Source organism: Astatotilapia calliptera, chromosome 22 (genome assembly GCF_964374335.1).
Source record: "Astatotilapia calliptera chromosome 22, fAstCal68.1, whole genome shotgun sequence".
Taxonomy (NCBI): Eukaryota; Metazoa; Chordata; class Actinopteri; order Cichliformes; family Cichlidae; genus Astatotilapia; species Astatotilapia calliptera.
The window spans coordinates 3378981-3451069 of NC_137442.1; the positions used below are offsets into that span (position 1 = coordinate 3378981).

The 72089-nt window shown below is 44.6% G+C and overlaps 1 protein-coding gene across 1 annotated transcript; it reads right to left on the reverse strand.

The window, feature by feature from the left end:
* Positions 1 to 22542: 22542 nt before the first annotated feature.
* Positions 22543 to 33048, reverse strand: LOC113014114 (immunoglobulin kappa light chain-like). The gene is made up of 4 exons (XM_080296240.1): positions 32836 to 33048; positions 32421 to 32728; positions 23974 to 24025; positions 22543 to 23000 (listed from the first exon to the last, which is right to left on the reverse strand). Exons 1-4 carry the CDS (start codon positions 32885 to 32887, stop codon positions 22675 to 22677), a joined length of 738 nt encoding a protein of 245 aa, XP_080152366.1. The 5' UTR covers positions 32888 to 33048; the 3' UTR covers positions 22543 to 22674.
* Between the last annotated feature and the right edge of the window lie 39041 nt (positions 33049 to 72089).

Consider the following 72089-nt stretch of genomic DNA (forward strand, 5'->3'; position numbering starts at 1 on the left):
TGTTGCACTGTCTTGTGTCTGTATCACTCTGTTCTGTTTTTGTAGTTCTTGTATACTTGCACTTTATTATAGTCCTATGTTGATTTACTGTTATATGTAGCACCAGGGTCTTGGAGGAACGCTGTCTCATTTCACTGTGTACTGCACCACTGTATATGGCTGAAATGACAATAAAGCCACTTGAACATGTTACATGTCAGTCGTGACTTGAGTGTGTTCAAAGCAAAAGGAGATAAAAGACCACAAATAAGCTGATTATCAGTAAACCGCCTGACATAACACAACACTCATCCACAAGAAAAACTGGCAAACAACAACAACAACTGGTAAGCTGCCTGAGTCGCACACAGTGGAGTGCCCGCGGAAAAATAAAATGTCTCTGTTATGGGTCGAATATTTCACATTTCTATCAAGTAAATTATTCCATGCTGTGTTTCAAATTAAACTGAAGAGTCGTGAGTTCATTAGTCTTTGGTGAATAAATAATGACAGAGTCTAATATGCCATGTGTCGTTGTTTCTCTCAAGCTATATTTACCAAATTTGGACTCTTCTAACTCTAACACATCGATCCAAATTCACCCACAGATGTTCAACTGTCTTAAAGTCTGAAGGACTTGAAGGACACTTTATATGATTTATGTCAAAGAACAAGTGGTGTCATGAAACGGCTGAGCAGGCAGGCAGGAAAAGACTCAAATGCAGACTCCCAGAAACAGGACGTAAAATCAAAAACCAGCTTTATTTGCTGAATGGAAATACAAAACAAAACTAGACTGGGGGAAGTATAAACTACAAACACAAAGAGGCACACAGGGAAACACAGCCATGAGGGAGGACGCAACACAGGACTGAGGGAGACGCTGACCTAAATACACAGAGGGATAACGAGAACACACGAGGAACCCAGCTAACACGAATAACCACAACGAGACAAAACGACCATGGAAACACAAGACCTTCACAATAAAACAGGAAACATGATGCGGGAGCGGAGAAGAGGCAGACGAAAGGGAGTGAGGGAACACGAGGGAGAGAGCAGACACGACGGGCTGGGAAACATAGATAAACATGACGGAATGAAACACACGGAGGAGAAACAACAAGAACTCACACCACAATATAAACACAGACACACAGAGGGAGACACAAAGGGCAACGACACAAGGGGAAATCTAATAACCAAATCTAAACAGAACAATGCAGGCATTAAAGAATGATCCTTAACATAAACAAGTAGACTGAACATAATACAAAAAAATGACAAAAACACAGGAAACGCAAACCGCTTGGTCGAATGAGCCAGGACAATGACAAGTGGTCTTGAATCATTTCAGCAAAATGCCCCTGCAGGAGAAAAGCCTTCACATCTCCTCACTGCACGAGTAAATTTTGACAAAATTTCTCATCTGTCTATAAATCATGAAGGGTTCATGTGAGTCACATGCCAAATATGCCATGACAACTCTTTTTAGACACATCACATTGATCCAAGTCTCTGCTGGAGTCAGTCAGATGATTTCCATAGAGAGGCACTTTGCATCAGCAGCACCATGCTCCAGTGCTCTGGGAGAGTTTATAGTCCTGAGAGTTGAACACTGGATGACTGACAGCTGTCCTTCATCACAACAGAAGCCACAGAAATCCTCCTCATCAAAAACATGACTTTGATCTGCGTCCTCATCTGGACTCTCCTCTGCTGCTGCTTCACAGGTAAAGTCCAGAGAATCAAACTCCTCTCCTCTATCAACATCTGTCCCTCTGAAATGAAGCCCACAAAACCATGAAGCTGCTTTATGTTTTTGTCTCTGTGTCCTCAGAGTCCAGAGGACAGATCACAGTGACTCAGCCTGGAGCAGTGAGCTCTGCTGTGGGAGCATCTGTGAGCATCAAGTGTACGACCAGTCAGAATGTTTATGTTTGGAACAACTACCATCATTTAGCCTGGTACCAACAGAAAGATGGAGGAGTTCCCAAACTGCTCATTTACTATGCTAGCACTCGACAATCAGGGATTCCAGCTCGTTTTACAGGCAGTGGATCAAACTCTGACTTCACTCTGACCATCAGTGGAGTCCAGGCTGAAGATGCAGCAGTTTATTACTGTCAGAGTCTTCACTATCCTAACAGTCAGTATGTGTTCACACAGTGAAAAACAGTTGTACAAAAACCTCCCTCAGTCAGACTGAACAGAAACTGAAGTGACTGCTGCAGCTGGAAGATACTGCAGAGACTGATACAGTTCACTGAGGACACACACACACACACACACACACACACACACACACACACACACACACACACACACACACACACACAGATTTTCTCTCAGCGACATTCAGCACAAATTTGTGCTTAATTAACTAAAGAACAAAGGTGGCCCAGTAACAGAAACCAAGGTCAATCTTAGTCATGACCTTTGACCTTAGCAGTGGAGCAAAGCCACAACATCTATAACAAGCAACAAAAATCTGAAAATGTTTATTATCAGCGAGGGTGAAAAACAACACACCTGTGAATTTAAGATTTTACTGTAAACATATCATCAAACATGAACATGAGTGAAAAAGCTGTTATTGAAACTTTGTACTTCAGATTCTTTCTAATCACTCCTTGCATTCGTTGACTCTCCTGTCAAGGTTCAAGTTCCAAGGTTCAAGGTTCTTTATTTGTCACATGCATAGTTATACAAGTATAACACACGGTGAAATGTAGCCTGACACGCTCCTCGACATGTGCAAAAATGGGGGGGTGTAGAGGAAGAACATTATGTATATATATATATATATAGTATATACACTGGGTGAATGTGCAGTAGTAGCAGCAAGCAGGTGAATTCTGTACATTAATATGAATAGACATCTGACTATTTTACAGGATAGACGATATAAACATATTTAAAATTAAAGGAATTTGGAATGTACATTGTGCCTTGGTTTAGAGTGTCTGGAAGAGAGTCCTGTCTCAGTCAATTATAGATGATGTGAGAGGGCGGGTGTGTGTGTGTTTGTTTAGGGCCCGGACGGCTTGAGGATAGAAGCTCCTCTTGAGTCTCTCTGGCCTTGCCCGGATGATGCAGAACCTTCTACCAGATTGCAGAAGTTGGAACAGTTTGTTGCCAGGATGGGATGGGTCCTTCAGTATCTGCGCTGCTCTAGTCCGGCATCTCCTGGTGTAGGTGTCCTGAAGCGGGGGGAGAGCAATCCTGCAGCAGCGTTCTTCTGTACGGATCACTCTCTGGAGAGCTTTTTGGTCCTTCACACAGCTGTTCCCAAACCACGATGTCATGTTCTGTGTGAGGATGCTCTCCACAGCACCTGTATAGAAAATCCTGAGGATCTTTGGAGAGACCCTGAACTTCCTCAGTTGTCGTAGGTGATACAGGCGCTGCCTAGCCTTTTTGGTCTGGACCTGAATGTGGGCAGCCCATGTCAGGTCTGAGGAGATGTGGACACCAAGATACTTGAAGGACTGCACCCTCTCCACTGGAGCTCCATTGATGATAATGGGCTTGTAGTCTCTGTGCTGACTCCTTCTGAAGTCCACCACCAGCTCCTTGGTCTTGCCGACGTTCAGCTGGAGGTGGTTGTCCTGGCACCACGATGCCAGATTCTTCACTTCATCCATGTAGGCCGCCTCATCGTTGTTGGAGATGGCACCCAACACCACTGTGTCGTCAGCAAACTTCACAATGGTGTTGGAGCCATGGGTGGCCACACAGTCTGAAGTGTAGAGGGAGTAGAGCAGTGGCGAGAGGACACATCCCTGAAGAGCTCCTGTGTTGATGGTGATGCTGTTGGAGAAGCACCTGCCCACCCTCACCACCTGAGTTCTGCCAGTGAGGAAGTCCAACACCCATGCACACAGACGGCTGTTAAGTCCCAGATCCCTGAGCTTTGTGAACAGTCTGCAGGGCACTATTGTGTTAAACGCTGAACTGTAATCAACAAACAGCATTCGCACATAGTTACCCTGTTTCTTGTCCACGTGGCTGAGGGTGGTGTGCAGGACGTGAGCGATGGCATCCTCTGTGGATCTGTTGGATCGGTAGGCGAACTGCAGCAGATCTGTGGTGTCTGGGATGGAGGAGGAGATGATGTTCTTCAGCAGCCTCTCAAACACCTTCATTACTACCGAGGTCAGTGCAACTGGCCGGTAATCGTTCAGGGATGAGGGTTTGCTGTTCTTCGGCACAGGGATGATGGTGGATCTTTTGAAGCATGTGGGGACCACAGACTTCGCCAGGGACTCGTTGAAGATGTAAGTGAACACACCTGCTAGCTGGTCAGCACAGCAGCGCAGCAGTTCTGAGTTCTCCTCAGAACAAACAGCTCATTAGAGACACTAAAGACTCTTTCTTCTTTAGACTTGCTTTGTAGTCTGGTGAGACTGTTTCTGTGGCAACCAGGTCCCAGCATAGCTTCATGAACCAGTCTGTCTGGTACAGGTGAGCAACACCACCAACAACCTACCACACACATTCATGTAACTTTGGACAAACATAAAAATAACCTGTATAACTTTAAAACTTCTTTTTAAGCTTTTGCCAAAATGCAGATCTCCTTAATGGTTCTTTCAGCCTGTGTTTTATTTTACCAGTGTAAAATAAAGACATCATGTTGGAGTGCAGAGTTGGTCTGAATTCTTTAAAATTTAAATTAGAAATATATTCATTGAGTGCATGCAGGTGTAGCTAAACGAACTTTACAAAACAAGTTTCTCCGACAGTCGAGTGCTCATCTTAACTACCAATGTGGTGTACCAATGTACCTGCACATGTGATGTGACAATACAAGTGATTTGATTTGATTTGATTTGATTTAACTAGCTAAGTTTCATGACCTAGCTAAGGACGTTAGTTACGGATTAGGTTACAAACACATTTAACTTACCGAAAAAGAACGGCGGGGCCTCGGGTCCTTCTGTTGGGTAGTTCAGTTTACTGAAGAACACCTCAGTGTGTCAGGTTAAAACAGTCGGTTGTCGTTTTGTAACGTAAACGCTGGTCCTCCTCTCAGAGCTTACGATCTATCTGCTATTCCCGAACAGAGATACGCAAGTTTCTCCGTGACTGCAGCTGCCAGTCAAAGCTGTTATGATGATGTTGCACCCCAGTTTAACATCACTGTGGTAGGAATTTGAATCAAACTTATGGGAGAGGAGACCTCTTGGACATAAATCAGCGTGATGGGAACTATTGATAACAAAGGAAAAAATCTTTGGAAAAAATTTATCTGAGGACAATTAATTTAGTCTGACCCCAGTCCCATGGAGGAGGCGGTGTCACAATACGGCTGTGTGCAGGCAAGAGTAGGACCCAAACGCAAACTCAAAAAACACAGCTTTATTGCTGGCGTGGAGTGGGACACGAAAAACAATACAAAACTAAACTGGGAAAACTAAAGCACAAGGAGCCACAGGGAAAAATCACACAGCTATGAGGGAGGACGCAACACTGACAAAGAGAAACATGGGGCTTAAATACACTGAGGGATAACGAGGGGGGATGAGCCACAGGAGGAGAGCACAGCTGGGAGTAATTAGGCAGGACGAGACAAGGGATGCAAAACTAGAAACATTAACATAGGACAGACTGTGAAAGTAAAACAGGAAACACACTGACGGGACTCAAGACATGTAAACTTAACAGACTGGGGAGACCGAACATAGGGACCTGAAACATGGAACAGAAAGGCACAGTAGACACAACATGAACATAACAACGCCACAGGGGAAGAGTAAAACAAAATGCAGGGACACAGGACCTCTTTCAAAATAAAATGGGAAACATAATGAAACGCAAACATGACAACATAAGAAACACAGACGTGAAGCACATGTAGAACAAGGGAGACTTAACAGGGGTTGGATACACAAGAGGAATCTAATAAACAAATGAACTTAGACAGCCTAATGAACAAAATAAACTCAAAACTTAAAACGCTGGGTCAAAAGACCCAGGATCATGACAGGCGGGGTTTATGACCTATACTGCGGCCAGACACCAGGGGGCGATAGAGACATTTTGGCTTCATTTTTGTGGAGCTGTCGCGTCGTCCATGTTTTCTACAGTCATTGCTTCGTACATAGCAATCAAGTTGAACTGGAGTGAAACTAGAAAAAACACATAAAAAAGTCTTATTGGATAATCATTTAATCAGCAGGTAAGTATAGTTAGGCACTAACATAGGAGACTACAAAATAAGTATCCTGTAGATATAGGGCTTTGGAGTTGACGTAACGCTGCAATGCATTGTGGGAGCACTGCACCATTTTAGCAAGCCATGAATCAAAACAAACGCACTGTGTTGGAAGGACGATTATTTGAACCATGCTTAAAATCAGCTCAAAAGACAAAGGACTGTACTTGGAAAAAATAGCGTGCGTGGTAATGAGGACCCATATGAAATACGGCAGTGGAGTACAAACCCTGAAGACCTACCACCATTGTCGTGCCCTGATACCTTCTCGTACCTTGTCTGTGGAGTCAGTGCATACACGGCAAATCATTTTTGGAATTATAAATCCCTGAAGGCGCACATCCAATTCACAAATGGTTGGGGACAAGATTTGGCCATTTTTAAGCCTCCATGTTGTGAGTATGTTGTCGTTCAGACAAAGATAAGTCAGCTTGAGATTATACATTCATAAATGAACTGCAGAATCTCCTTAACATACTGTGTGTCACTTAAAGTCTAACATTATGCTGACCCCGTTTTTATATCAAGTCTGGATTTGTTTCATAGGCTGGTTTACCTGCAATAATGCCAAATAATAAGGTACTCCATAAACAGAACGTACTTCACACACTAGGATGTTTGTTCTATTTTTCTATGACCTCAGTGCATTGAAAATAAAACTAAAAGCCTATTGAGAGCAATATGAATTTGTTTAGAACTTACCGGAATAAAAATGTTGGGAGCACACCAACAGAAATCTGGGGATGGTAGAGAACTCAACATCATCTCGTCTCACCGCCGCCATCCAGGCCTGACGTCTTCGTTTGGTAATAGCCGCTACATGAGCTCCCTCATTTTGCTTCCAGGAGGGGAAACGATAAAAAGAGAGACAATTTTCCAGATTGGTAAATGGTAAATGGCCTGTATTTGTATAGCGCTTTTCTAGTCCCTAAGGACCCCAAAGCGCTTTACACAACCTGTCATCCACCCATTCACACACACATTCACACACTGGTGATGGCAAGCTACAATGTAGCCACAGCCACCCTGGGGCGCACTGACAGAGGCGAGGCTGCCGGACACTGGCGCCACCGGGCCCTCTGACCACCACCAGTAGGCAACGGGTGAAGTGTCTTGCCCAAGGACACAACGACCAAGACTGTCCAAGCCGGGGCTCGAACCGGCAACCTTCTGATTACAAGGCGAACTCCCAACTCTTGAGCCACGATCGCCCCATAAATGGTAAATGGCCTGTATTTATATAGCGCTTTACTAGTCCCTAAGGACCCCAAAGCGCTTTACATATCCAGTCATCCACCCATTCACACACACAGTCACACACTGGTGATGGCAGCTACATTGTAGCCACAGCCACCCTGGGGCGCACTGACAGAGGCGAGGCTGCCGAACACTGGCGCCACCGGGCCCTCTGACCACCACCAGTAGGCAACGGGTGAAGTGTCTTGCCCAAGGACACAACGACCGAGACTGTCCGAGCCGGGGCACGAACCGGCAACCTTCCGATTACAAGGCGAACTCCTAACTCTTGAGCCACGATTGTTCGATCTAACATTACAACCGACAAGTATGAACCATGGCTGACATTATCCATGTGCTTTCGCCCTTTGTTTGGCCTGCTAAAATGGCACCTTGACCTAAAATCCTGGCCACGCCCCCTCCTGTGACATCACGCTTCAAAGAATCAGAATCAGAATCAGAATACTTTATTGATCCCTGGGGGAAATTATTTTTTGTTACAGTGCTCCATTTTAAACCAACATTAAGACAAGACAGACAATACGCTAACTAAGAATAGTACAATATATACATATATATACATACATACTATTAGATTATTCTGTTATTATATGTTACCTTATATATGTAATCAAAGTAGTTGAATTAGAATACTGCTGTAGATCACATTATACCCTTTAATATAGAGTGTGTGAGCTGTATGTAGTTTAGTTCTCATTATACTTTTGAGTTAACAGAACATATTCACATATTAGTTCATTAGATAAATGTGCATCACTCTGTATCCTTGATCTGCTGGGAATGTGTTACACTGTTTTCTTGACATGCTTAACTGTTGAATCATGAAGAGAAGGTTGTAAGCAGGAGACTCTGTGTCTAAGACAGGGGAGATAGATAGACCACATTCCACACCCCCACCTTACAGAAAGCAGAGAAACAACTGCCGAGGTCATAACTTAGGCGCTGTAACAGAGAAAAAATGTGATGTTTTGGCTTTTACGACTAGCTGGGGGCCACTAGAGACTATAAAAAGCTGAGCAACCCGTCACCATTTTGAGACATGTGCCTGACCCTCTGGTAGCATCTCTCCCGTCCGGACGTTGTAATGCTCTGACTGTTGAATTGTATGGAAATAAATGATTGTTGATTGAGCATTTATACACCGAGTATTGTCCTTCCTTCAGCCCAAAGATTCAAAGAATTGGGAGAATTCAACAATACATACATAAGTCACTTATAAATAAATAGTTGGAAAAGAAACATGTGTAGCTGTAGCAGCAAACAGTGTGTTAAGTGGATGCGTTGTACAGGGAGATGGCCACAGGCAGGAATGATTTCCTGTGTCGTTCAGTGGTGCTTTTCGGTAATCTCAGTCTCTCACTGAACGAGCTCCTGTGACTGACCAACATGTCATGGAGTGGGTGGGAGGTGTTATCCAACATTGTCTTTATCTTGGACAGCATCCGCCTCTCCGACACCACCTTGAGGGAGTCCAGCTCCATCCCCACAACATTGCTGGCCTTACGGATCAGTTTATTAAGTCTGTTGGCATCTGCGACCCTCAGCCTGCTCCCCCAGCATGCAACAGCATAGAGGATCGCACTGGCCACCACAGACTCATAGAAAATCCTCAGCATTTTCTGGCAGATGTTGAAGGACCTCAGTCGCCTCTGTCCAAAGCCCTGTACAATCTGATATTAATCTGATATTAATACAGCAATAAATAAGCAGTTAGTGGGTGAGCGTACATTTGTATCAATAGCTCAGAGGCTACGACCTATAACTACTACACTTCAAAGAAGGTACAAAATAATGTCACAAAAACACCATCATTAATTGCCTAATATTAGAAAGAACTGACAGAACTTACAACCATTGCTTTCTGAAGGACTCCTCTGAAAGAGTGTTCTGGATTCAACACAAATGACTTCAAAGGTGTAGCCTTGCTTTTGCCACTGTTCTCTGCACTTCCTGCTTCCTGTTGTCATGTAATTAATATATTCTTAGTGCTTATTTTCTCATTATATTGTTTTATGTATGTTAGTAATAAAAGCTTGTAAAGCAAGGCCACTTTTGAATCATGAACTCAGGGCTCAGCCAGACTGTTAGCAGGAAGTTAGTGTAGAGCTATACAAGCATATAAATAAAAACAGGAACCCAGACAAAAAGAGGAACTAGTGTAAAGTGTAAAGGACCAAAATAACACCTACATGAGACACATTTTTAAATTCTAATTTAGAGTTTCTGCAACTGGCTTTTGGGGCTGTGCAGGGCTCTCTCTTCCGGAAGATGATTGAATAAAGAAATATAAATGTTTTGACCACTCTGAGTCGGGTTTTCTCTGTTCTATCATGGGGATCAAAGAATTGGGTTTTAATTCTGTCTATGCACATGTCAAAATAAAGGCTTCCCTGTCTATCCAGATGTCAAAATGAAAGCTTCACAATTTTCTGATGTATAACAATCAAAATACAATGTTCATGGCTACTTATTTGTCCCATTAGCATATAAATATATTCAAGACAGAAAAACGGTTTAATTTTGTATCAGCGGTTTAGGAATCACAGCCATATTTAGACATTTTCCCTCATTTTCAGAGGTACACATGTAATTGAACAAAGATATTTGTGAATAGAATATTTATTTTCAATACTTGGATCTAAATCCTTTGTAGACAATGACTGCCTAAAGGCTAGAATCAACGGAGAACCAATGGAGAAAATGGAGTTTTTCTTCCCTTGGGATGTTCTAATAGGGCTTTACTGAAGCCAGATTCAGTTTCTGCTTGCTTGTGTGTCTGTCTGCATTCACTTTAGTATTTAATAACAGGAAAGCATGCTCTGGTGAGGTGAAATAAGGTGACTCGACCATTCAAGGATATCCTATTTCTTTGCCTGAGAAAGTCTTGGGTTGTCAGTTTTCTTTGGGCCATTATCCATTTGCACGCTGAAGTGCTGTCGAATGAGTTTTGTGGCACTTGGTTAAATGTGAGCAGAGAGTATAGTGTTACGTGCCCCAGGAATGTTGCCACAAAAACAAAGATGAAATCCCTTGAAATACAGGTAAAGTTCAAGAGCAATGAAGACACAGTGCACTTGGTTTGCCTTCCAGATTGCATCTGAGTAGGGTGGAAGTCCACCTCACCAAAGCAACTGTGGCGCACCTTGAAATCAATAGTTCCACCTGTGGTGTCGCCCAGTTTTTCTGTCCTTCTGTACAGTCCATGTCACAATATAATATACTACAGAAATTAGTCATGTTTCCAAAATCATTTTGAGTCCTCATAGTCACGGAAAATAACAAAAAAAAATAAATTATTAATTAAATTAAATGATTAACACAAAAATGGACACACATTTTGGGTATAGCTGTGTATACTTTGTATACACATATACAGTGTATATCTTTGCCAGAATCTTTTTCCATGGCCCTGTGAACTCCTCCAACACCGGAGTTTTTGCTTCAGCCACTACTTGAGCTGCATTCTGCTTGGCCTGTTGGTACCTATCAGCTGCCTCTGGAGTCCCATGGGCTAACCAAGCCAGACAGGACTCCTTGTTCAGCCTGGTGGCTCCCTTGACCTCTCGTACTGGCAATTACTGAATTAGTGAAAACCTCCTGAGTAGTTTTTTTCAGTGCAGGTACATTTATAAAGATTTTACGGACTTTATTCATGGTTATTGGTTACATGGTTACAAGAAAGATTAGTAATGTTATTCACTTTCTTAATACGGGAGCTATATTAAAAATACATTTACACATATTTGCAATAAATAGTCAAATAATCTGATTGTTTTGTCAACCATGTAACAACATAATAAACGCCTGAACTGAGTTAGTATAAATGCCAGAGGTTTTAAAACATTTTCCCTTAATACTGTAAAAATGATTGATCTACTGATAAAGACACAAATTATTTCAAGTCCCAGTTGGATTCAGAGCATTTCCATAGAGAGTGTCTGTACATTAGTAGCACCAGAGTCCTGGTCACCACGACTCAGTCTGGAGCAGTGAGCTCTGCTCTGGGGGACACTGTCATCATCAAATGGACCAGTCATAAGGTCTAATTATCAGACTGTTTAGCCTAGCCTCAACAGAGGGATTGAATATCCTCCTAAACTTTCCATTTGTTACACTAGCACTAAAACATCAGGGATTCCAGCTCGTTTTACATCAAACTCTGACTTCACTCTGACTGTCAGTGGAGTCCGGGCTGAAGAGGAAGCAATGGTAAATGGTACATGGACTGCTTCTTATATAACACTTTTCTACTCTGCTTGAGCAATCAAATTCAGCATTTTACTCTCACCAGTCAGAGAGTCTAAAATATTTGAAACTGTAGCCTTTTGTTGTTTGTCACTGATCAATATCTGAGTAATATTATTCATAATTAGGCACTAACGCACATGGTGTCTTGATGCACGCTCAATCATCCAGGTAAGTAAAACCCACAAAGTAGTGTTGGACGTAATGTTTTCAGGGGGAGAAACGTTTCGTCACTCATCCAGGTGACTTCTTCAGTCTCAGCTGACTGCAGGTTTCTCCAACCTTAGAAACAGTACATTTGCATAATGACTGAAACCAGCCCACTGAAGGAACAATGGGCTGGGAGGTCAGTTCCTTGATCATTAATATGCAAATTCTCATGACCATTAATCAACAGCCACTGATCAATGGCCATGAGTAACACACATGGTCTGGTGCAAAGATTCAGTATAAGTTCTGATGATGTGCTGCTTATGTTTTTATGCTGTAATCTTTATAGTGTAGTACAGAGCACGATGAAGAAATGATGACTTTTCTTCGTGCAAATATTTACCAACTGTATTACCAGATTTTAAGTACGTCACAGAATAGCCTGCCCAATCCTCACAACCAAAGCTTGCTCAGCATAAGATGCACAATGTAAAACTTTAAAAAAATGCTTTTAAAAATAATCAACAAAACACAAATTGTTGAGTTTATGAATAACTCAATGGATTAATTAAAAAGAGAAAGAGGAAAAAAAATGTAATTACAGCAGACAGGAATACCAAATCACTGATTCTTGAACACAGAGTAAACCTTTTATAATGGACAAGGGCATTTCCATGATTTCCATAGAGAGGCACTTTGCATCAGCAGCACCATGCTCCAGTGCTCTGGGAGAGTTTATAGTCCTGAGAGTTGAACACTGGATGACTGACAGCTGTCCTTCATCACAACAGAAGCCACAGAAATCCTCCTCATCAAAAACATGACTTTGATCTGCGTCCTCATCTGGACTCTCCTCTGCTGCTGCTTCACAGGTAAAGTCCAGAGAATCAAACTCCTCTCCTCTATCAACATCTGTCCCTCTGAAATGAAGCCCACAAAACCATGAAGCTGCTTTATGTTTTTGTCTCTGTGTCCTCAGAGTCCAGAGGACAGATCACAGTGACTCAGCCTGGAGCAGTGAGCTCTGCTGTGGGAGGAACTGTGAGCATCAAGTGTACGACCAGTCAGAATGTTCATGGCAACAACCATTTAGCCTGGTACCAACAGAAAGATGGAGGAGTTCCTAAACTGCTCATTTACTATGCTAGCACTCGACAATCAGGGATTCCAGCTCGTTTTACAGGCAGTGGATCAAACTCTGACTTCACTCTGACCATCAGTGGAGTCCAGGCTGAAGATGCAGCAGTTTATTACTGTCAGAGTCTCCATAACATTAACAGTCAGTGGGTGTTCACACAGTGAAAAACAGTCGTACAAAAACCTCCCTCAGTCAGACTGAACAGAAACTGAAGTGACTGCTGCAGCTGGAAGATACTGCAGAGACTGATACAGTTCACTGAGGACACACACACACACACACACACACACACACACACACACACACACACACACACACACACACACACACACACACACTGTAATGAGAGATAATATAACTTGAAATAATTGAAATACAGACACAATTGAATACACAAACAAAAGGTATCAAGCTGTGTTGACTTTATCCCCAAAATTTGAATCTGTTCATCTGGTCATAGCGTCACTCATCCAAGTGACTTCTTCAGTCTCAGCTGACTGCAGGTTTCCCCAACCTTATAAACAGGACATTTCCACAATGACTGAAACCAGCACCACTGAGTGAAAAATGGGCTGTGAGGTCAGTTCCTTGATCATTAATATGCAAATTTTCATGGCCATTGATCAGTGGTCTTTGATTATACTATAGTGTGGATGGAGGAACCAGGAGTTACACAGAGTCAACATGAAAAACACACTAACTTCATTTTCTTTTCTTTCTTTCTTGAGGTGAAACGTCTTCAAGCAACTCAAAGAAGTCCAGACGCTTTTCTTTCCAAGCTCCTTAGACCACGATGACCTTCACAGACATATTTTCTTTCTTTTCCATTTCTAACACAGGTTTACAGGCCCGGAGCGAGGCTGCTCCAGAGGAGAAATCCTGAAATTATTTAAGAGACTTAGCTTTGTCCGTTTTCTTGTTCTGCTAATTAAGTTAAATTGATGCATGGCAAGGACCTTTAACACCAGAGAGTGTTACAGCAAGAAGTCATCCCAAGGTGGAAACACCAGACTGAGACTGGATGAGAAGTCATGAAAGAACCAGTGAGAAGCAGGGACCATTCCAGTCACAGCTGAGAGCCCAGACAGAGGTTAAGGTGGAAGGTTGTGCCACTTGAGTTCCTAGCAGTTGTCACAAGAAGTTTTCAGAACCACAATAATAATCCAAAGGTCGAAAGGATTTCTGTGTTGATGTTGAGGAAGACAACAAGGGTCTATGTACTTTGCCCTTTCAACCTAAAGCTGCGTTGGAACAGAGTGAGGGGTGAAAGAGCGCCCTCCTCCAACGAGAGAGTGCCAAGCTCCAACTGAGTAACGTGCAGAGAGGGATCAGCGATGGAATGTGGATAACACCTGATTAAACAGTCAGGCTGGTCTTGCCTGAAAGGTTCAGTGTGTTTTTAAGTTCTGGTGGTCACTGGTGTGACTTTTCTAGTCATTTTACAAATGATATGCATTTACATGATTCTCCACACATCACAAATACAGGGAGTCGTGATCCTGATTAAAAATGACTGACAAATTACTTGTGCACATTTTGTATGACAGCTAGACCGTTTCTCTAGTACACCAGTTATCTTAGCCACAGTTTCTCATGAATGAACATCATGTTTCCATGTGTAATTTGATATTTTTGGAAGTTTTTTCTTTTTATCATTATTGTTATCTTTTGCATATGGAAGGTTAGGCTATGATGACGATTGGAGATGAACAAAAGGGTGGAGAGGAGAATAGTGAAGTGAGGATTGCACATAGTGAAACCTCTTTGAGTGTACAATGGTGTTGATGTGATATACAGAATGTCAGAAAAGAAATGTCTGTTATTGATGTGATTAGCAGAGTAATCCAAAGAGTGGGAATGTGCTGGAAATTTCACATTTGTCACATGTTTTAGTAATATCACTTTTGGGTCACTTCAAGGTTCACATGTGGAGAAGCGTTTCTGATCACTGCAACCAAGATGGCGGCGCGCACAGACGCAGCGGCCCGGAGCTCCTACACTTTTGCACTTTTGGTGGTACTGTGTATTATTTCACACAGTCTGGGGTTACTTCAATACAACAGAGATGATCTACTACAACTAAGCCGTGGAGATCTTCAACTAACATCCGAGTATCTCATCCCCCCGGAGATCGTTAAGCAACCCCCGGGGCTACCCGCAACAGCAAGCCGCAGGAGGAGACGTTGCGAGCGGAGGCAGAAGAGAGGCAAGCGGGGAGGCCTGTGGGCACGGCTAAAGACTAGTCTGTTTAAACCACCACTCCCGATCATATTCCTCTCCAACGCCCGTTCAATCCGTTACAAACTGGATGAAATACGACTGCAGATCGCCACTCGACGGACTTTTAATAACTGTTCGTGCATGATTTTCACTGAAACCTGGCTGGACAGCGCCATTCCCGATGCGGCTATCGATCTAGCAGGCCGCACCGCCTATCGAGCCGACAGGTCTGCGGACTCGGGTAAGAAGACTGGCGGGGGGCTGTGCATCTATATTAACAACCTTTGGTGCACGAACGTCACGGTAACGGAAAAACTGTGCAGTACAGAGGTAGAACTGTTGTTGTTAAAGTGCCGTCCATTCTATCTCCCTCGGGAATTTTCTGCCGTTTACATCTGCGCTGTTTACATTCCACCAGATGCTAATGCTAAGCTAGCGTTAGCACAATTGAGCAGCAGCATCAATAACAGCCTGGTAGCACACCCGGACAGTGTCTTTATTGCGGCTGGGGATTTTAACCACGCGGACCTGAAATCTGTACTTCACAATTTCCACCGTAATGTGAATTGTGCTACCAGAGGAGATAGAACGTTGGACCAGGTGTACACCAACATGGCGAATGCGTACAGAGCCCAGGCTTATCCCCACCTGGGTCTGTCAGACCATCTCTCCCTTCTGCTACACCCAATATACACACAAAAGATCAAGAGCACTGGGATTACAACCAAAACCGTGAGAACATGGCCGCAGGATGCTATTCCGATGCTTCAGGACTGTTTCCACTGCACAGACTGGGATGTATTCAAGGTGCAGGACACTGACAATCGTGTCGCATTGGATAGTTACACCTCCACTGTCTTGGACTACATCTGTTTCTGTGTGGACAATGTAACAACTTGGAAACGATTCCGTGTGTTCCCTAATAATCCACCCTGGATGACACACGGAGTTCAACAACTTATTCGAACAAGGAACAACGCTTTCAAATCCGGGGACTAGGAGGCATACAGTGCTGCCAGGGCCAACCTGAGAAGAGGCATCAAGACTGCCAAGCAGCAGCACAGGAGGCGTAGCGAGGCCAGGTTTGAGAACAACACAAACCCAAGGCAGGTCTGGGAGGGCATCAGGGCTATCACGGACTACAAAAGAAGAACACCATCACCCTCAGCCGACAGTTCTACTCTGGCTGAGGATCTAAATCTCTTTTATGCCCGTTTTGACAGGGAGAACACCGACCCTGTCCTGTCCCCTCTCCCCTCAACCGACCCTGCTCCGGTCCTGAGCACTCATGAGCTGAGGCGTGTGTTCCGGAGCATTAACACCAGGAAGGCGGCCGGGCCGGATGGAGTGCTGGGCCGGGTGCTAAAAGACTGTGCTGCGGACCTGGCGGACGTCTTCACCTCTATATATAACACCTCGTTGTCCTGTTCACTGGTACCATCCTGTTTCAAAGCAGCAACCATCGTTCCCATCCAAAACAGTCAAATGTCACATGTCTGAACGATTTCAGACCTGTGGCACTCACCCCCATTCCCGCCAAATGCCTGGAGAGACTGGTCATTAAACACATCAGAGCTGCTTTTCCACCATCCCTGGACTCGTACCAGTTTGCATACAGGGAGAACCGGTCAACCGAGGATGCGATCGCCACAGTGCTGCACACATTACTGAAGCACTTGGAACACAGGAATACCTATGCACGGCTCCTCTTTGTAGACTACAGCTCGGCTTTTAATACCATCCGGCCATACAAACTACGTCCCAAACTCCACCAACTGGGACTTAACTCCTCTCTGTGCAACTGGATTGTGGACTTCCTCACTAACCGTAGACAGAGTGTCAGAGTGGGTAAGAACACCTCTTCCACCCTTGTGGTCAACACCGGTGCCCCTCAGGGGTGTGTTCTGAGCCCTCTGCTATACACTCTCTTCACCCATGACTGTATTTCCTCCTGCGCGTCCAATCTCATTGTTAAGTTTGCAGATGACACTACAGTGCTCGGACTTATATCCAACAATGATGAGACAAACTATAGGACAGAGGTGCAACAACTAGAGTCATGGTGCCACGACAATAACTTGGTCTTAAACACCAAAAAGACCAAGGAGATCATTGTAGATTTCCGGAAGAGGGGTCATAACAACCATCTGCCTCTCTTCATTGGCAGTGAGGCGGTGGAGAGGGTGAGCAGTTTTAAATTCTTGGGGGTAACTGTGACCGAGGACCTGTCCTGGGGCAACCATATCACCTCAGTTGTACGGAAGGCCCAACAGCGCCTCTACTACCTGAGGAGACTGCGGAGCGCACACATTCCCAGATCTCTGATGTTGAACTTCTACAACTGTGCCATCAGCAGCGTTCTGACGTATGGATTTCTAGTGTGGTTCCCCAGCTGCACCAAGGCCGATCAGCAAGCACTCCAGCGGGTGGTGAAAGAAGCTGGCAGAATTATTGGAACAAGTCTGCCAGAGATCAGAAATATCTTCCCCACTCGCTGTCTGAGGAGGGTGCACAGTATCCTGCGGGACCAACATCACCCTGCGCGCCACCTTTTCCATCTGCTGCCCTCAGGGAGAAGGTACAGGTCTATACAGGCCAGAACATCCAGACTGGCCAACAGCCTGTATCCACAGGCTGTGAGGCTCCTGAACTCTCTGCCCCCCTCTCACGGACAATAACCATATCCAACTTCTTAATAGCAATGAACTGGTCTGCATTGGTGCATCATATCTTTATTCTCTTCCCCCTCCTGCCCCCCCCCCCCCTTTCTTAAATAGATAACTATCATATCTGATATCATATCTCACAGTACAATAATATTGAATGGGTTGCATTGTTGTATTTTGTCATGTTTCTCAGGTCTTTGTCTGAATTTCTATGAACATTATTGCTAAGGATTGTCTTATTGCATTGGAGTCACACTGGGTTAAATATGTACACTTGGGTTTTAAGGGGTATTTATTATTTTCTTCTTTTTTTGGGGTTGTATGGAAGCCCCAAACGCAATTTCATTGTTCTTGACAATGACAATAAATAAATAAATACTAAATGTGGAGAAGCGTTTAGCTTTAACTCTATTACACAAAGTTAGGCGAGTTAACTTTCGTGAGAAAGTTGGTGACACCCAGAGGGGGAGGATCCAACAGGTGGTGAAGTCTTTTGTTAATCAGGTCTTTGAGGATGGGGTGAAGAGGCAAGGAGCAGTCTCTATGTGACACTGGAAGAGGAGACAAGGTTGTAAACTCTCTCTCTGAGGGTTCAAGGGTGTGAACAACAACTGTGGAAATGCCTTCTTCTTGACTGTATTTAAAGAGGGCTGCTATTCATCTTTAGGCTACGTCCACACTAGCCCGGATAGATTTGAAAACGCTCTGCGTCCACACTAGGGTTTTCAGTCGTTTTCACAGAGTTGTGCATCCACATTGAAACGCTTACATTCCAGTACTGTGCATGGGCTGAAGGAAGGACAATACTCGGTGTATAAATGCTCAATCAACAATCCTGTATTCCATACAATTCAACACTTTAAGAGCACAAACCATCCGGATGGGGAGACATGCAAGAAGAGGGTCACAGCAAGTCTCAAAATGGTGGAGCGTTACCCAAAGCTTTTATAGCCTCTGTTGACCCCACCTAGTCGTAAAAAGCTCAAACTTACCCTCTAACTCTCAGTGAGCCTGTGTTATGACCTTGGCTCCCTGCCTATCTGCTTCCAACAAGGGGGTGAGCTCCTGTGGAATGTGCTCTGTGCTCTCTGCACACAGTATTCTCTTCTTAACTCAGCAGTATGAAATGCCATGAAACAGTGTAACTCACTCACAGTAAATCAACAGTATAGGATAGTACAAACCTATCTAATGAATCTAATGATTTTCTAATGATTCTTTTGTAATTCAGAAGCATAGTGCAAACTAGAACTACAACTACATACTAATTATACTCTCTATAATAAGGAGTATGGTGTGGCTTACAGCAGTACAATGATTCACTCATTTCGATTATAGACACATGATAAAATAATAATCTCACAGCACACACACAAAGGAACCCTCAGACCAAACATACTTCAAAACAAACATCACATTGGGAAGACAGGTCAGAGAGGTAGGCTGATAAGAAAAACAACAAAAATACACAACATGAGGCGAGAGGAGGAAAAAAAAGCTCCACCCAGACTGAGCTTCTGATGGGAGAACAACAAAAAACACCTCAGCACAAAAGCACATGAATCTTAATACACCATAGAAGCACATGACAAGCAACAGGTGTGAGTAAGGGGTGAGAGTAAGTCGGTGTAGACAGCACATCCGGTCCTGCAGCATGCGCTGGGACTAGACCCGCCGTCTGACCTCAGCCTTGGAGATAAGCGTTCAAAGGTGTTTGGAATCCAGGATGGGGGACACAGGATGGGAACGAAGAGTCTACAGAGTCTGTCTTCAGAAACAGAGTTTTTTGTTGGTCAGCTCCAGCCTTGAGACCACAGGTGGCGCCGATATGGTAGCCACATGAAATGATGGTGGTTTCCTTTAGTGCGAACAACTGCAGGTCAATTTTACAGTCGATCTAAATGTCCATCACGGGTCTCTCAATCTCCCATTGGAGATTTTGCGCTCAAAGACCATTTGTTAACTGTCTATAAATTCTACAGGGTTCATGTGTGTCACATGCTAAATATGCTGTGAAAAACTTTTTTTAAACAAGTCCTGCTGGAGTCAGTTTGCATCAGCAGCACCATGCTCCAGTGCTCTGGGAGAGTTTATAGTCCTGAGAGTTGAACACTGGATGACTGACAGCTGTCCTTCATCACAACAGAAGCCACAGAAATCCTCATCAAAAACATGACTTTGATCTGCGTCCTCATCTGGACTCTCCTCTGCTGCTGCTTCATAGGTAAAGTCCAGAGAATCAAACTCCTCTCCTCTATCAACATCTGTCCCTCTGAAATGAAGCCCACAAAACCATGAAGCTGCTTTATGTTTTTGTCTCTGTGTCCTCAGAGTCCAGAGGACAATATACAGTGACTCAGCCTGGAGCAGTGAGCTCTGCTGTGGGAGGATCTGTGAGCATCAAGTGTACGACCAGTCAGAATATTTATAGTAATTGGTTATCCTGGTACCAACAGAAAGATGGAGGAGTTCCTAAACTGCTCATTTACTATATTAGCAGTCGACAATCAGGGATTCCAGCTCGTTTCACAGGCAGTGGATCAAACTCTGACTTCACTCTGACCATCAGTGGAGTCCAGGCTGAAGATGCAGCAGTTTATTACTGTCAGAGTTTTCACTATCCTAACAGTCAGTATGTGTTCACACAGTGAAAAACAGTCGTACAAAAACCTCCCTCAGTCAGACTGAACAGAAACTGAAGTGACTGCTGCAGCTGGAAGATACTGCAGAGACTGATACAGTTCACTGAGGACACACACACACACACACACACACACACACACACACACACACACACACACACACACACACACACACACAATGAAAATGTCATTAATGCTAAAGGAAAAAAAAGTTGGAAATATATCATTTATTTTTAACAAATCATTTGTGACCTTTGACTTCTGCTTCATACCAGCTCAAATAAATCTCAATTTCTAAATATTGATCATTATCAAAAATCATATTTCTGTAAGAAAAAAAATCTAACACTAAATGAACTCAGCAAAAGTCAGTGAGTCATAATTATCTGCACAATTTAGCAAATACTTCAAATAGAAACTTTAAGTCCAAATCAGTCAAATGATCAAATTTCCATCTTTTCTTTCTCAGGTTTTTAGATTTTCTCTTTTTTGCTCTTCAACACTGCCATGGTCCAAAGACCTGTTGACTTCCTATTCATGTTTTTGATTATTAATATGATTCGTTTCATTTATTTTCTGTTTTCCAGTCGCATCTCTTCGTCCCTCTGTTCCTTATGTTCTGTCAACCCGTGTCTCAGAGCTATTCTCTGGTTCCCTGTTTTATTTGGATTCTGCGTTCTGTGTGAGTGTATTCGTCATGTCTGATGAGGTTCAGCTGTGTCTGCCTTCTGTGGTGTATTCCCTCGTTACCCTGTCTTAACAGAACTATAAATACAACTATATACAGTCACATTTGTAAAAACAAAAAACTTTTATACTAAACACTTTTAAAATGTACAATGTGAAGAAGCCCAGGAGCAATCCCATTTCAGAACACTTAGAATAGCACAACTTCCTCCCAAAAGGCCAGAGGTTTTAACCACAGCATTCCAGCATCAGTTCATGTAAATGCAGCTACAGCTTTCCAAATCCCAGGAATCCTTTTAATGCAGTGTTCATAAGATCTTTAAATTGATCCTCGTATGCAACACGTCTCGGAAGATACAGGGATAAGCTGCACATCGATGCGTATCCCCGACTCCTGATCATAAAAGTCTATGTTGCAGGACCCCAGTGGTGGAAGTAAGTCAGCCCCAGTTATAAAGACCAGCAGCTCTTCAAACGTGTGGTCCACCTCTTGCTCTGTTAAAATACATACACCTAGTAAATAAAGCGTAATGTGTAGGTTCATGAATAAAAGATTTATAATCAGTTACACTGACTGTTATGTAGAGCGGTTGCATTAATGACAATTTAGGAGTCAAAAACAGGTTGTTAGGCAAAACTAATACTGCGAAGCATCGTATAAAGAAAAAGCAAAGCAATCCTGCCCTCCTAAGACACAGGACATTAATTTTTGTCCTCCGAGTCGGAGACCTGTATGTCAAGGACCCTTGACAGGTATTCATATACCTAAATGCCAAGAGAAAGAAAATATGTGTGTCGTCGTTAGGATAGGGATTTATGTTGATGTGAGAGACTGTAGCCTACAAGTTCATATTGTTCAATGACAGTTATGACATGTTGTGTTTCAGGTGATTTTACAGAAAAAAAACAAAACAAAATAACGTACTGAATACTTTTAACAAAAAAACTCTGTATATTAAATTACTTCTAAAATACCTGCCCCAACACTGATCACGAGAATAGACTCATTCTTATACAGCGCTTTTCTGCTCCACCTGTGCAGTCAGTGTTTTATACAACAAACTGCAACATGCTGAAACATTTCATTACACAGCATGCAATGAATTTGCATAAATGTAATGTCTTTAATATCCTGCTTAGTAATGGCAGTGTCTCTCAATTCCCCTTCGCACTTACTCTTTAACATAAACTTTGCTTTACTTCATGTATTGAAAGTGGCTTAATTCTACTGACTCATATTGACTACAGATAGCACACTGGCTTCCAATTAGAACCCTGGAAATCATTATTTAGAGTTTAAAATTCACATCACCACAAAAGTAAGACAAACACTCGGTCCTTATTTAATATAGATATTTTTTTATTCTTTAAAACTTTAAACAAACTTTAAACTTTAAACAAAGCAATGAAAAATGAGAGAAGAAATTGGAAAAAAAAAAAAAAGCAGTGTGAAAGTCACAGTTAGTCTGGTCAGGACTGGGGACACTGGTCTCTCATCAGTGGCTCTGAGACCAGAGTGTGGGAGCCCCTCGTGGCCTCACAGGTCACAGAGCCCACCTTCATCCAGTGGTCTGCAGGGAGCCTCAGGGTGCTGCTCCAGCTGTAGAGGCCGTCGTTCTCCTGCACCACGGGGCTCCTGCTCTCCTCCCAGCTGATGCTGCCACTGCCATCCACCTTCCAGGACAGACTCCAGTCTGAGGGGAAGCCCTTGTTGGCCAGACACATGACTGTAGCCTCCCCTTGTTTCAGCTCCTCACTGGAGGGACCCAGCACCTTCAGGGCGGGGCGGGCATCACCTAGGAAACACCAATCAGCTTAGAGGACAGGAACCACAATTTGAATTTCTCCGTTAAGAAGTTTCTGTCAGGTGTTTTTTCTGCTCCACCAGTCATTCACTCACACATTGTTTCACTTCCCTTTAAGAAACCTCTCATGCATATCAGCACAGAGAGAATCATCACACAGTTTGAGCTGAAATATGTTCAAACTACACTGGAAATAAAAAACAACAAAACGAAACAAAGATGTGTCAACACTTTTAAAAGATGTTAAGCTTCAACATCATCAGTTCTTCATAATAAACAGCTTGTTCTGGATAAGAAACTCAATACCACTACTTACCTAATGTGGTTTTTTTTATTGCTTACATTGTTGTAAATGATATGATACAATAAGAACACCAGAGATCTTTATCTTCACTCTGTGCAGTTTAACTTTTTTCATTGGAAATTGTCCTGAGTGTCTGAATATTCATTTCCAAAGCTGACTTTGTTTCTTAGGACAGAATTTATGAATAAAATAATTAATCAGTTACACAAAAAGTTTACTAGCCTTTCATATTAAATGAAATTAAAGAAAAGAAAATTACATTAAAAAAAAAAGCTCCAAGTCTGACTTACTTCCAACATCCAGTCTGGTTCCTCCACCAAAAGTCCACCACAGTGATACAAACTCATTGAGGCGCCGTACAAAAACCTCTGACTGTAGAGAGACACGGCTCTCTGACTCTGTCAGACTGGATTAAAACTAAAAGCTCTCAAGACTTAACCAGATGTATGTATATGTAAAATATCCTCAAGTCCACTCTGATGTTTTATATTGTGTTTAATATTCATTTTAACATTTATTCTGAAGCTAACTTTGTTTCTTCATGAAAATTTATCTAAAAACTATTTTCCTGAGGTTTTTTTTAGGCGCATTGAACAGAAAAGTTAAGATAACCACAAGAAAGAATTTTGCTAAAGTAAATGAGGTTTAAGTCTGACTTACTTCCAACATCCAGTCTGGTTCCTCCACCGAACGTGTACCACAGTGATACAAACTCATTGAGGCGCCGTACAAAAACCTCTGACTGTAGAGAGACACGGCTCTCTGACTCTGAAACAAACAAACTCAACAATATGAATTCTTTAAATCATAATTTCATAACATATTAAAATTATAATTTTTACATAAAAACAACGAAACACAATAAAACTATATTCCAATAATCCAATTTGGTCATTTACATTTTACAACTGTTAAGATACATCACTTTAATGCTTCCACCTTCTTTATCATAACTCTAAACATTAAATTTAATTTTCAAGCTACAATCACAAAACTTAAAACTCATCAGGTAAAACCTGACAAATGCATCAAAACAGTTTTATGTTCTCTCACAAACACTTAGTGTCTTCAGATCGCGCACAGAACCAGTTAAAATGATAATACTGCTGAGCATTACACACTACGTCACAAAACAGAGCACGAAACTCAAGTCTTTCCAGTCTCACAGTTTGTCCTGTTATTCTACAAAACATATAAAATGTCAACCTAAAACAGATGAATGATTCTGAGCAGGGCCGTGCAGAGATGCTGGAAGGGACGGGTGCTCAAAGTTCAAAAGGGGCACGTAGAACCAGGCTGAATAACAACAACACTGTTGCTGTAGAGGGGTTGCTGCTGCTCCTGCTGCAGATAGTGATGGAGGTCTGTGTTGCTTTGAGACTGTAGACAGTAAAAAGTCCACAGCAGAGATGGCAGCTGATTAAAGAAGTGTTATGAGATGATAATAAAATGCAAAGATTGGTGACAGCGCTCGGAAGCATTAAACAACAAAACTGTGGGAAATGAACTCGGCTCTGCCTGTGAGTCACTCTTCCATCTCCTCATCTCATCTGTCACTCTCCACTTGCTGTACATCTCAGAACAGGGCACACTCTGGTGTTTCATTAATCTATTATTTAATTATCCATACTTAAAAGCTCATGCACCTAATCCAAAATAAAGTAATGATAGAAAAATGTTATAGAACCAAAGCATTGTGTTTATTATTGTTTTTATACTTGAGCACCTCTGCTATACAACAACTGGTACAGGCGTTATTGTTACCTGTTGTGACGGAGTTACACCGTCCCGAGACACATTTTTGGCTTCTAGAGATCTTGCAACTGGCTTTTGGGCTGTGTGGGGTCTCTCTCTTCCGGAAGATGATTGAATAAAGAATTATAAATGTTTGGACCACTCCTGAGTTGGGTTTTCTCTGTTCTATCATGGGGATGAAAAAATCAGGTTTAATAGACAGTAATATATGATGAGTAATAATTTAAAAAATCCATACACATAAAACACACACACACACATACGGTGACATTTTATACCTTCTCCAGAATACTGTATATACTACGGCCACAAGTTTTCATCATGATGCTGATCCAGAATCCTTCCCTTATTATTTAATTCTAGTGCTATAAGTGTCATGGTCCTGGGTCATGTGACCCAGTGTTTTGTGTTAATTATTATTATCTTATGCTTTAGGTTATTCTGGTTATGTCTTTTGCTATGATTTCTAGTTCCTAGGTTTGGTTCCCATGCTCCCTCTGTTCCAGTTCAGTCAGGTCTCTGTGTAAAGCCCGTGGCTGTGTCCCAATTCAGGGTCTGCACGCTTGAAGTACGCGCACTACGGTGCGTACTATGAGTACGAGAAGTGCGGAAGTGAGAGGCTTGTGAAATGGGACGGTCTAGCCTGCGTCGCGCTGTTCAGGTTGCCTAGCAACCATGATACTAACCACGAGAAACGTTTCATACAGCTTTGTGTGACAGAAATGAAGGAGAAAAATGTCTTGTTGGTCATTCATTTCTTCACTCAAAGACAAGTATGACAGTGTGACAGTGTATATATAGATGTATTATATACAAGAGACAACTATTGTTCATTTAATATGTTGCCATTATTACATTTGGCTCAATGCTTACATACATGTGTAAAAAGAAAATGTACGAGCTGTGAAAACTGTTTCTGATAGAATGAAGAGTAGACTGATATAGTAAATATGACTATCCACTCTGTGCATAAGAAATGTTTAAACTGTAGAGATACAATCATTTTGCTGCTGTAAGATCAGCATTTTGTCATGTTTGAAATATTAATCTAATATAATGTGTTTCTGGCACTTCTCCCCTGCAACTTTGTGTCTTTGTCTCATTTTCTCTGTATCTCTTTGTACAACTTTATAGTGACAAAAAAAGGCTTTCTCTTCTATTCTAACTTGCATGTTTCTGTCAGTCAGATGATTTCCATAGAGAGGCACTTTGCATCAGCAGCACCATGCTCCAGTGCTCTGGGAGAGTTTATAGTCCTGAGAGTTGAACACTGGATGACTGACAGCTGTCCTTCATCACAACCGAAGCCACAGAAATCCTCCTCATCAAAAACATGACTTTGATCTGCGTCCTCATCTGGACTCTCCTCTGCTGCTGCTTCACAGGTAAAGTCCAGAGAATCAAACTCCTCTCCTCTATCAACATCTGTCCCTCTGAAATGAAGCCCACAAAACCATGAAGCTGCTTTATGTTTTTGTCTCTGTGTCCTCAGAGTCCAGAGGACAATATACAGTGACTCAGCCTGGAGCAGTGAGCTCTGCTGTGGGAGGATCTGTGAGCATCAAGTGTACGACCAGTCAGGATGTTTATAACAACAACCGTTTATCCTGGTACCAACAGAAAGATGAAGGAGTTCCTAAACTGCTCATTTATGTTGCTAGCACTCGAGTATCAGGGATTCCCGCTCGTTTTACAGGCAGTGGATCAAACTCTGACTTCACTCTGACCATCAGTGGAGTCCAGGCTGAAGATGCAGCAGTTTATTACTGTATGTGTTGGCACTATCCTAACAGTCTGTGGGTGAGCACACAGTGAAAAACAGTCGTACAAAAACCTCCCTCAGTCAGACTGAACAGAAACTGAAGTGACTGCTGCAGCTGGAAGATACTGCAGAGACTGATACAGTTCACTGAGGACACACACACACACACACACACACACACACACACACACACACACACACACACACACACACACACACACACACACACACACACACACACACTGTAGATCTCTTAAACAAATACCATCATTTTTTGCACAGCAAGGAAAAGTTGGAGAAAGTCTCGAGAAACAATCATTGCAAAAATCTTTTCTCTGAAACGAAGCTGACAAAACCATGATGTGTACGATTATGATAAAGAAAGCTGAGCAGTGTATTGAAAAAAGCTTGGCTTTGACCTTTGAGCTCAGCTTGAAAATAGATCTGTGAAGGTTCTCAGTCATCCAGGTGCTCGTACTCTAAGGAGGCACCAAACCTACAAAATGTCTTTGGGGCAAGACATCGTTCCCTCAAAGCTACTCGAGGATGACAGTGTGGAAATAAGTGTGCAGTCAGTTATTAATACTAGTCTTCTATCTGGGTGTTGTTGGGTCTGTGTTTCCACAAGCCCCGCTGGTTTAGAGACTAATTCATCATGAAGAAAACGAGACAGTCAGCGATCGATCAATTTACTTGCAATGGAGGCCTCGTCGGTGTCTACCACAAAATGACCCCAACGATGGCCTCCGCTTGCTATTGGGAAAACAGTTCACACAATACAATAGTACCTCCCCTCGTAAACCCCCCTTGGTTACAAAGACAAGGCACTGTATGTATGTGTGTGTGTGTGTGTGTGTGTGTGTGTGTGTGTGTGTGTGTGTGTGTGTGTGTGTGTGTGTGTATCAAGATATGGCCCTGTGAACGTCTCCTTAAAAGCTGGTGCCAGGAGTCCAGCGGTCCACCTAAACAAAAGGCTCTTATACTTAAGCAGATACAGAGTAGGTGTCCTCCCATACTATATAAAGAAGGTACGACCTCACTCATGACCTTAGGATGTGTGTGCATGCCAGAACACTCTGGAAGAGTCTTTGCAGACTACCAAGGATCAGACCTCTATCATTATACAATTGATACCTCTAAGCATATATGATTATATGATAGAGCCCCTTTTTTATGGCCTCTATCAACCCTCATCGCCTCACTTCAGGCATTCTTCCTGTGGGGGGAATACTTAGGACTCCTCTATTGTCCTTTTTATCTCTGCAGAAAACCTTTCTCAGAAAGGGTATTGGATCCAGTTGTTTTACTGCTGTTATGATCCCACCTGTTGAATCACTTTAGCAGTCTTGTAGAAGTGGTCATGATGCAAATGACAACAACAATGACACAAAGGAAGACCCTCTTCAGATTGTCAAAGTATGCTTAGCACAGTGACACAGCATTAGGTGATGTTCATAGGAAATTGCCGTCGGTCATTCCCCATCACCACCCTAGCTTCTGGTTTATGTGCTGCTCACAGAATCATGATGCCATCATTGAACTCCCTCTGTGCTGTCGATTGGAGCTTGGCACGCTCCCCTCACCCTCAGATGCCCGTCTGTAGTATTTTTTCTCTCTTACTTTCTTTGCTAAATGTACCTGTATATTGTTTATATGATCTAAATATATTAACAATGAACAATTTCTTTTTGTTCTCAGATCAAATAAAACAATTCCATCTCAAATACTTTTTTTTCCACATAATGAAAGTATTTGTGTAGAAATTAAAACTCTTTGCAAGTAAATTATTGTTTTATCATATATCCTGCGTAATTTAAAATACGAAAATATTAAAACCATACTAAATATAGAAGAATGTATTAAAACTATCACAGTAACGCTCCTGTTAAGTAAAGGTGGTATGAATAATTTGTTTTACAGAGACGAGTAAAACTTTGAGTTTCAAGTCCTTTCACTCTAATTACCACTGGAGCAAAGCTAAGTTAGAAAAATTAAATGTAATGCAGGGCTGTAGAGTGCAACCAATTTGGTCGCAAGTGCGATTAAAAATAATCTCAAGTCGCAGCGGTACGACCAACTATTCGAGTAAAAAATAAATAAATAAAATACTCTCTGCAACTCTGAAACTCTCCCTGTGGTCAACAACCGACACACATTATGCTCCTATCGTGGTCTAAACCAATCAGAGATAATCAGGGGTGGGACCTCTCTGATTGGTCGTAGTTCAGATATTCATGTAGTCCGTCTGTACGTTTGAAAGTACAGGCAGATAGAGAGAGGTGAGTAGCTTGAATAAAGCGACATTGATTCATTAAATCCTAAATCGAGTTTTAAACATAAATATATTCTCCCAGAAGCGCCGGAATCTCAGGTTAAAGATCACAAAAGTATTTTATCAACCACCAAACAGTAAATGAGAGCAGGTAAACGGATTCCACACAAAGACACACAGCGTAAACACACAGAGCGGACCCGACGCATCAGAATCAGCTTTCTCTGCTTTCTCACACGACGGCACGTAGACGGACACGCCATCGGGCTGAAAGCCGACAGCTCACTGATTCTGATGCGTCGGGTCCGCGCTGTTTACGTCTTTTTTGTGCTGATTCTGAGCTGCAGGTTTTGTCTCTCTCCAAGCAAAATTGACTGAACCAGCAGCAAAAGAAGCAACAAACTATTCACATCTGATAAACATCGTCATGAATTCCCTCTTACTTTACTGTTTTGTTTCCACCAAGATAAAAATCACACTTCATGCACAGCTCTCTCTCTCTCTGTATTCAAGAACAGTTTCCCATCTCAAATCTCTGTTTTCTGCATTATTCCTTCGCTTATTACCCACCAGTCTACCGTTGTTTGCAGTGCTGTCAGCCTCTGTCTTTTTTTTTTCTTTTTTCTTTTACTTCAATGACCTCGGACAAGAAAGCCTATTTTCTGCTGTTCAATACTGAAGAAATGTAAACTTTTTAAAAATTATGCAAAATTGCAGAATATTTTTAAGATAATCTGCTATAAAAAGCCAGGCCAGGAATATCTCCTTCATGTGTTCTGTTTTTTATTCTCAGTTACTTTGACACATGGGCATTGTTAGGATTGATATTTTTTATATTGTCATTTGTGCTAAAATATATAGATATATAACCATTGCCTTTATGTGTCCTAATATGGCTATCATTATGAAGAAAAAGCCAGACAGTCAAAGGGGCTTTCTTTTGTTTACATTTACATCATGTACACTTATATAAGTTGGTTGGAGTTTTGAGCCATGGGTGGACATGACTCAAAAAGGGGGGAGAAGATCATAAACAACTTGATCCAATTTCCTTTAAAAAACTTTTTCTGCAGTGACAACAGGAAAGGAGAGGAGTTGTAAATGCAGATGATTCACCAGGTGACTCTATCACCCCACAGGATGTGTACAGTGAGAAGATTTGGGGGTTTGAAAGGGGTCATAAAGAGGAGTGTTGACCAGGCTACAGCTTTGAAGATAGCTGGAAGCCACATGGACAAACCAAAAACCAACGGATGTGTTTGAATGCCTATGTCTGCATACATTTGGATTGTAGTGCATATTCTTTTGAGAACGTTGATTCTTGTTTTTGACTGTTGACATTCATTTGTTTCCTTGCAGGATGTAGTTTACTGTGTGTGAGATGAATGAGAAGTAGGATAATTGCTAAGCACGTTTCGTACATGTATGAACTGTGAACTTTTGCAGCAGTAGGAAGTGAATGATGTGAGGAGCTGTGTGTGAATGAAGCCTATACTGAACTGTCAAACACAAGGGTGCATAAGTGGAAATTTAAGTACAAAGTTGACAAAAAGGGGGGACTGTTGGAGTCAAATTGTTAAATGTTGTCATTGTGTTACTTAAATGTGTAAGACTTAGTTCAAGCAGCATGGTCAAAGACATTCCTTTGTCTCTGACCACCTCTCCAGCCTGTTTGTTGGTGGGGGAGGCTGTAGTGTTTCATTATAGGGACATCCTATGTGAGGGTTCTGTTTTCTTGGTTAGTAAGCTTCCTGCTTTTATGACCCTTTTGATAAGCAGGAGGTCACACAAACGCACCACCAAACAAGCATACACACTCACATACACACAAACACACACACACACACACACACACACACACACACACACACACACACACACACACACACACACACACACACGCAGTGTTTTAACCCTTTGTGACCATAGGGGGGTTTTACAACGAGTGGTGTTTGTGTTCTCAGAATAAAAAGCTGCAAGGAAGGCTGTTTATTTGATGCTGGCTAGCAGACAGGTGAGGAGCGTTTAGCTCCAAGAGCCTGGTTCCAACCAGCCTGCCTTGCTAGCAAGTAAAATTGCTGTTCATCTTGCTTCCTTGTCGTTAACGGGAATAAGTTTCTAAACCAGCGGGGCCTGTGGAAGCGCAGAGCAGCGATCACGGCGAAGCTGCTCCTCCGGCACCGATGCTAGAGGCGGCGGGATTCCTCCAGGTCGCTCGCTAACACTGTGGAGCATCAGCAGTGAGTCACGGATGTTAAAAAGCGTCTGTCGCTCATACACCAACAGGGAGTGGGTTTTCAAAGCTAGCAGGGACACCACTAAGAACATAATACACAAACATTGCAGAACCGAGAGAAAGACGGCGTGCCATAACACCCGGTGCCATCTCTGCATTCTTATGGCCAAAGAGTGCCAAAGCACTTTAAGCACAAGAACAAGATTGTTAGTTAATCATTTACAAATCAATATTGTCTGTATGGACAGCAATTTCCCCCCAAAAAAGGGCACATGTAAAACCGCGGTGTTAAGCGATGCGGTTGAAAAAGTGGCGCACCAGTGCAACCAAGGCAAAAAGTTATTCTAGAGCCCTGTAATGTTAAAGATAATTAGAACATGAAGGCACTGCTTAGCTTAACTGAAAACAATTCTGGGATTTGTTTTTTGAACTTTAGCATCACAGTTGAACAAATGAAAGACCAGGAGAATAACAAAGTGAAAGATGAAACATCGACCAAATCATTTTAACAATGTTCATGTTTGAAAATATACAGCTTAATAAAAACAGGATGACTTTATTTGCACAACAATGTAAGTTGATAAGAAGGTTCGTTTTTGGTATAGAGGAGTTTATTTGTTTTGGATGTGAGCAATGCCAAAACAAGAAAACAGGTCCTTATGTTCCCCAATCTTCCCAAACAGAAAATGAAAAGTAAACCAAAGACGAGTTTCTTAGCAATGCTCTTAACCAGGAAACAAGTGTTTCAACAAAAATGGCCTTTCACTCCTTAACTGCTGCAAGGTTTACATTTTACTGTTTGACTATTTACACTGCACAAGTTTACTCTCACAAATTAAACCCTTTTTGGGCAAAAAAAAAGATGGAGGACCTGTACTACTGTGTGTGTGTGTGTGTGTGTGTGTGTGTGTGTGTGTGTGTGTGTGTGTGTGTGTGTGTGTGTGTGTGTGTGTGTGTGTGTGTGTGTCCTCAGTGAACTGTATCAGTCTCTGCAGTATCTTCCAGCTGCAGCAGTCACTTCAGTTTCTGTTCAGTCTGACTGAGGGAGGTTTTTGTACGACTGTTTTTCACTGTGTGAACACACGCTGACTGTTAGGATAGTGAAAACTCTGACAGTAATAAACTGCTGCATCTTCAGCCTGGACTCCACTGATGGTCAGAGTGAAGTCAGAGTTTGATCCACTGCCTGTAAAACGAGCTGGAATCCCTGATTGTCGAGTGCTAGCACCATAAATGAGCAGTTTCGGAACTCCTCCATCTTTCTGTTGGTACCAGGCTAAATGGTTGTTGTTATAAACATCCTGACTGGTCGTACACTTGATGCTCACAGTTCCTCCCACAGCAGAGCTCACTGCTCCAGGCTGAGTCACTGTGATCTGTCCTCTGGTCTCTGAGGATACAGAGACAAAAACATAAAGCAGCTTCATGGTTTTGTGGGCTTCATTTCAGAGGGACAGATGTTGATAGAGGAGAGGAGTTTGATTCTCTGGACTTTACCTGTGAAGCAGCAGCAGAGGAGAGTCCAGATGAGGACGCAGATCAAAGTCATGTTTTTGATGAGGAGGATTTCTGTGGCTTCTGTTGTGATGAAGGACAGCTGTCAGTCATCCAGTGTTCAACTCTCAGGACTATAAACTCTCCCAGAGCACTGGAGCATGGTGCTGCTGATGCAAAGTGCCTCTCTATGGAAATCATCTGACTGACTCCAGCACGACTCGTTTAAAAAGAGTTTTTCACAGCATATTTGGAATGTGACTCAACTGAACACTGTAGATTCATAGACAGGTAAGAAATAAAGAAAAACTCGACCCCTACAATGAAGTGATGTGAAAGCTGTGTAAATTTGAGCAGATGTGTTAGAGCTCACGTTTATCCTCCAGTATCATCACCATCATTGACACTGAATGTGGGGACATAATCAAAATCGTAATTATAATACTTTTAAATTAAAAAAAAACAACTGGAGAATCCGTACCAAAGAGCACTGAAGCTTTTATATTCGGTGTTAATTCAACAATGTAAACAAACACTTTTTCAGTTTTCGCTCCTTTGTTGTGACATATCTCACTTTGTCACTGCAGAATAATGTCATGGAAATATAATCAACAAAGTCTGCAGACACGATGAGCCAACACCTTTTTAATTCCCAAGCAGTTGAGGGAGAGACGACATTCAGTGGGGCACTGATACGTGTCTCTAAAGATGAATAGCAGCCCTCTTTAAATACAGTCAAACAGAAGGCATTTCCACAGCTGTTGTCACACCCTTGACCCCTCCAAGAGAGGGAGAGAGTTTACAACTTTATCTCCTCTTCCAGTGTCACATAGAGACTGCTCCTTGCCTCTTCCCCACATCCTCAAAGACCTGATTAACAAAAGACTTCACCACCTGTTGAATTCTCCCCCTCTGGGTGTCACCAACTTTCTCACGATGCCTGACTTTGTGCAATAAAGTATAAGCTGAATGCTTCCCCACATGTGAACCTCGAAGTGACCCAAAAGTGATATTACTAAAACATGTGACAAATTCATAAAATAAAATAAATTTCCAGCACATTCCCGCTCTTTGGATTACTCTGCTAATCACGTCAATTCAGATTACAATTACTTTGTTGAAATAAATGGATTACACGTCTTCTCCTGTTTCATATGTTAGGCTGTGCACTCTCTATGGTAATTCCACGCTGGTTGAAACCCAAAGAAAACATTAAGAGGCTCTAATGTCTGTGTCTCAATCTTGCAGCCCATGTCATCTCTACTTGCTGCCAGCATTATGACGTGAAGAAATATTAAAAAATATTTAAAAATTATTATTCAAAAAATAATTTAATATGAAGGCAACAGGCAGAGTGTTACAGGCATCGCCCTAAAGAATGTAGCCTGATGGGCAGTGTAGTCCGTGCTGCAGGGAGAATGGACTGCTGTACCTGTTATGTGTCTGTGATTGTCCTGTTATAAAAATATCAAATTAAAACAGAGATGAATGATTCTGCGCTGTGGTCATGTTTAACTTTTGCATCCTGTGGTCAGCATCATGCATCAATGTGAATCACTGCAAGTTTTTTTGTACTGAGTTTTACAAAACTCTAAAATAGGTTTTGCAAATTGTACCTTTCCTCTGATTTTTTTTAATGTCTTTCATTTTTGACGCCATGTTCAAATGTGCAGGTTCTTTTTTGGGGGAAAACTTTTCTATTCTGTCCTGTTGCTTACATGTAAGCGGATCTTTGATTTGCTGACAGGTAAGTTTCTAAAACTTCTTTCAGGGTGAAGATTCTCTGAAACTCTGTTCATGTGTTTGAGTAGACAAGTACAACATTTCTTTTCTTCTTTTTTTTTAAGTGAACAAGAGGAAATCAGATTTTGTCTTACAAGGACGAATGTCTGAGCCTTTATCTTCAGACATTGTTTGCATGTTTTGTTGGCATTTGGCAACACTTGGGGTTATATCATACAGTACTGCTCTGGTTTGATCATGAAACATTTTCTTGCCTTTCTCAGTCAATGGACATGTTTTTGTAAAAGATTGCAGAAAATACGCAAATTTAAAAATCCCACACATCCATCAATGTCTGGATGTGTCCTAAAGCACAAGAAAGAAAACATTTTCATAAACTGACTGATTAATTGATAAACAGCATCGACTATTTGATCCAACTACTTGTTGTTTTCAGTCAGATGATTTCCATAGAGAGGCACTTTGCATCAGCAGCACCATGCTCCAGTGCTCTGGGAGAGTTTATAGTCCTGAGAGTTGAACACTGGATGACTGACAGCTGTCCTTCATCACAACAGAAGCCACAGAAATCCTCCTCATCAAAAACATGACTTTGATCTGCGTCCTCATCTGGACTCTCCTCTGCTGCTGCTTCACAGGTAAAGTCCAGAGAATCAAACTCCTCTCCTCTATCAACATCTGTCCCTCTGAAATGAAGCCCACAAAACCATGAAGCTGCTTTATGTTTTTGTCTCTGTATCCTCAGAGTCCAGAGGACAATATACAGTGACTCAGCCTGGAGCAGTGAGCGCTGCTGTGGGAGGAACTGTGATCATCAAGTGTAGGACCAGTCAGGATGTTCATGTTTATAACAACAACCACTTTTTAGCCTGGTACCAACAGAGAGATGGAAGCCCCCCCAAACGTCTCATTTACCATGCTAGCACTCGAGCATCAGGGATTCCAGCTCGTTTTACAGGCAGTGGATCAAACTCTGACTTCACTCTGACCATCAGTGGAGTCCAGGCTGAAGATGCAGCAGTTTATTACTGTCAGAGTCTTCACTATCCTAACAGTCAGTATGTGTTCACACAGTGAAAAACAGTCGTACAAAAACCTCCCTCAGTCAGACTGAACAGAAACTGAAGTGACTGCTGCAGCTGGAAGATACTGCAGAGACTGATACAGTTCACTGAGGACACTGTTAAAGTTGGTTCAGTTTGGGTCAGAGAAGAAAGCAAGTCTCAGTCCGAGGTAGGTGTCAAAAATAGTGATCTTTATTACACACTTTTGCGCAGTCAGTGTGGGAAAGACAATTTGCAATACAATCCTTCGTCGAATGGAGCGTCCCGTCTCCTTATATTACCATTATGACATCACAGTTAGATCTTTACTGGAAATGATAACAATTGCCCTCCTCTTCAAAACATTGTCCTAATATAGACATCAACTGCTACTCTTAAAGAAAAACAAGTGTGTATTACATTGTGCATTTTGTGAAAGTGTATCTATCAGAAAAACTGTCCTCAGACGACCCTCCTATTATTACTAAGTGTGTATGTAAACGTGCGTGTGTTATACAAGTACGTGCATGTGGTTACAGGCCGGCGTACGTGCAGAACTGAACGCAGACAGGCCCGAATCCAACAGGACTGGTGTGATTGCAATGTGGTGCAACAACTTAAACAGATAACAAGAATAATACAGAACCTCAATAGACTGATTAAAGTACTGATCGTCTATGTGCATTAATATTCGCTCAGAGTAACATAAATGTGATTCAAAGATTATTCTGTCAACTGATTCAACAATGGTAAATGATTAATCAATGATAACTGATTATAAGAATACAAAATAAAATATCTCCTGGTCACACTCCTCCTCTTTGGCCTTTAGAAAAAAGGCCAACTTTTACCCAGATATTGTGTCACTCCTCCGTCCAGGCGGCTTCTCGCAACGGCATCATATGTTCCGGACCAGCTGACCCAGCTGAACCAGAAGCTATGGCCCTACTCACCAGATTACCCAACACCTGCCTTACCAGAGGAATGAGACAACACCCGATCAGCAATATACCTAGAAAAACTAAAAGAGAAAACATGGCAGACATAAACACTCCCTTCCATTGCCCAAAAACAGATGTGATCCAGTCTCCCAGCCTTGAGTTCACGCCTGAGTGCTCATGCATGGTTCTAGATAACGCTTTCAAATTCTCCAGCGCCCGCGTGACCGTTCCGTCCGGAGCTGTATTGTTGGGAATAAAGGTGCAACATAAGTCCCCAAACATCGCGCACACGCCTCCCTTCTCAGCCAATAACATGTCCAGCGCCATGCGATTCTGGATTCCCATTAAAGACGTCGGACCTAATTGTTCTGCAAGGCCTTCCACCGCGTCCCTAGTGAGATTAGAGAGTCTCAACACATTATAATGAACATAGTTAATGCGATCAACATTTTTATTTGGAGTTATCCATAAAAACACACTTTCAAAGCCGGCCGCTATCTGATCAACTAACTTATACTCATCTGGAACTCCTCTGGGAACTCCTATTGAGTCAATCCAGGTTGGCGAGTCCGATCTTGGGTCATACCTGTGCATACCCTTTGTGCTTCTCCTACGTCTGGCTGTCGACACATCCGCGCCTCGCTGTGGAACTGTCTCTAGCCTACTTCCTATAAGCATCAAAGGTGCACCTAAGCGCACCAGAGCACATGTTCCCACGCTCCCCAAGGGAACCTGCACCAAAAGGGTATACTGCCCACAATAATAATATAGCCCACCTCTCGCCCAGGTGCCTATAATTGTGTTTGGGTCACTTACATTATTGGTAGTCCTGCCTGGGATCGTCCTCTGACACCAGCTTGGATCAATCCTCCCTACCGTATATCTCACACTGTCTGTAGAGAACTCAAAACATGTATAATTATCTCGTCTTGGTGTGAATGAACCTGGTTGTGTACGTTTATCAATGGGCGGATATAATCCTGACAAAGTGGTGCAGTTACCTGTATTCACCGCCTCTCTAGTTAATCTCAGCATACAGTTATAACCCCACTCATCCTCTGGATACAGAGGAGCGGGTTCAGTAAACAGACGAGGTCGAGCGGTAGCACAAGCAACACAATCAACCACTTGCTGCTCTTTAGCATTTTGAGCCACCCAATCTAACCACAGATTCCTATCACCGAAACCTGTGGCACGCTCTATTAACTCTTGAGGTTTTAATCTAGTGTAATCTGCGGCAACAAGCCATTTCTCTGGTGAGTCCTTGTAGGTGACTATCTCTAGGGGATCTATTTGCTCTGTGAGATTCACTGTAGCGTCGTTCCCTATCAGTTTAGATCTGGGATTGAATAAATTCACCCGAATTACCCCACTTGGATCTGTCCCTGCTTTATCTACCCCTATAACTAGATAAAACGCGCCCCCGTCATACCCTGCTTCCGGGAGTTTGCTCCATGGACCTAGGGAAAGAGTGACAGGGTTATTTGTTACAGAGTAATCTCTTTGAATGGCTATCCCTTCAAGGGCCGGTGGCACTGTTGGCTGCCATCCTACTCCTGTCCACGCAACCACATCCTGCCAAGAACACCACTGATCCGTTATATAAGTATAAATTTCTCCGTTCATTGATGGACCCCACACCGACTTGGGATAACAAACCCACACATTATATGTTCTCCAGCTACTACCGTCACCCGAGCATTTAATTACCTCACACAAATCGAATGTGAACGCCGTCGTGGACCCATTTACATACCCAAACTTGACTCCGCTACTGGCTTTGAGACACTCATCATTCCCACCTGAACCAACCGCACGCTTGACTTTTTTTGACGACTTGATCGGTTCGGGCTCTGGAGCGGATAGACCTCTGCGTCTGGGCAATTCACCTGTCTGCCAAAAAACAAACAAACACGTTATAACACTTATTAACCCCAGCACCCCCGTTATTTTCCAATTTTCCCACAATTTCATGATGCTCCCAGGCTCGTTTTACTTTTACTCTAAGCTACGTAATAAAAATATAAAGTTATAAGTATAAAAGTAGGTGATTAACGTACAAAACTATTAAGATTCCTTTAAACTATCAATTACTTCAGACTAGAGCCCTAGCCTATTTAGGAGCCTCAAATGAATTGTGACGCTCCTCTTCTTTTCTTCGCCTCGACTCAGGTTAGACTACTGAGGAGGACCGTGGCCAGGGGGAGAGGATTATTCTGCCTCTATGTTCCCCCCTGGGTTAGTGGTGGAGCTTAGCTCCAGCAAGCTCTCGTCCGCGACTGCACACTGAGACCAATGGAACCAGGTCTCCCCTTTCCCCTTCAGACGGACAGCACTGGTGGTTCGGGCAGTTACTTCGAAGGGTCCGGTCCACCTCGGGTCTCTCCACTTTCGCTTAATGACCTTCAGCCACACCGCCTTGGCATCGGGGATGTCCTCCGCTTTCACCCCTTCTCCAACCTGTTGTGTGAAACTAGACACAAGAGCTTTTAATTCTTTCCAACATTCAATATGTTTTCTATTACTTTTTATACTTTCTTCCGCCGGAACTGTTGTCCAAGGACCTGGAAACTGTCGTCCTGTCAACAGCTCATATGGTGTGAAACCTGTGGATTGATTAACACAACATCTTATTATCATCAATGCAATTGGCAGGGCTGCTACCCAATTTAGCCCCGTGTGAGCAGAAATTTTAGCAATTTTATTCTTCAGGTTTAGATTCATTCTTTCTACCTTTCCCTGCGACTGGGGATGATATACAGTGCCAAATCTATGTTGCAACCCCAGCTTCTGTTCTACCTCTGCCAAATCTTTGTTTTTGAAATGAGTCCCATTGTCGGACCTAATCCGCTTAGGGAAACCATGGCGGGGGATGTAATGATTGATTAAACATTTAATCACACTTTTTGCATCCTCCCTCTTGGTTGGCCATGCCTCAGGCCAGCCCGTCAAAGCATCTACACTTACCAGTAGATATCGAACTCCTCCTGGGCCTGGATCAATCATGTCAGTGAAGTCAATGACAATCTCTTCACCTGGTCTTTCTGGAATGGGGAACTTACCTGCCTCTGGTTTAATCACCGGCTTCGGATTGTGCCTCCCACAGATCAGACACGTCCTGGCCTTCTCCTTGATCATATCCTTCAAAAAGGGATGCCACCAATGGCACAGATGTCTCCCCATCTGGGCGACACCTACATGGCCAAGGCCGTGCGCTTCGGCAATCTTCTGTTTTGCCAAGTTGGCTGTCAACACTGGTCGACCATCAGGTCCTCGCCAGAGACCTCCTTCTTCCCAGGCTCCTCGATTCTTCCAGACCACCTTTTCCTCTGGGGCCGCCTCCTCTTGGGCCTTCCTGGCTTCCTCTAGCATGTTGACCCCTAGTTCTTCCTCCACCGTTATTTGTACCATCTGTCGTGATGCTTTATAACCCGCTGCCTCTTTTGCAGCTCGATCGGCTTCCTGATTTCCTCTGGCCATCAGGCCGGTCCCTGAGGAGTGGCCTTTGCATTTTATGATGCTCACCTCCTCTGGATCTCCCAAGGCCTGCTCAAGTTCCTCCATTTCCTTTTTGTGGCAGATTGGTGCGTTATCTGCTGTCCTGAATCCTGCTCTTCTCCATTGGGCCAGCTCCACATGAGCTGCTCCAAAGGCATAAGCTGAGTCCGTGTAAATGTTGACTCTTTTTCCTTTTGCAAGTCTCAAAGCTCGACTTAGAGCAATTACTTCTGCTCTTTGGGCTGACTGCTGCCCTTCAAGTCTTCCAGCCTCCTTTACTTCAAATTCAGCTCCGCTTCTGCAGACTACCGCGTAGCCTGCTTTTAATCCTTCCTCATCTCTGTAGCAGCATCCATCCGTGAACCAATCTTCAGCTCCTGTCAGAGGTTCTGCTTTCAAGTCTTCTCTTATCTTCTCGTCAACTTCAGCTCTCTTTGCGCAATCATGAGGTTCTCCTCCTGACCCCATTAAATCTGCCATGTTGATTCCTTCATGTGTGAAGGTCAAGTTGGGAGCGTCTAAAACTTTACACACTCTCTGTTGTGTGAGAGGTGTCATGGTGAAGGCTTGTGAGTTAACATATGCCACCACACTGTGGGTGGTCAGCACCTTCAACGGATGGTCCCTCACTATATGTGCTGTCTTTTGTATAATTTTTGACACCCCAATGGCATGCTGTGTGCATCTTGGGTGCCTTGTCTCTAATGGATTCAGCCTGATGCTGACGTACATAAGTACCTCTCTTCCTCCCCCTTTTTTCTGAAACAACACCCCATTAGCTATCCTGTGTGTTTCTGAAACATCAAGATAGAAGGGTTGTTCATAATTAGGGATAGCAAGATCAGCCGATCTTGACAAGTCCTGTTTCAATGCAATAAACGCCGACTCAGTGGCCGATGTCCATGGCAGTTCAGCCTTAAGATTTCTGACACCTGCCGTTTTTACCAAATCCCTCAAAAGGGCTGTTTTGCCTGCATAATTTGAAATGAAGTGCCGGCTGTATCCTGTTAACCCCAAGAATGAGAGCAACTCCTTAACCGTACGTGGTTTTGGATGTGTCAAAATCTGATCACGATGAGTGTTTAGCAAACCCACTGATTTGTGAGCAATGACACGGCCCAGAAATGTTACTTCTGGTCGGACCAACTGCAACTTTTCTTTACTGACCTTGAAACCGCACTCAGCGAGTCTCTTCAGTATGGTAAGTGAAGCTGCCGTACATGCCGAAGCAGACGGAGCCGCAATGAGCAAATCATCAACATATTGCACTAGTGAACACCCCTCTGGGAGATGGCATGGCGATCTTTCAACACTTGGTTGAAGATGCCAGGGGAGAGTGCAAACCCTTGTGGCAACCGTGTGTATCTGTACTGTTGCCCCCTATATGTGAATGAAAAAATGTCCCTCAGAGACTCATGCAATGGGAGACAGAAAAATGCATTTGCTAGATCAATACATGTAAACCACTTCTGTTCTGGTGTTAATGCCGTCAATGCTGTGTATGGATTTGGGACTGGCACCGTGTCAGTACGTAAAATGGCATTGATGGCTCTTAAGTCATGTGCCATTCTGTACTTTCCTGTCCCGTGCTTCTCTACTGGCAAAATAGGAGTGTTCCAGTAGGATTGAGAGGGCTCAAGCACCCCTACTTTCAATAGCCCCTCAATGGTTTCTGCAATTCCCTCCTCAGCTTCTCTCTTTTGCCTATACTGTGGTTTCCAAATTGGCGTTTCAGACTTCAGCTGGAATAAAACAGGCGAACACGTTGCCTGGCCCACATCCGTAGGCCCTGCTGACCACAAGGTGTCAGGAAGAGTCGCAAGTGCGGCAACTGCATCCGCATGATCTATTCTTTCTCTCCCATGGATTCTTGAGATTTGTTCATGCTCCAACATCACTGTGTCCTCTGATTGACAAGTGATACGATAAATTTTGCATTTTGGCGAGTACCAAACGTCTGGAATCTGAGTAGCTTGCCAGCCAGGTTCCTCGAGGGCTCTCTTGACCATTGTTCCCAGTTCCTTCGCCTGATGACTCTCATGGACCGCCAATGTTATGTGGGGCACTGAATCAGGTCCCATTTTGAACCAAGGCCGTTGTTCGTCGGTTAATTTTACTGCTGCCGCGACGCCCTCCGGACCGACATAGATGTTTTGAGAACACACATTCCAAGTCTGGCCTTCGAGGTCAGACTGGAACAGGTCCCTGTAAATTTCATCATCATTTCTATCATAATAGAGGGTGACATGGAACGGATCCCTGGGTAGAGAGAAGACTGCCAAGGCCATAATCCAAGGTTTCCACAACTGATATTGTCTTAGTATGCCTTCTTCCACCAGACGACCCCAATAGATGTCAGCGGTCGTTTGTTCAGCAAGTAACCTGTTTCTGGTAGCCATGGCGTAGGACAATTACGAGCCCAATGTCCTCGTCCTCCACACCTTCGGCATACATTTGGGTCCAGCATAGGTCCCCCCAGACCACGGCCCCTTGGTCCACCTCCCCTTTGGGATCCACCACGTCCCCTCAACGACCTAGTAGTCCCCCAATTCCCCGCGGGTCTTTCTTGCCTTGGGAATCCATTGACGGGCCATCGGTCATCAGGGTACAGAACTGGATTCAAATCTGGCCAATCAGGCCCCGGATCGCCCCGTGGCTGCGCCACCAGCATCTTCTTAGGTCCATCTTTGTTTTCCTTTTTCTTTTCGTTTAGTTTTTCTCTCGCCTCAGCCAATTTCAATTTCACTAACTGCCCTTGCGCCTCCTCCAGCTCCTGCTTTTTCTTGTTCACCTTGTCTTTCTCCAGCTCAAGTCGATGTATAATGTGCCTCTCCCATTTTGCTGAATCCGCCACCGCAAAGTCAGGATTCTTTTGTAAATCTGTTCTTACTCGTTCTGGGAGACCTGCTAACACTGCAGATCGGAACCACGCCCTTGGTTCTCCTTCACGCCCAGGATGTTCTCCAGTTTGAAGAATCCACTGTTCTTTTGCATGCTCCATAAACTCTCTAGGGGAATGTTCTGGGCTCCAAACAATCCTAGGTGTAGTACCAATGTTATGGGTCGGATACTTCTCACGTACTGCATCAGAGAGAGCATTTCGCACCCTTGCATAGGGGACGTCGTTTGGTTGGCATACAGTTCTTGCTATCTCTTCTACATCTGCGAGGCCTCCTCCTCTGAAGGTCCTCCCACCGATAGCTCGGAAATCGCCCAGGGCCAATTCTTCTCCTTCTGTAAGACTTCCTAGTCTCCTCAACCAAGCGGCTCCTCCCTCTGTAATTGGGGGCAGCTGCTTCACCAGAGCCTCAAGATCTCTGATATTATACGGGTGGTAGACTGGTTCGCCCCGTGCACCCGTCAGTAAAGGCATTGTGAGGGGCAATTCCTCCTCTGGGTCACACTGCCCTTCTCCAGTTTGCAATGGAACAGTCTTCCTCTGATTCTTCTCAAAGATAGACGGTCTTTTATCTCTTGGTTCCTCCAGAACTCTCCCAGAGCGAAGCGTCGTCCTTCCTGGGAGACCCTGAAAGTTTGGGGCGAGTCCTCCCTTCTCCAGGTTTGCCACTTCTCTAGATTTTCGTGATTGAGTTACTGAGGCCGCCAAGTCCTTTTCCAATGCATTAAGTGTTTGTGCTACAGTACGTGGTGTTGCTATGCCGTCTTCCTCCAGATTTTTCAAGAGCTGTTCCAGCTTTATTACGGCCTCCCGATTGTTAGATTCTTTCCCAAAAACGTGACCTTGCCACTGTTCTTTCTCAGGATTGTCAACCGTTGACCTCTGATTGGTTTTATGGGTCGCCTTTGATGGCGCCTTCCGATACTGCAGTGAAGGTGAATCTTCCTCTGAAGTCCAGACCTCCTGGGATGGATTTTCCTGGCTGGGCTGTTGCGGTGTCACCTGACCTGCACTGGTAGAAGCTACAGGTTGAGCTTCTTCTGTAGCTCCACTTGGGCTGAAAAGAGAGGGAGGGATCAAGATCACCCCCCGTGTAGTGATTCCTTGTGATGTCCCAGCAGCTGGGTGGGGCTGACTCACCTCTGATGCAGCTGCCGCTGATTGAGGCTGCATCGCTTTCTGTGCAGGTACCCCTGATTGAGACTGCACTACTCCTGTGTCTGCCTCCACTGTGGCCGGAGCAGATGTCGATGGTATAGGATTCTCCTGTAGATTGACAATTCCACCTGTCACTATTCCTGTTTTTCCTTCCAGCCCCCACATGTTACCACCCTCCAAAGTCACCACTGGACAAATATAAGGAGGGGGTGGGGCGCTCAGAAATTCCTTCAGGCTGGGATATAGCTTCCCTTCAGCCTCAGCTTCCTTTTTTAAAGCTGGCTTGATGTCGTCCACTTTCTCTTGCATCCAGTGAGAGACGCCTTGGGAGACAATCATAAACTTGCAATATTTGCTTTGTTTTTCCATCATAAGTTTCTTTTCGGCCTTTAATTTTCTCCCCTGGAAACGTCCCAAGGATTCCTCTTCAAGCTCCTTAATCCTCTTCTCACATTTCTCACCTTCCAGTTGAAAGATGGAATGCAGAGGGATTCTGTCCTCCAAAGTCTTCTGTTGATTTTCACATAATTCCTTCACTTCTTTTTCCAAATCTTGACACTGACGAGCAATCTCTTTTGAAGAAGTCCCTTCAGCAGTCATTTTAATGGCTTTCTTCAATTGCTGTATTTGCTCCTTCAGTGGCTTGTATATCTTTCCCCCACCAGGGGTCGCCTTTTCCTCTTCAGCCATTTTGCTTTTTGACCTCACTTACCTTACCAAAATGGCCGGTCTTAGGCTCCTCCCTTTGGGGTTGCCTCGCTGTATTTCCCTTTCGGCAGTCAGAATCTCACAAGCTGGTCAAGCCGAACTTCCGCTAGGCTCCAGCCTGAGAGAGAGAGAGACCGCCCACAGACACACACACACACACACTCGCTAATGCTCTTTTCAAGAGAAAAGCTTCACAAACATCTAATACAACAGTTTTAAGCACGCAAAGCCAGCGAAAATTCACTCTCACATTCACTTCCCTAACAACTACAAAGTTTTTACATGAGAAAATAATCCAGACAATCTACCATACACCGTTTTCCCTCCTTATACGAGAGACTCAACCAACCTTTAAAAGAGTTTATATATACAACATCAAATAAAGCACAGATCTCTGACTTTGTTCATTCCAATCCTATGCTATGCCTATGTGTGTAAGCGTGCATGCATTTAACCCTCTGCACGTGAAGTCAATAGCTCCAATATATCAATCCAATCCGTTGTCGGATGAAGCTTTTGACCTTCATAGACTAAGTGCCAGCTCTTTATAAGCACATTTGCAATGTGTGTATAAAAATGAACAACAGACCTCAATTGCAGGTAGAGAGGGAAATACGACTCTCTAAAAAATCTCCCAGCAATCACACAAAGTTCTCAAATTTTGTCAAGATATTTATCACCACATTCCTACTTTACGGGAGTTTTACACAAGAGATCATTACTCATGAAATTCCATTAAACCATACTCACATTAGGAACATCAACAGGTGGCACTACTCACCTTTCTTATTCCGCCTGGCGTCACTCAGATAAGCTGCTGGCCTTCGCCCCTTTGTCACCTCCACGACGAGCTGCGGACGCCACTCCTCCCCAACCGGGTTTCGAGCACCAAGAATTGTTAAAGTTGGTTCAGTTTGGGTCAGAGAAGAAAGCAAGTCTCAGTCCGAGGTAGGTGTCAAAAATAGTGATCTTTATTACACAATTTTGCGCAGTCAGTGTGGGAAAGACAATTTGCAATACAATCCTTCGTCGAATGGAGCGTCCCGTCTCCTTATATTACCATTATGACATCACAGTTAGATCTTTACTGGAAATGATAACAATTGCCCTCCTCTTCAAAACATTGTCCTAATATAGACATCAACTGCTACTCTTAAAGAAAAACAAGTGTGTATTACATTGTGCATTTTGTGAAAGTGTATCTATCAGAAAAACTGTCCTCAGACGACCCTCCTATTATTACTAAGTGTGTATGTAAACGTGCGTGTGTTATACAAGTACGTGCATGTGGTTACAGGCCGGCGTACGTGCAGAACTGAATGCAGACAGGCCCGAATCCAACAGGACTGGTGTGATTGCAATGTGGTGCAACAACTTAAACAGATAACAAGAATAATACAGAACCTCAATAGACTGATTAAAGTACTGATCGTCTATGTGCATTAATATTCGCTCAGAGTAACATAAATGTGATTCAAAGATTATTCTGTCAACTGATTCAACAATGGTAAATGATTAATCAATGATAACTGATTATAAGAATACAAAATAAAATATCTCCTGGTCACAACACACACACAAAATAAAGCCCTTCAACACAAATATGTGTCCCACTGCTATCTCATACATGTTGTTTTCAACTTGCAAATATATAAATAACTAAAGAACAAACGTGGGCCAGTAATAGATACCAAGATGAATCTTAGTCATGACCTTTGATAACCGCAGTGGAACAAAGCCATGACATCTAATCAAGTGTCAGGGCTGTCACCAGAGCGTGGAGTGAACCCAAAACAGACTCCGAGCTGTGGTGTCGACAATGACTTTATTTACAATGATGTAGAAACACAACAGCAGTGAATAAAATTTGATTTGGAGCAAAAGTAGTGTAACATAAACTATTACCCACACAGTAAAATTGTTATGGCCATGATCTGGCCCACACAGTGTGCTTACACATGGCCCACATACCGCAACGAATGACGGCCCTTTGGTGGCCCAGATCAGGTTTGCCAGAGGTGGCCCACACATGGGCCAGCACAAGGTCAGCTGCAGATACAATGGTGGTCCTGTGCTGGCCCAGAAGAGTTTCAGCTCTGGCCCCAGATGTCAGCCTAATGTTTACCTTAATCAACCCATGTAATAACAACATGTGGCGGAACATAATAGTGCAAAAATAATATGATGAAACTCTGTTCAGACCCTTACAAGTACGCATATTGAGACAGGCCCCATGTGAAGCAGCAAATGCTATACAGGGCTTCACAGTGCTTGCATCGCCTTCAGAATTCACTAATACTCTCCAAGTACTTTCACCAAAAAGGCTTTTACTATCCAGATAGCTTCTTTCTCCTTCCATCTGTATCTCTAGCGTAGCTGATTGGTACATGAAGGCACACACAGGTGTCCGAGCAGCGCACACAGATTGGAGGAGGGTCAGTCCTGCCTCCACACCATTTATCCACATATTGATTAAACTTATGTTTACATGCTTTTTATCAGCATTTATTATATTTAATTGCTTTTTATCAATATTTATTCCCATTGTGTAATGAGTATTTTAATCAAAAGAGTATCAATATTTATGCTTTTAATCCCGTTTTTAACACTGGGTTACAATTTCATTAGCAATAAATTTAATAACCCTCTATATTAACAGTTACACACTATATAGAACAACTTTATAGAATTATATTTGTTTGCAGATGTTAGCAGCTATCAGTGAATAGTTATCAGCTATTTTGAAACAAAACTGTAGAGAGACACGGCTCTCTGACTCTGAAACAAACAAACTCAACAACATAATTCTCCGCTTGGCCTTTACTGAATCCAAATTCAGTTTCTGCTTGTTTGTGGGTCTCTCTTCATTCAGTTTAGTATTTAATAACAGGAATGCATGCTCTGTTGAGGTGAAAGAAGGTGACTTAAAAATGGAAGAATATCCTATTTCTTTGCCTGTGAAAGTCTTGGGTGGTTTTTAAAGTTTAGTATATTAGCTGATTGACGATTTCCTGAACCTTATGCTAACTTTGAATTGAAAATACTTCATCTTTTTAACTTATCTTTGAATAATGAGGAAACAAGTCTTATATCTCCATGAAATGGGTTGTAGTAGACAGTTGTTCAATTACTTTTGAGTGTCTGGCGAAAAAATCCTTGTGGGTAAAACCTACACACCTTTTCAATTCAAATACAATCAGAAAGTTAGACAACCGACTTTGTGATCTTGATTATATTAATGTGATTGATCTATTACTAAACAGCTGTCAGGGGTTGCTGTGTGGATGTGAAGAAGAGGGGATCCAAACGCAGCACTCGTGGTGAGGATTAAGGGAGTTTATTGCAATGGCAGGATGAACGCACGAGCAGAACAGGGAAGAAGACTGGCTGACTGGACTGAACTGAACTGAAAGGCAAACATGCAGAGTAGACAGCAGTGACAACATCAATGACAAGACAGTAAGTGAGTAGAAACTGAGGACTTAAACACACTGGCTGAATAATGACTGATTGGAGACTGGTGAGTGAACAGCTGAACATAATTGAAGTAACACACAGGGAAAGGCTGGCACAAAGAACAGGGAGTGAAAACAGAGTATAAACCAGACATGAAACAAACTGAAAATGCTGGGTCAACGACCCAGGAACCCTGACAACAGCATGTTGGAGTCAGTCCAGGAGAAAGTCACACCAAAAGTTTCAATGCCCCGAAGATATCATTCATCATGACTTTTATAGCAGCAGCTGAATGAATGTTTAATTCTGTTTTTAATCTGCTGCAGCAGTTTGTAGTTAAGGAGAACACTTAGAGATCCCGAATGAATAAATAACAGACTAAAAACAAAAATACTTGGACCTCGAAAGTGCATCCCAGATCAAAAAATTATAATTATACCATTTTACATTTTTCTTGAAACATGTTGGCCGATTGAAATGACACCTGTGAATTCACAATGTGATGACTGCTTATGAAGTCATGCTGGAGTCACTGTGAATATTTCCATAGAGAGGCACTTTGCATCAGCAGCACCATGCTCCAGTGCTCTGGGAGAGTTTATAGTCCTGAGAGTTGAACACTGGATGACTGACAGCTGTCCTTCATCACAACAGAAGCCACAGAAATCCTCCTCATCAAAAACATGACTTTGATCTGCGTCCTCATCTGGACTCTCCTCTGCTGCTGCTTCACAGGTAAAGTCCAGAGAATCAAACTCCTCTCCTCTATCAACATCTGTCCCTCTGAAATGAAGCCCACAAAACCATGAAGCTGCTTTATGTTTTTGTCTCTGTATCCTCAGAGTCCAGAGGACAATATACAGTGACTCAGCCTGGAGCAGTGAGCTCTGCTGTGGGAGGAACTGTGAGCATCAAGTGTAGGACCAGTCAGGATGTTTATAACAACAACTATTTAGCTTGGTACCAACAAAAAGATGGGGAATCTCCCAAACGTCTCATTTACTATGCTAGTACTCGAGTATCAGGGATTCCAGCTTGTTTTACAGGCAGTGGATCAAACTCTGACTTCACTCTGACCATCAGTGGAGTCCAGGCTGAAGATGCAGCAGTTTATTACTGTCAGAGTGAACACAATCCTAACAGTCTGTGGGTGTTCACACAGTGAAAAACAGTCGTACAAAAACCTCCCTCAGTCAGACTGAACAGAAACTGAAGTGACTGCTGCAGCTGGAAGATACTGCAGAGACTGATACAGTTCACTGAGGACACACACACACACACACACACACACACACACACGCACACACACACACGCACACACACACACACACACACACACACACACACACACACGCACAAATAAATGCTTTTTATACCTTAGTGAGGACATCTAGTTGACATAATGCTTTCCCCAGCCTCTTACCCTAACCTTAAAAATGAATCCTGAACTCTAACACCTAGCTTAAATCTTAAATTAACTGTATCCCTGACACTAAACCCACATTTTGAGCCTTGTGGCTATTTAATAATAGGAGACCAAAAAAAAAGGTGACTTGACCATGTCTTCACCTGAGAAAGTCTTGGGTTGTCAGTGTTCTTTAGATCATTATCTATTTGCACTGTGAAGTGCTGTCCAATGACTTTCCAACTACTCCAATGAGTAACATTGGCTCCAACATCTTTGACAGATGATGTGATATGCTTCAGATCAGTTTTCCTTCTTCATCATTTTCTTTTCTAATTATGCTGATAAAATTTCATCTTGGAACTGTTCCTGATTTTTCTGTGTTTTTCTGGCAAAGTCTTATCCAGTCTTCCAGTTCTTGAGTGTAACCAGCAGTTTGTAACTGGTAAGAGTTTCCTTTCATGAAGATGACTCTTGATCTCTTGGTAGTAGACTTAGACTATGATACAGCCACCTGGGGCTACTGTAGCTCAGAAGCATCCATCCAATTCATCCATCTCAGTCTAAATGTGTTTGAATGTTGTATAGAAAGCATTCCAGTAGGAAAAGCATACAAATTGTTCTTGTATTTCTTTATGGGTGAATGAGCAGAAAAGCACTATAGAAAAACCAGTCCATTTCCCCCTTAGAGAGTATTTTAGACTAATGAATATGATGTGTAAAGTACTCAAAATTAAGCTGTGGTATTCATTTCCAAAGCTGACTTTGTTTCTTAGGACAAAATTTATGAATAAAATAATTAATCAGTTACACAAAAAGTTTCCTAGCCTTTCATATTAAATGAAATTAAAGAAAAGAAAATTACATTAAAAAAAAAAGCTCTAAGGCTGACTTACGTCCAACATCCAGTCTGGTTCCTCCACCAAAAGTCCACCACAGTGATACAAACTCATTGAGGCGCCGTACAAAAACCTCTGACTGTAGAGAGACACGGCTCTCTGACTCTGAAACAAACAAACTCAACAATATGAATTCTTTAAATCATAATTTCATAACATATTAAAATTATAATTTTTACATAAAAACAACGAAACACAATAAAACTATATTCCAATAATCCAATTTGGTCATTTACATTTTACAACTGTTAAGATACATCACTTTAATGCTTCCACCTTCTTTATCATAACTCTAAACATTAAATTTAATTTTCAAGCTACAATCACAAAACTTAAAACTCATCAGGTAAAACCTCACAAATGCATCAAAACAGTTTTATGTTCTCTCACAAACACTTAGTGTCTTCAGATCGCGCACAGAACCAGTTAAAATGATAATACTGCTGAGCATTACACACTACGTCACAAAACAGAGCATGAAACTCAAGTCTTTCCAGTCTCACAGTTTGTCCTGTTATTCTACAAAACATATAAAATGTCAACCTAAAACAGATGAATGATTCTGAGCAGGGCCGTGCAGAGATGCTGGAAGGGACGGGTGCTCAAAGTTCAAAAGGGGCACATGGAACCAGGCTGAATAACAACAACACTGTTGCTGTTGAGGGGTTGCTGCTGCTCCTGCTGCAGATAGTGATGGAGGTCTGTGTTGCTTTGAGACTGTAGACAGTAAAAAGTCCACAGCAGAGATGGCAGCTGATTAAAGAAGTGTTATGAGATGATAATAAAATGCAAAGATTGGTGACAGCGCTCGGAAGCATTAAACAACAAAACTGTGGGAAATGAACTCGGCTCTGCCTGTGAGTCACTCTTCCATCTCCTCATCTCATCTGTCACTCTCCACTTGCTGTACATCTCAGAACAGGGCACACTCTGGTGTTTCATTAATCTATTATTTAATTATCCATACTTAAAAGCTCATGCACCTAATCCAAAATAAAGTAATGATAGAAAAATGTTATAGAACCAAAGCATTGTGTTTATTATTGTTTTTATACTTGAGCACCTCTGCTATACAACAACTGGTACAGGCGTTATTGTTACTTGTTGTGACGGAGTTACACCGTCCCGGGCCACAGACAGCTGATCTGGGCGCATACACGCACCACCACCATTAGTTTCTACAATTACCGTGGCTGCGCGTCTTTTCGTCGGCCGGGCAGATAAACAAAAAGGGGTGAGAGGTATATTTTGAGCAGCGCAGAGGGTGGCCAACATATTTTCCCACTTACCTTTAATAAAGCTGGTCGCGGAGACTAGCTGTGATCGCCGATTATACGGGGGTTATGCAAGCCGATGGTATGGTGTTCCGGGGTTCAAATAGTGGGTTCGCGTACGCTTGAAAGGTCAGGTGAACTGCATTATTTTTTTTGTTTGTTTTTTTGTTATTGTGAAACACTGTAGGCTGCCTGGAATTGGGAGTGGGATTGCTAGTCGGAAGAGGAAAACGCACCTCCCAGTTAAGCGCACAGGGCTGCGGTCCCAGCAGCATGAGCTTCCAGTGGAGAAGACAGCAGAGGAGCTGGCATGGGACACAGTGCCGGCGTCGTCTTCTTCAGCAGAGGAGGAGGAGGAGGTTTCCGGCAGGATTGGTCCAGAATTGCCTACAGCTTCGACCTCAGCACGTGACCCAAATGGAGAGCTGATTGCGATGATGAGGGACTTCCTGGCGGGACAGCAAAGGAGAGAGGAGGTTTTTTTGGCAGAACTCAGGGGGCTCGCAAATCAGACAGGGCCCTGCCACAGCCACTTCCGGTCATCTCCACCCCCTTCCGTAGGATAGCTATGGACATTGTGGGTCCTCTGGTAAAAAGTAGTCGGGGTCATCAGTACATTTTGGTGGTGTGTGATTATGCGACTCGTTTCCCAGAAGCATTCCCCCTGCGTGCGCTCATGGCACCCAATGTTCTGCGTGCACTAGTACAGCTGTTCTCCCGGGTGGGGATACCAGATGAGATTTTGACCGACCAAGGGACTAACTTTACCTCTAGGTTGATGCAGCTCTTCCACAACCAGCTAGGCATCTCTGCCATCAGGACGTCACCCTACCATACACAGACAGATGGGTTAGTGGAGAGGTTCAACCAAACTCTGAAGAGGATGCTGCAGAAGTTTGTGTCAGACACTGGGAAAGACTGCGACCAGTGGCTACCCTTCCTGCTGTTTGCGTACAGAGAAGTTCCCCAGGCTTCCACTGGTTTCTCACCATTCGAGCTACTCTATGGTTGGGATGTGCAGGGGCCATTGGATCTCCTCCGGAAGGGTTGGGAGTCTCCTGCTTCTGCTCCAAATGATAAAGGAGTGGTGCAATTTGTGCTGGAAATGAGAGATCGGTTGGGGAGATACCATGGAGAGGTCAACCTGCGAGACGCTCAACGAAGCCAGAAGACCTGGTATGACCAACAGGCCCGGCAACGTGAATTTCAACCTTTTCAAAAGGTGTTGTTACTTCTCCCGTCAGCCAACAGTAAACTTCTGGCGAAATGGCAAGGGCCATACACAGTTCTTCGCAGAATGGGGCCAGTGACCTATGAGATTCATCATCCTGAAAAGAGGAAACCGAAGCAGACTTACCATGTGAATCTCCTGAAAGAATGGGAAGAGCGTGCCCACCAGGCCCCTGCGAAAGCTCTGATGGCAAGAGAAGTGCCAAGAGAAGGGAAGACAGAACCCGAGCAGGGAGCCGATCCGATGTCTCCGGTGCTGACTCATCTTACCCCACAGCAGGCTGCTGAGCTATTCCAAGTCCTTTGGGAGACTCCATCTCTGTGTTCAGTTAACCCCGGCAGGACCACCCTTGTCGAACATGTGATACGCCTAAAGGATGGACATCCCATCCTCCAACGTCCATACCGGGTTCCACAACACCTAGTGGATAAACTGCGACAGGAGGTGGAGAAGATGCTGGCTATCACTTGGAGTGATAGAGCCGTCCTGCTCAGAGTGGTGTAGCCCGGTGGTCATCATCTTCAAAGATGGCTCCCTACGCATCTGCATTGATTTCCGGAAGCTTAATTCCATTTCAGAGTTTGATGCCTACCCCATGCCTCGAACCGAGGATTTGCTGGAGAAGATCGGAGCGGCCAGGTACATCACCACCTTGGATCTTTGCAAAGGTTACTGGCAAGTGCCACTGGAGGAGTCTTCTCGACCGCACACCGCCTTCAGGACACCTGCCGGCCTGTTCCAGTTCACGGTGATGCCATTTGGCCTACATGGGGCACCGGCCACCTTCCAAAGGCTGATGGACAAATTACTACAGGGGTGTGACCCCTATAGTGCCGCCTACCTGGATGATGTAATGATCTTCAGCAACACCTAGGAAGAGCATCTGCAGCACCTGTCTGAAGTCCTGAGAAGAATCCATAAGGCAGGGTTGACCCTCAACCCCTCTAAATTCAAGTGGGCACGGCAGGAGACCCGCTACCTTGGCTACCAAGTGGGCAGAGGTGAGGTGCGCCCGCAGATGGATAAAGTGGAAGCTATCCAGAACTGCCCTCGGCCTCGCACCAAAAAGGAAGTCCGGTCTTTCAGAATCAGAATCAGAATCAGAATACTTTATTGATCCCTGGGGGAAATTATTTTTTGTTACAGTGCTCCATTTTAAACCAACATTAAGACAAGACAGACAATACGCTAACTAAGAATAGTACAATATATACATATATATACATACATACATACATAAGTCACTTATAAATAAATATTTGGAAAAGAAACATGTGTAGCTGTAGCAGCAAACAGTGTGTTAAGTGGATGCGTTGTACAGGGAGATGGCCACAGGCAGGAATGATTTCCTGTGTCGTTCAGTGGTGCTTTTCGGTAATCTCAGTGTCTCACTGAACGAGCTCCTGTGACTGACCAACATGTCATGGAGTGGGTGGGAGGTGTTATCCAACATTGTCTTTATCTTGGACAGCATCCGCCTCTCCGACACCACCTTGAGGGAGTCCAGCTCCATCCCCACAACATTGCTGGCCTTACGGATCAGTTTATTAAGTCTGTTGGCATCTGCGACCCTCAGCCTGCTCCCCCAGCATGCAACAGCATATAGGATCGCACTGGCCACCACAGACTCATAGAAAATCCTCAGCATTTTCTGGCAGATGTTGAAGGACCTCAGTCGCCTCAAAAAATAGAGACGACTCTGGCCCTTCCTGTAAAGTGCTGTGGTGTTTTTAGCCCAGTCCAGTTTATTGTCAATGTGTACTCCAAGGTATTTATAGTCCTCCACAATGTCAACACTGACCCCCTGGATTGAAACAGGGGTCAAGTGTTTCCTGGTCTTCCTGAAGTCCACGATCAGTTCCTTGGTCTTTGCCACATTGAGCTGCAGATGATTCTGCTCACACCACGTGACAAAGGAGTCGACCACAGCCCGGTACTCTGTCTCATCATCCCTGGGGCTGGTTGGCTGGTACCGAAGATTTGTGCCCCAGTTTGCAACTATTGCGGCCCCTCTTACTGCTTTGACCAGCAAGGACCAACGGAATCCTGTCACATGGACAGCGGAATGTGAACAAGCCTTCAAAGGGCTGAAAACCTGCCTGTGTACGACCCCAGTTCTCAGGAGCCCAGACTTCAGGAAGAGATTTCTGGTCCAGGTGGATGCCTCCAAAAGTGGCCTGGGAGCAGTGCTGGCCCAAGGGGACCCTGGAGAAGAGCATCCGGTCCTATACCTAAGCCGCAAGCTGCTACCACGGGAGACCAACTACTCAACGGTGGAGAAGGAGGCCTTGGCCATTAAGTGGGCACTGGAGAAACTCAGGTATTATTTACTTGGAAGGGAGTTTGAGTTGGAAACTGATCATCGAGCGCTCACCTGGATCCATTCCATGAAGGACCATAACAGCCGACTGACACGCTGGTACCTTTCACTGCAGACTTTCAGATTCACCATCCGTCACAGACCAGGCAAGCTCAGTGTAGTGGCAGATTATCTCTCCAGGTTGCCGCACAACGCCAACCTCTGGGTGGAAGGGGATGATGTGACGGAGTTACACCATCCCGGGCCGCAGACAGCTGATCTGGGCGAATACACGCACCACCACCATTAGTTTCTACAATTACTGCGCGTCTTTTCGTCGACCGGGCAGATAAACAAAAAGGGGTGAGAGGTATATTTTGAGCAGCGCAGAGGGTGGCCAACATATTTTCCCACTTACCTTTAATAAAGCCGGTCGCGGAGACTCGCTGTGATCGCCGATTATACGGGGGTTATGCAAGCCGATGGTATGGTGTTCTCGGGGTTCAAATAGTGGGTTCGCGCGCGCTTGAAAGGTCACGTGAACTGCATTATTTTTTTTGTTATTGTGAAACACTGTAGGCTGCCTGGAATTGGCCATAAATGTCTGTATATACATATATGTATTGTAGGAATACAGCTGGAAATAAGCTGAGGGGGAAAGATTGTTTGGTGAAAGAAATAATAAAGAGATGACTATTATGCCTAGTGGGAGGGGCCATGGGGTATAAAAGAAGGCTGTCAGGGCCTACCTGCGTTCTTTCAGTGAGATGTTACAGAGAGGGTAACATGCAGACTGTGTTTTGTATATAGATGTTTGTTTTGTGTTGACTTAAGTTAGTTTCCTATTTTCTTTGTAAATAATCTTTTGTGCACCTGGGAGGCCGGCAGAATAAATTATCCACACTGAATGTTTCCTGACTACGCCTGCATTTGTTCGGGAGAAGTTTAGGAGAGGACCCCGCGACACCTGTGCTCTTTTTAATCCAGCTGCTGAGGGATCCATTGCCTTTAATAGCCTCACACAGCTCCCTTTGTCACTGTTTCCTCCTCATGTCCTTACAAGACATGTTTGGACATGTTGCAGAATCAATATATGTTATTAGTGCTTATTTTCTGATTATATTGTTTTTTGTACTTTTTAATAAAGTCTTTTATAAAGCAAAGCCAGCTGTGAGAGAAAATTAGGTCAGAGGGTGACAGGTCGCCTTAGCAACCGAGGCTTCAGTAAGGGGAAGTTACGAAACAGGAAGTTTAGTGCAGAGCTGCAGAGGCATATTAATAAAATACAGGAAACCAGACAGAAAAAGCGGAACTAGTAACACAGAAGGAGATGTTTTTATCGAAACTATGTGTGATGTGGAAAGGACCAAAATATCACCTATATGAGACACATTTTTGGCTTCTAGAGATTTTGCAACTGGCTTTTGGGCTGTGTGGGGTCTCTCTCTTCCGGAAGATGATTGAATAAAGAATTATAAATGTTTGGACCACTCCTGAGTTGGGTTTTCTCTGTTCTATCATGGGGATGAAAAAATCAGGTTTAATAGACAGTAATATATGATGAGTAATAATTTAAAAAATCCATACACATAAAACACACACACACACATACGGTGACATTTTATACCTTCTCCAGAATACTGTATATACTACGGCCACAAGTTTTCATCATGATGCTGATCCAGAATCCTTCCCTTATTATTTAATTCTAGTGCTATAAGTGTCATGGTCCTGGGTCATGTGACCCAGTGTTTTGTGTTAATTATTATTATCTTATGCTTTAGGTTATTCTGGTTATGTCTTTTGCTATGATTTCTAGTTCCTAGGTTTGGTTCCCATGCTCCCTCTGTTCCAGTTCAGTCAGGTCTCTGTGTAAAGTCCGTGGCTGTGTCCCAATTCAGGGTCTGCACGCTTGAAGTACGCGCACTACGCGTACTGCGTACGGTGAGTACTATGAGTACGGTGCGTACTATGAGTACGAGAAGTGCGGAAGTGAGAGGCTTGTGAAATGGGACGGTCTAGCCTGCGTCGCGCTGTTCAGGTTGCCTAGCAACCATGATACTAACCGCGAGAAACATTTCATACAGCTTTGTGTGACAGAAATGAAGGAGGAAAAATGTCTTGTTGGTCATTCATTTTTGTCATGACATCACTTTGATTAGTTGAGTATCTGAGGACTGGAAATATATATATATATATATATATATATATATTTCCATATGTATATATATATATATGTATATATATATGTATATATATATATGTATATATATATATATATATATTTCCATATGTATATATATATATGTATATATATATGTATATATATATATGTATATATATATATATATATATATATACACACCCAGCACGCCCCTGCGGGCGGTTTATCCTTCAAGCTCGGGTCCTCTACCAGAGGCCTGGGAGCTTGAGGGTTCTGCGCAGTATCTTAGCTGTTCCCAGGACTGCGCTCTTCTGGACAGAGATCTCCGATGTTGTTCCTGGGATCTGCTGGAGCCACTCGCCTAGCTTGGGAGTCACCGCACCTAGTGCTCCGATTACCACGGGGACCACCGTTACCTTCACCCTCCACATCCTCTCGAGCTCTTCTCTGAGCCCTTGGTATTTCTCCAGCTTCTCGTGTTCCTTCTTCCTGATATTGCTGTCATTCGGAACCGCTACATCGATCACTACGGCCGTCTTCTTTTGTTTGTCTACCACCACTATGTCCGGTTGGTTAGCCACCACCATTTTGTCCGTCTGTATCTGGAAGTCCCACAGGATCTTAGCTCGGTCATTCTCCACCACCCTTGGGGGCATCTCCCATTTTGACCTCGGGACTTCCAGGTTATACTCGGCACAGATGTTCCTGTACACTATGCCGGCCACTTGGTTATGGCGTTCCATGTATGCCTTGCCTGCTAGCATCTTGCACCCTGCTGTTATGTGCTGGATTGTCTCTGGGGCATCTTTACACAGCCTGCACCTGGGGTCTTGCCTGGTGTGATAGACCCCAGCCTCTATGGATCTTGTGCTCAGAGCTTGTTCTTGTGCTGCCATGATTAGTGCCTCTGTGCTGTCTTTCAGTCCAGCTTTGTCCAGCCACTGGTAGGATTTCTGGATATCAGCCACCTCCTCTATCTGCCGGTGGTACATACCGTGCAGGGGCCTGTCCTTCCATGATGGTTCCTCGTCTCCCTCCTCTTTCTTGGGTTTCTGCTGCCTGAGGTATTCACTGAGCACTCGGTCAGTTGGGGCCATCTTCCTAATGTATTCTTGGATGTTTGTTGTCTCATCCTGGACTGTGGTGCTGACACTCACCAGTCCCCGGCCCCCTTCCTTCCGCTTAGCGTACAGCCTCAGGGTGCTGGATTTGGGGTGAAACCCTCCATGCATGGTAAGGAGCTTTCTTGTCTTTATGTCAGTGGCTTCTATCTCCTCCTTTGGCCAGCCTATTACCCCAGCAGGGTACCTGATCACGGGCAGGGCGTACGTGTTGATGGCCCGGATCTTGTTCTTACCATTCAGCTGACTCCTCAGGACTTGCCTGACCCTCTGCAGGTACTTGGTGGTTGCAGCCTTTCTAGCGGCCTCTTCATGGTTCCCATTCGCCTGTGGGATCCCCAAGTACTTGTAACTGTCCTCTATGTCTGCAATGTTGCCTTCTGGTAGTTCAATCCCCTCAGTTCTGACTACCTTCCCTCTCTTTGTTACCATCCGACTACACTTCTCCAGTCCGAACGACATTCCAATGTCATTGCTGTATAGCCTGGTAGTGTGGATCAGTGAATCGATGTCTCGTTCACTCTTGGCATACAGCTTGATGTCATCCATGTACAGGAGGTGGCTGACAACTGCTCCGTTCTGTAGTCGGTATCCGTAGCCAGTCTTGTTAATGATCTCACTGAGGGGGTTCAGGCCTATGCAGAACAGCAGTGGGGACAGAGCATCTCCTTGGTAGATCCCGAACTTGATGGTGACTTGTGCTATGGGCTTGGAGTTGGCCTCTAGTGTTGTACGCCACATCCCCATTGAGTTCCTGATGAAGGCTCTTAGGGTCCCATTGATCTTGTACAATTCTAGGCATTCCAGTATCCAGCTGTGGGGCATTGAGTCATAGGCCTTCTTGTAATCAATCCAGGCAGTGCACAGGTTGGTCAGTCTGGTCTTGCAGTCTCGGCTGATTGTTCTGTCTACCAGTAGCTGGTGTTTTGCGCCTCTGGTATTCTTGCCAATTCCTTTCTGTGTCCCGCTCATGTATTGACCCATGTGCCTGTTCATCTTAGCCGATATGATGCCTGACAGGAGCTTCCATGTAGTACTGAGGCAGGTTATTGGTCGGTAGTTGGAGGGGACCGGTCCCTTCTTGGGGTCCTTGGGGATCAGGACCGTCCGGCCTTCAGTTAGCCATTCCGGGTGTCTCTCGTTAACTAGCAGCTGGTTCATTTGTGCTGCCAGACGCTCGTGGAGTGCAGTCAGCTTCTTCAGCCAGTAGGCGTGAACCATGTCGGGCCCTGGTGCTGTCCAACTCTTCATACTGGAGACCCTTTCTTGGATATCTGCCACTGTGATGGTTACTGGACCCTGTTCAGGGAGGTTGCTGTGGTCAGCCCTCAGATCCTCTAGCCACTGAGCATTGCCGTTATGGGTTGCATCCTTCTCCCATATGCTCTTCCAGTATTGCTCCGTCTCCAGCCTTGGTGGTGCTGTTCTCTTATTGTTCCCTTGCCACTGAGAGTACACCTTGGCTGGTTCTGTGGAGAACAGCTGGTTTATTCTCCTGCCTTCTATCTCTCTGGTGTACCTCCTCAAGCGGCTGGCCAAGGCTGTGAGTCTTTGCTTGGCAGTTTCCAAGGCCTGAGGCCTGAGGTATGGACAGCTTGCTGTATTTCTTAGGCACCTTATTTGTCGCACCTTAGGCACCTTATTTGTCGCACCTTTCTGCAACTCCGTTAGTTGGCTAACCTCCCTCCGTGCTACTTTGATCTTGCCCTCTAGCCTCCTTCTCCATGGAGGGTACTGCCCCTTGTCGCTGTTCAACTTGTAGCCAAGCATCTCACTGATCACTGCTGCCGTATTGTAGATCAGCTTGTTAGTGTCGGTAATCGTGGTTGTAGGTATTGCCCGTAGTGCTGCATTAACATCATCTAGCAGACCTTCTGAGGGAACTTCACGTAATCTTGGTAACCGGCTACGCGGGATCCAGGTTTCAAGCTTGGCCATGATCCTATTTTTCAGGTCAGTTCCTCTCGCACTCAACGATCCTTCTCCTATCGCACTTGGGGCTATGTACCCAATCTCGGGTGGGGGTGATGATATCTCCCCCCTGACCTGGCGTCCTGACTCCTCCTTGCCGTAGCATTTGTGTTGTACCTCGTCAATCTCTAGCTGTGAGAGCAGTCCCTTCTTTCGAATGTTGGAACACTGAGCTACTAGTTGTTTCGCCGTCATTGTGGATGTTGGGTATCGAAGAATCCATAGGTCCCTCATCCTATTCATCTAGCCCCTTCTGCCGGGGTTACTTGCATAGTAGCATTCCAACAACGCCCTGTTTTCGTCTCTTGCCCACCGATGCCTTCTTGTTCCAGTAGCCCACTTTTCGTCAGGGTGCCCTGGTTCCTCAACACCTGACGCGGACCTTGTTGATCCGGGCGACGTCCGAGCCGGCATGCCTTCATATTTATCTGTCTCGCTCATGTCTGCGGTAGGCTTGCTTAGCATAGGGGGTCTAGCCTTAGGACCCTTACTGGATACAGACGCCCCAGGCAGGAATCGAACTTGCGATCCTCTGTTCCAAAGGTGTGTAGTCTAACCACTACGCTATCCAGCTGCTAGTATGTATAGCAGCTGGATATACATATATATATGTATATATATACATATATATATGTATATATATACATATATATATGTATATATATACATATATATATGTATATATACATATATATATATGTATATGTATATATGTATACATGTGTGTGTATATATATATATATATATATATATTACAGCAGTGAGCTTGAACTTGAAAGATTCAAGTTGCAGTTATTTATATTTCCTATCACCTTAAATCTTCACTCAAAAGTGTATATACAGATGTATTATACATAAGAGACAAATATTGTTTGTTTAATATGTTGGCATTATTACATTTGGCTCAATGCTTACATACATGTGTAAAAAGAAAATGTACGAGCTGTGAAAACTGTGTCTGATAGAATGAAGAGTAGACTGATATATGAAATATTCCTTTATTGGGTGAGAAAATCAGACCATGTCATAACTGCTGTAAGTCACACAGAATAGATATCAGAGCCTTAAACAGGCTGACTTCTGCTAAATGGGTCAAACTGGGCAGAAAGTCTACAAACACATAACATCCTTATAGAATATGATGTAACACTATAGATCAACTTAGCTCAGAATATATAAAGCATATAAACAATTACAGCAACATGATGCAACAAACACAGCAGCTACTGATCCAAAATACTCAAAGCTTCATAGAACTGAAACCAACATTTATCTTTAGCTCCATTCTGCTGCTGATACATACTTTAGGTTTCTGAACATTAAACTTGTTTCTGCCTTTCATAGTGTGTAACTTGAAGGCCCTGAGTACTTTCTCCCACACTGGAAACACTGGGATGATAACATTATGTGAACATTACCTAACAAGACTGATTCAGGACAGACAGTTAGTTATGTTAAACTTTCCTAGCAGTCCTTCACAAACAGGGAACAGTCTGACTATTCTCTCCATCTGTCAGCAGACAGGGTCAAAAAAATCGGATTTGATGCATGTTCGGCTGCAGTGTGAACGTAGCCTTAGTTCTGTCTTCGCCATCCTCACTTTTTTTTTTGTGTGTTTTCACCTGTTGGAATAAAAGCTCACTCGCATCACAGCCTGTGCCTGAATTTTGGGTCCTTCATTCATAACACCATGCAGCTTGCCTCAGAAACCGTGACAATAAGAATAAAATGAGACTAAAAAGTAAGTAATAGTAAAAGTAATAAATATAAAATAATGTATTTTTGATGATTCAATATTTTTGACTATCCACTCTGTGCATAAGAAATGTTTAAACTGTAGAGATACAATCATTTTGCTGCTGTAAGATCAGCATTTTGTCATGTTTGAAATATTAATCTAATATAATGTGTTTCTGGCACTTCTCCCCTGCAACTTTGTGTCTTTGTCTCATTTTCTCTGTATCTCTTTGTACAACTTTATAGTGACAAAAAAAGGCTTTCTATTCTATTCTAACTTGCATGTTTCTGTCAGTCTGATCATTTCCATAGAGAGGCACTTTGCATCAGCAGCACCATGCTCCAGTGCTCTGGGAGAGTTTATAGTCCTGAGAGTTGAACACTGGATGACTGACAGCTGTCCTTCATCACAACAGAAGCCACAGAAATCCTCCTCATCAAAAACATGACTTTGATCTGCGTCCTCATCTGGACTCTCCTCTGCTGCTGCTTCACAGGTAAAGTCCAGAGAATCAAACTCCTCTCCTCTATCAACATCTGTCCCTCTGAAATGAAGCCCACAAAACCATGAAGCTGCTTTATGTTTTTGTCTCTGTGTCCTCAGAGTCCAGAGGACAATATACAGTGACTCAGCCTGGAGCAGTGAGCTCTGCTGTGGGAGCAACTGTGAGCATCAAGTGTAGGACCAGTCAGGATGTTTATAACAACAACTATTTATCCTGGTACCAACAGAAAGATGGAGGAGTTCCCAAACTGCTCATTTACTATGCTAGCAATCGACAATCAGGGATTCCAGCTCGTTTTACAGGCAGTGGATCAAACTCTGACTTCACTCTGACCATCAGTGGAGTCCAGGCTGAAGATGCAGCAGTTTATTACTGTCAGAGTTTTCACTATCCTAACAGTCTGTGGGTGAGCACACAGTGAAAAACAGTCGTACAAAAACCTCCCTCAGTCAGACTGAACAGAAACTGAACTGACTGCTGCAGCTGGAAGATACTGCAGAGACTGATACAGTTCACTGAGGACACACACACACACACACACACACACACACACACACACACACACACACACACACACACACACACACACACACACACTGTAGATCTCTTAAACAAATACCATCATTTTTTGCACAGCAAGGAAAAGTTGGAGAAAGTCTCGAGAAACAATCTCTCATCTTGCAAAAATCATTTCTCTGAAATGAAGCTCCCAAAACCATGATGTGTACGATTATGATAAAGAAAGCTGAGCAGTGTATTGAAAAAAGCTTGGCTATGACCTTTGAGCTCAGCTTGAAAATAGATCTGTGAAGGCTCTCAGTCATCCAGGTGCTCGTACTCTAAGGAGCCACCAAACCTACAAAATGTCTTTGGGGCAAGACATCGTTCCCTCTCACCTACTCGAGGATGACAGTGTGGAAATAAGTGTGCAGTCAGTTATTAATACTCGTCTTCTATCTGGGTGTTGTTGGCTCTGTGTTTCCACAAGCCCCGCTGGTTTAGAGACTAATTCATCATGAAGAAAACGAGACAGTCAGCGATTGATCGATTTATTTGCAATGGAGGCCTCGTCGGTGTCTACCACAAATTGACCCCAACGACGGCCTCCGCTTGCTGCCTTTTATTGGGAATTGTGTGTGTGTGTGTGTGTGTGTGTGTGTGTGTGTGTGTGTAAGCTGGTGCCAGGAGTCCAGCGGTCCACCTAAACAAAAGGCTCTTATACTTAAACAGATACAGAGTAGGTGTCCTCCCATACTATATAAAGAAGGTACGACCTCACTCATGACCTTAGGATGTGTGTGCATGCCAGAACACTCTGGAAGAGTCTTTGCAGACTACCAAGGATCAGACCTCTATCATTATACAATTGATACCTCTAAGCATATATGATTATATGATAGAGCCCCTTTTTTATGGCCTCTATCAACCCTCATCGCCTCACTTCAGGCATTCTTCCTGTGGGGGGAATACTTATGACTCCTCTATTGTCCTTTTTATCTCTGCAGAAAACCTTTCTCGGAAAGGGTATTGGATCCAGTTGTTTTACTGCTGTTATGATCCCACCTGTTGAATCACTTTAGCAGTCTTGTAGAAGTGGTGTCAGGGGTAGACATTTGTTCGAAACACAAATAAGAGAAATGAGACAACTGCAGACCGACTCAGAGTGTAATTAGAAAACGTGCGCACGGGTGAATGTCTCTCTGAGAAGACACCACACCGAGCACAGGCTCGCTTGCTTTATTTATAAGGCAAAAATGGGTTACATAGTACTTCCTCTTTTAACAGATGTTGACGAGAGGTTAAGCATTAAATCAACTTATCTGATCTTTCACACACTGGGATAAAAATACAGAAGTATATCATGCTTTATCTGACATCACAGACATTATAGGAAAGAATGCATCATTATATCATGCTGTCAAAACATCTCAAACATTTCAGACACTTAAGTAAGGAATGCATTATGTTCTCTTTAACAATAAACTTGGTTAGCTGATTCTTCAACAATAGGCTTGGTTATGTGAAAATATATGAACACACTAAATATAAGGCACACTTGGTTAGAATATAAGGCCTACTTGATTATATTGTATTATAGAGATTTGGTTATAGTGTATAATGTAGAAAATCTCTTGACATTTCCCTCCTGTTGTTAATATATTTCACATGTTTATATCAATGCATAGTCACTTGTTAAATCACATTTTCAACTTGCATATCATTCAGTGAAGTATCTAAACATCAGCTCTGTTAAGACTATAATAGACATTCTCTACTCTGTCTTCCCTATTTAGCATATCATACTGGCGAAAGGGATCCTCCATATCCCTCTGGATCAAGACAAAATTTCCTAAAGTACGATTAAACATACTCATCACCATGCGTCTCAGACAAGGGATAATACAAGCAGCAAAAATGCAAAATAGAAACATCATAGTACATAGGGCCAACAGGCCTTTAATCAGCAAAGATTTCCAGGAGCCGTTCAGCAACCAGTCCCACCAGCCTTGCTCATCGGTTACGTAGTCCTGTTGCTGAGCGTCTCTTAGTTGTTTCAGAACATTCAAAGCATTTGTCATGTTTAATGAGTGTATGTTGTCAGGTATGTAAGTACAACATGTCTTGTTGAACAGTACGCAAAGACCTCCTTTCTCTGCAAGAATAAGGTCCAAAGCTACTCGGTGTTGCATGACAGTGATGCGGATTGCATCAATTTCTTCATTCTGTGATTTGTCAATGCGGGTTGAAGCGTTCAAAAACAGTCCAAAGCGATAGTCTAAGGTCTCAATTCGTAGTGCGTGTTTTCCTACTCCTGTCCAGGGAAACAGAGCGTGGATTACCTTCTCGCCGGTGTTCCAGAGTTTGAAGTTCTCTGGCACGTCTGTTGATTTAGGTTGACTGTCCCATACCCTACTCCTCCATAGGTTGCGTTGCAGTTGCTGGTATGGCCCAGGGGTTGGCGTCCTTGCCCTGCCGCTTGGTAGAAGCACAGAGGATGCCACTTCTCTGTATGGGTCATAAAAACAGGGAAAGGGACAGAAGCATTTCTGTTTTTTACTGTCATATCTACCCAGAATTTGTCGTCACAGGTTCCATCCTTCTTCAGGCCTTTTGCACCTAGGAGTGAAGCTGTCATGCCGATTGTAAAGTATTGTCTTCCAATGCTGGCGAAACTTGCTGCACATTCACTTTGCACGTGACTGTCCATTTTGCGACCATATATGGTGGGGTAGACTGAAGTTGAAGGCATGTGAGAACAGACATAACATTCTTTTTCATCTATGGTGTTGTGTAGGTATCGGTACCAGGCATTGTTCATCCAAGGGTGAATGTGATCTTGGGTCATCTCAGTTAGATGGGAGTTGTCATGGGTCCACCTCTTGAGACGGGGAATAGTTGGTGTTATTCTGCGGGCTCTTCCAGGTATCAGCCAGAAGAGCATCACCCCTAAGATGACACTGGCCACCAGACAAATCAGGCTGCACATGAACCGTTTCCGTTGAAAGTGACAAGCACTTAAACATAGCAGCTTTGGGGCTGGGGCTGGTGGCTCTTCTTCTTCTAGATTCATCATGCTGGCTCTCTGCATTCTAGGCGTCCCCGGTGTTGTCATTGGTTCCTCTCTTTGGTGGGATGGGTCACTCTTTATTATGTGTTTGTTCTTCAGGGCGACCAGGCACACCTGAGCTCCAAGTGAGGAGACAACTGGCGAGAAGGTAAAGGGCGGGGTATACCCAATCAGCCCTTTCCTTCACCAGGGGATCACTTGAGAGTCGGGGGAACCGGCGTCTTATTGTGGTGCAAACACTTTCTTCACGTGACTTTGATGGATCCACGACGGTCTTTCAGCGATTTTGCAAGCTGTTGGTGTAGTAAGCAGCACCTGATGGGGACCCTCCCACCGTGGAGAACTCCAATTTTTTCGTTGGAGGACTTTAATCAGAATCCAATCACCGGGGTTCAACCTGCAAGAGACTGGAGATAGATCACTCGGCAGTTGATTGTTTAAAATCACTTCTTTATTTTCAAACAGTTTTGTCATCCATTCTGCCATTGTTGTTTCTGCAATAGATTTATTAATTGGCTCACTAGTTATGGGGAGAGGGAAGGGTCTGCCATGTACAACTTCAAATGGCGTTAGACCACCTGCTCCTTGAGTTATTCTCATCCATAACTTAACTAAGCTTAGACATTCAGGCCATGGTTTTTTAGTTTCTTCCATACATTTCCTCAATCTTTGTTTAATTGTGCCGTTAGTTCTCTCGACTAATCCTGCACTTTGTGGATGATAAGAACAATGATGTTTTATGCTGAAGCCTAGAGCTTCAGAAACTTTACTTATCACTTCATTTACAAAATGTGTGCCATTGTCTGATCTTATCAGAGACGGAATGCCATATGTTGGAATGAAATGGTTACACAAACATTTTGCTACTGAAATTGCATCTGCTTTTTTCACTGGGTATATTTCTGGCCACTTGGAAAATACATCTATTATCACAAGTGCATACTTGGAGGATTGAGATTCATTTAGTTCTATAAAATCCATTTGGATAGTATGGAATGGGTGTGGCGGTTTAGGGAACCGGCCTCGCTTTGGTCGTAAATTACCTTGAGCATTGTGTTTTTGGCAAATCATGCATGTTCTAATAAACTCTTTTGCTGAACTTTCAAAATTTTTTGTATAGAACTGTTTATTGAGTATATTAACCTGTCACGGCCGGGCGGATCGCACACAGTAATTCGGCGTGCCCGTGTGGCGTGCTGGCTAGACCCAAGCGCGGCGAAGGCTAGCGGTGAGTTTGGAGCAGACACGCAGTTATTCTAGTAATGACCTGAGCACGAAGCGTGGCTTCGGAACGGTCGTTACAGACAGAGAGCGAGCGGAGCCGGGAAGAGAAAAAGGATTGAAAGGGATTGTAACTCACAGTTGCTGAATCAGGCGGAGACTGACGTCGGCAGAGTTTCGGAGCTCCTGACACGAAGATACTGATGTCTGAGCGGCGAACAGGTGGGTGGCGTCTCTCTTTTAACCCCGGCCCCGTGATCAGCTGATCACAGCCGATCACCGGCTGACAGGACCCCCCCCCCGAGGACCGGCACCCGACGGGCCAGGACGGCGGCGACGGAAATCCGAGATGAGGGAAGGATCCAAGATGAAGCGGGACGGCACCCAGGAGCGCTCATCAGGGCCGTAGCCAGCCCAGTCCACCAAATACTGGACCCCCCGGCCCCGGGGACGGGAGTCCAAGATCCGACGGACAGCGTAGACAGGACCCCCATCGACGATCCTGGGCGGGGGCGGGGCCCGGGAGGGGGGCGCCAGTGGGGAAGCGACGTGCCGCTTAAGCTGCGAGACGTGGAAAACCGGATGGACCTTCATGGCGGGCGGAAGCCGGAGACGGTAAGCCACGGGGTTGAGCCGGGCGGTGACTTCGTACGGACCGACGAACCGGGGAGCGAGCTTCTTGGACTCGCCGCGCAGCCGTAGGTGCTTAGTGGAGAGCCAGACGCGGTCCCCCGGCCGGAAGGGGTGACCCGGGCGGTGGCGGCGACGATGCTGCCGGGTGTACAGAGCGTTGGCCCGGGAAATGGCAGCCCGCGCCTTGATCCAGGCCTGGCGACAGCGGCGGACCATCCGTTCAGCAGCCGGCACGTCGACCTCCGCTTCCTGATGGCTGAAGATAGGAGGTTGAAATCCATGACAGACCTCAAAGGGCGAGAGACCGGTGGCGGAAGAGATGTGAAGGTTATGAGACAACTCAGCCCACACCAGGTAACGAGGCCATAGCGACGGTTGGGCGGAGACGAAGCACCGTAAGAAGCGCCCCAACTGTTGATTGGTCCGTTCAACCTGCCCATTGGTCTGAGGGTGATAGCCGGACGAGAGGCTGGGAGATGCTCCTATCAGGCGGCAGAAGGCCTTCCAGAACCTGGCGGTGAACTGTGGCCCCCGATCGGAGACTATGTCCTTGGGGAATCCGTGAAGCCGGACGACATGGTCCAGGAGGAGCTCGGCCGTCCGTTTGGCGGAGGGGAGGCCGGCCAGGGCGACCAGGTGCACCGCCTTAGAAAACCGGTCCACAAAGGTGAGGATGGTGTCAAGACCGTCCACAGATGGAAGGCCGGTAACAAAGTCAAGGCCGACATGGGACCAGGGACGTCTCGGCACCGGGAGAGGGTGAAGGTCGCCAGCGGGCGGCTGGGTGGAGGACTTGGCCCGAGCACAGGTGTCACAGGCGGAAACGAAGTCACGGACGTCCCGAGTCATGGAGGGCCACCAGAAGGCACGACGGAGGAGCTGGAGGGTTCTGTCGGGCCCTGGGTGACCAGAGAGCGGGGAGGAGTGAGCCCAGAGCAAGGCCTCCTGACGGCACCGGGATGGCACATAGAGCCGCCCAGCTGGGGTCTCCGGCGGAGGCGGTTCGGCGGTCAGGGCGTCCCGGATAGAGTCCTCCAAGGGCCACCGAAGGGGGGCAGCGAAACAACGAGACGGTAGGATAGGTCCAGGGTCTGACGTGACGACGTCCTGGGCGAACTGCCTGGAGAGGGCGTCTGCCTTGGTGTTCTTGGAGCCAGGGCGGTAGGCGAGGTGGAAGTTGTACGGTTCGAAGAATAAGGCCCAACGGGCCTGCCTTGGGTTGAGCTGCTTGGCAGAACGAATATGGATCAGGTTCTGGTGATCAGTCCAGATCAGAAATGGTTCTTTCGCTCCCAGGAGCCAATGCCGCCATTCTTCCAAGGCCCACTTGATGGCCAGGAGTTCCCGGTCGCCGACACCATACCGTCGCTGCGTGTCAGAGAACTTCCTTGAAAAATAGCAGCACGGGTGAAGTTTTCCATCCGGGCCATGTTGAGAGAGGACGGCGCCAGCGCCAACATCGGAGGCATCCACCTCCACCACAAAATCTCCGGCAGGATCAGGGTGGAGCAGGACGGGAGCTGTAGCAAACCGACGGATAAGGTCTCGGAAGGCCAGTTTCGCACCAGGGGGGAGGCAGAAGGGCCTGGGCAGGTTAGCTGGTTTAGTGAGGGATGTCAGTGGCGCGACAATGGTGCTGAAATTGCGGATAAAGCGCCGATAAAAATTGGCAAAGCCCAGGAAGCTCTGTAGCTGCTTAAGGCTGGAAGGCTGAGGCCACTGGGTCACGGCTTGGAGCTTTTGCGGGTCCATGGTCAGGCCATTGGAGGAGATGGTGAAGCCCAGGAAGGTAGTGGACCGTTGATGGAAGGCACACTTTTCCAGTTTGCAGAACAGCTGGTACTCGAGCAGCCTGCTTAGCACGGCCCGCACATGGCGAATATGGTCCACTTCGGTGCGGGAGTAGATCAGGATGTCATCCAGATAGGCAAACACCCATCGGCCCAGCATGTCCCGCAAGACATCGTTGATCAGGTGTTGGAAGACAGCAGGGCTGTTGCAGAGGCCGAAGGGCATCACCAGATACTCCCAGTGCCCGTTAGGGGTGATGAAGGCCGTCTTCCATTCGTCCCCTTCTCTAATCCGCACCAAATTGTAAGCGCTGCGTAGGTCTAGTTTGGTGAAGATGCAGGCCTGGGAGAGGGAATCGAGCGCGGTGGATAGCAGAGGAAGAGGATGGCGGTTCTTAACGGTGATTTTATTCAAGCCTCGGTAGTCTATACAGGGGCGAAGCCCGCCGTCTTTCTTCTTTACAAAGAAGAACCCCGCAGCTGCAGGGGAGGTAGAAGGGCGAATGAAGCCCTGTTGGAGAGCCTCAGTGACGTACTCCTCCATGGCTTTGTTCTCTGCGGTTGACAGCGAGAACAGGCGACCACGAGGAGGGACTGCTCCCGGGAGGAGCTCGATGGCCATGTCGTAGGAGCGATGAGGAGGGAGAGCGGAGGCTCGCCTCTTACTGAAGACCTCGGACAGGTCATGGTAAGCCGGAGGGATCCTATCCAGATCGACGGGCTCCGGGGGTGACGCCTCTTCTGGCTTTGAGTCCTGTCCAGTCCGGAGGAGAAGGCAGCGGCGTGAACACCGGGGACCCCAGTCCAGGATCTGGCAGGAAGACCAGGAGACGTGGGGGTCATGTCGACGGAACCAGGGGTATCCGAGGATGAGAGGAGAGGAAGAGGCCGAGACTACTAGGAACCGGATCTCCTCCTGATGATCCCCGACAGACATGCGGACTGGCTGGGTCTGGAACTGGACCGGGTAGGGTTGGAGTGGTCGCCCGTCTACTGAGGTCACCGGGAGAAATCGGTCGACGGAAGTCAATGGGATGCGGAGCCGAGAGGCTAGTTTTTGGTCGATGAAGTTCTCGGCGGCTCCGGTGTCCAGGAGGGCTTCGGATGAGAGCTGTTGGTGTTTCAGGTGAAATGTGACCGGTAACAGAAAACGAGAGGGATCGGAGGAGTGGGAAGGGCCAGGTGGGACACCCCCGCAGTCTACCTGGCGTCGTCGTTTCCCGGCCGTAGCGGGCACTGGGGACGACGGTGTCGAGCTGATCCACAGTAGGCGCAGAGGCCCTCACGCCAGCGTCTCTCTTTCTCCTCTTTGGGGAGTCCACCCAGCTGCATGGGCTCCTCGCTGGATGTGCTGCTTGGGCTAGCCGTGGCTCCATCAGAGGGGGGAGGAGGTCGCGACGACGTGGTCCGCTGAGGCTGGAAGGGTTTTAAGGCCCGAGGGGCATGGCGAGGCCGCGACATCACACGTTGGTCGATCTCAGGGCAAGGTCCACGGCCTCATCCAAGGTCTTTGGGGCCTCACGGCCGGCCATCTCGTCTCTGATGTAATCAGCCAGCCCCTCTAGAAAGATGGAGCGCAGAGAAGCATCTCCCCATTGAAGCTTAGCAGCCAGGGTGCGGAATTGGGAGGCGAAGTAACAGACTGGTCGGCTGCCCTGGCGTAGATGAAGCAGCTGTGACTCCACTTCCACTTCACTGCTGGGGGGAACGAAAGTCTTTTTTAACTCCTCCACAAACAGAGCATAGTCATTACACGCTGCAGACTTATTGTTGTAGAGAGCCGCGGCCCATTCCTGAGCCTGGCCAGACAAGAGAGAGGTGAGCATCGCCACTTTTGCACGGGCAGTGGCGTATTTAGTGGGTTGACATTCAAACATCATGTCTAAGGTGGCGAGCAATCCATCAGGCCGGCCGTCTACTCCGTTCCACTTGTCGGGTAGTCCGATCCGGGGTTCAGCGCTCACCGGCGCTGGCTGACGTTGCAGCGAGGTG

What these genes read in the sequence shown, in the direction of transcription:
- LOC113014114 (XM_080296240.1), bottom strand. Translation starts at nt 32,887, where the DNA reads ATGACTTTGATCTGCGTCCTCATCTGGACTCTCCTCTGCTGCTGCTTC. An exon ending in CCTCTGCTGCTGCTTCACAG is followed by an intron (nt 32,729 to 32,835) that starts GTAAAGTCCAGA and finishes CTGTATCCTCAG; the next exon opens with AGACCAGAGGACAGATCACA. An exon ending in AACCAGACTGGATGTTGGAA is followed by an intron (nt 23,001 to 23,973) that starts GTAAGTCAGACT and finishes GGTGTTTCCTAG; the next exon opens with GTGATGCCCGCCCCGCCCTG.